Source organism: Schistocerca serialis, chromosome 10, assembly GCF_023864345.2.
Source record: "Schistocerca serialis cubense isolate TAMUIC-IGC-003099 chromosome 10, iqSchSeri2.2, whole genome shotgun sequence".
In the NCBI taxonomy this organism is placed as follows: domain Eukaryota; kingdom Metazoa; phylum Arthropoda; class Insecta; order Orthoptera; family Acrididae; genus Schistocerca; species Schistocerca serialis.
This window is the reverse complement of record NC_064647.1, coordinates 96,976,617-97,048,705: the sequence shown is the minus strand read 5'-3', so window position 1 is coordinate 97,048,705 and position 72,089 is coordinate 96,976,617. Positions and strand designations below refer to the sequence as shown.

Below are 72,089 nucleotides of genomic sequence, written 5' to 3'. Positions count from 1 at the left end.
GAGTTGTCCTACTGACGTTATGGGGTACAGATGGGAAATCCACTGACGACAGCGACTTTCAAAAAGAGTGCACTGTTGTGGCCTGGCACCTTGGATCGAGAATCATGGAAACGATGAAGCTCCTCGGATGTTCTCGTCGTGTCGCCATGTAAAATGGTTGACAGACGGTGAAATCACAGATAATTTGTTGGACGTCCACAACTCATCACAGAATACGAATGGTGAAGGCCTTCCCGCTCCGTGGAGCAGGACAGAAGGCGATCTGTGGCAGGTCTGAGTACAGTGGCTTCGGAACACAGCACTCAGCACACATTGTTCAACATGGTGTTTCTGGTACCGAGCGCTGCGGGTTTCGAATCTGCGCCGGACGGCATGGAACTCGATGGCCACTAGAGGTCTCTGCAGCAGTCGCACCATACACTGTGGCTGCGCACGCTCCTGGCCCCGAGTGTAATGCGAGGGCGCCACTGTGGAGCACGTGGTCCCAGCGTCCAATAGCGACATACCTTGTTGTGTATTTAGGCGGCAGCTTCTCGCTCAGCGAGCTGAAATACCTTGGCCTCACCCTCGACCGACACCTCACCTGGACCCCTCATCTCCAGACCAACCAGCAGAAAGCCCATTCCCGCCTCTGCCTTCTGAAACTCTTGTCTGGCCGGACATGGGAATTGCATCCTTCTACCATCCTCCACACCTACAAATCCCTCATCCATCCCATCCTCTGTTATGCCAGCGTTGCCTGGATCTCCGCCCCCACCCGCTTTTACAAGGCCCTCCAAATCCTTGAATGCCATGCGCTCCACCTTGCCTTCCGTATCCGCCTTCCTTCCCCCACACGGCTCCTGTATGAACTGATCCCCTTCCCCCACCTCCTCCTGTCCCCCAACATCTGCGCATCCTTTACATTGTCCGCAGGCTTGATCCCCTCTACCCTCTGGTTTCCTCCTTCCTCTCCACCCCCCACCCGTTGCCGCGCCTCTATCGCTGTATCCCTCCCTCTCTCCACCTCCACACCCTCCATCTCCTTCATCAGGGCAATTTCCAGCGCCTCCCCCTCCCGGATGATGAACTTCGCCGTGACATCTACCCTTCCTTCCAACTATAACCTGGCCTTGTTCCCCCCCCCCCTCTCCAGGGCCTTTTTTTACCTCTCCCCTCTTTCTCCCAGAGCGGATTTTCCTCCATCCCCCCCCCCCTGAGACTCTGCACCCCATACTTACCTCTTTCCTTCCCACATCCCTCCCTCCCTGGCCCTCTTCAGCGCACTCCCCGCCCATCTCCCCCCTCTCTTCCCCTCCCTGCCTTCTTCCGGTCTCCCTCATCTCCTTGCGCCTGGCAGATCCTCTATTTTGATCATCGTCAGTGTTGTGTTTAGTGCTGTTTCTTCTGTGCGTCAAGAGGTGTGATTTTAATTGTGTGCTGCCTTGAGTTTCGCTGTCAGTGTTAGTTATGTGCTATGCCATCTGTCGATACTTTATGCTCTGATCATACTGTGCCTTGTGTTCTTTTAATTGTCACAGTGTGTGGTTTTTTTGTGTGTGCTACTTTTTTACGGTTTTTATCTCCATTTTACAGTCGCCCTTTTTTTTGTCTATTGGCCTCCATGATGTTCCCTTTTTTTCTATGTTCACCATATTCTCTCCTTTGTATATTTTTAACTGTCTTCTGTTATGTCTTTCAGCTGAAGAGCAACGCATATGCTGCTGCCAGCCCGCCCCGATGTGGAATTGAAATACAATAAAGAAAAAAAAAACTGAGCGAGGCAGTCTGGTATTCGCGCTGAGTCGGTTGATATCTCGTTTACAGACATCGTGTTTACGTTGCGTGTGCTTACTTCCTGTTTACGATTGGACGTTGTTTTGATTTCGTGAGGTTATCTCTTGTGACCCCGTTGCTTAGTACTTTGTTGTTGATCTTGGTGTCTGGCTCGGTTGTCCGTCGTCGTGCTTGTCCTTCCATTTCCGCTCGTCCGTCTTGTTTGTTCGCGGGCCGCATCCGTTCAGTCCCACCGCGTTTTCGTTAGCGGCAACCCCGCGACCGCCCCTGTCGTGGTTACAACAGGGTTCCACATCACTCGACCCCTGCATATTTCCATGTTCGCCCAACGACATCGTCATTTACGAGGGCGTTCAGTAAGCAAGAAAACATTTTTTTGTTGAAAAAATGTGGCATTTGTCTGTGACGTAGTTATGTTCCAAGAAGAGAGCTGTCGTTGAGTTTCTTTTGTAGGAAAGCCAGAGCATCGCAAATATTCATAGGCGCTTGCAGAATGTCTACAGAGACCTAACAGTCAACAAAATCATGGTGTGTCCTTGGTAGAGGCGTCTATTATCACAACAAGGTCACACAAACTTGGCTGATCTCCTGCATACCGGCCACACAGGTGGGAGTCCTGCAGCGTTGGAACGTGTTGACACTCTCATTCGAGGTGATCGATAGATCACAGTCAAACACCTCGCTGCTCAACTGGACATCTCTAATGGTAGTGCTGGCACACTCGTCCAGCAATTGGGATACTCAAAGTTGTGTGCCCACTGGATTCCTTGCAGCCTCACGAAAGAGCGTAAAGAGCAATGGGGAATTTCTTGCACATTACACGGCTGATCGTCACAGTTTTTTGTCGAACTTCGTCACAGGCAGGCAGTGAAACGTGGGTCATCACTTAGAACTGGAAACAAAACGGCAATCCACAGAGTGGTCCCAGACCACCTCCACTGAGAAGAAAAAGTTCAAAGCTGCACCCCCAGTTGGTAAAGTCATGCCAACGGTCTTCTGGGACTATGAAGGAGTTATTCTGTTTGATGTCCTTCCACATGATGTAATAATCAACACTAAAGTGTACTGTGCTACCCTGAGGAAACTGTAGAAACGATTCAGCGTGTTTGTCGCCACAAATGCAAAAGAATGTCTCCTTTTCCATGACATCGCAAGGCCTCACAGAAGTCTGCCAATCCGAGAGGAGCACACAAAACTTCATTGGTCTCTTTTTCCTCACTCACCCTATGGTTCGGATCTTGCACCACCTGTCTGTTCGGTTCAGTGAAGGATGCACTCTATGGGAAGCAGTATGCGGATGGTGGAGAGGTTACTGGTGCAGTAAGATGTTGGTTCCGACTACTGGAACGCTGAAAAAAAAAAAAATTGTGTGTTGCATTACTTACTGAACACCTGCCGTACTATAGCGCTGGGAACAGGAACGTTGTACTGTGCATTGATGGAAAAGTGTCGCCTGGGTAGATGAATCATATTTATTGTTATGTCAGGTCGATGATAGTATCTGGACATGGTAAGATCCTGGCAAACAGCTGCTTGAAACATAAATCACACCACAAATGCAAACGCATGGTAGCATTATTATGCTAAGGGGGATATTCGCCTAAGCTTCCATGGGACCTGTGGTAGTAATCAAAGGCACCACGACAGCTGTGGAGTACTGAACGATGTTGTGGACAACTTGTACCCCTTCATGCTTGACGTCTTCTCTGTTGTTGATGGCATTTTCCAACAGGATAGTAGTCTGTGTCACAACATGTGAAGCATGTTTGAGCAGCAGAGTAGTGAACTCACGGTGATGTCCATGCCAACAAATTCACCTGGTCTGAACCCAATGGAACTGCTAGCATGCTACTGGGCGCCAGCTCTGCACCTACAAACCTTTGGCTCATAATTTATGGGAGCTGTGTGTATATGACCCATGCTTCTGGAAACCTATAATACCACACAGAGTCGCTGTTGTATTTCTTTCCAAAGATGGCCCTAGATGCTATCAAGCAGGTGGTGTATCTACATCTGCATCTACGTGTTTACTATGGAATACAGACTTAATGTTTGACGGAGGGTTCACTGAACAACTTCCAGACTATTTCTGGACGATTTCACTTGGCAAGAATGAAGACCAAAACTTTTCTCTATTAACTCTCATTTCTCTTAGTTTATCCTATTGTAGGGGTCACCCACTCCTGAGCTGGAACCCCTACTGTTTTGTCAGGATCCAGACTGAAGACCTGTGTGGTGTTGGTAGATGCAATAAGACAGTATTCAAGATTATTCCATTTATTATTGAGAATATAAGTCGTTGCGTGTCGTCTGAGACGGCTAGTGGCTACATAATCCAGAGAGGAATCCACTAAATCCAACGGTGGACTCGAGGCTGCCGAGTACACTGCATTGGCTGGGAGTGGAAGTCGATGACATCCTGAAGCAGTGGCTTGCCACTTGGTGTTGGGCAAGCCCCGTCAGTAGTCCTGCTACGAGGTGGGGGTGATCGTGACAATTGTGTTTTGGGGAGTACTCAGTCCCTCCCAGATCACTGTCTGTGTTGCCCTAACAGATGGACCGCAATGTCGTATGCATGATGTCATGCTGAACCTGCCCAGCCAGTAGGATAGGCAGACTAGTTCAATGCTGGACTTTAGGGTCACCTTTTGCCCTGGACCAGAGCCCTGTTAGTAGACATCCGGACTACTCATCAATGCTGGCTGCTGTGCTGACTTTAGTACTGGATGCTGGACTTCATTATACATGGCTATGGGTCACTAATCTTCTCATAAGGCAGTAAGTGTAAAACCAATACAAGAACGATCTTACACACAAGATGTTACCATACCACAACCAGAGAACCACGTGCACCGTCGATCCTACTGACTGCATGCTCTAGGCTAGTGAGGGGTGGAGGCTTTACGTCATCAAGGAGAGACTCTGCTCTACGACGTCATTCGTAGTGATCAAATCGGTTCTGCTCTTCTCAAGTTGTCAGTAGTTTTCAGTTCCACAACATTTGTCAGACGAATTTGCCACAGTGTCTTTACTGCTGAGTCAAACTCCTAATAGGCAATGTTGCTTCCTACCTAGTGTCTCCTACATAAAATTACGGAGTCAGTTTGGTCTGCATTCCTCTAGCGATTTTGTGTTGAGCTGGCTCGCAATCTTGCTTAAGTGTCGAGGTTTCAGTCTTACTGACCGAGTAACGCTGTTGAAATTTTTACACTTCACAGTTGGTGGCTGTTGATAGCCACTTCCAAGTGACTGAGTAATTCCAGCTGTTCGAGCTTCAAAAATTTTACTCACCCGTTTCCTTATTGATTTGTCACATAACACTATGGCTGTTTCTTTCTAATTACGGTACGTCAGAATCAACAAGATGTTATGCTGTTCAGAGGAGAGAGTTTCTGACTGTAATTTTGTGAAGAGATAGTGGCTTTGCTCTGATGATTGCCACCAAAATTCGCTTATACACTACTGGCCATTAAAATTGTTACACCACGAAGATGACATGCTACAGACGCGAAATTTAACCGACAGGAAGAAGATGCTATGATATGCAAATGATTAGCTTTTCAGAGCATTCACACAAGGTTGGCGCCGGTGGCGACACCTACAACGTGCTGACATGAGGAAAGTTTCCAACCGATTTCTCATACACAAACAGCAGTTGACTGGTGTTGCCTGATGAAACGTCGTTGTGATACCTCGTGTAAGGAGGAGAAATGCGTACCATCACGTTTCCGACTTTGATAAAGGTCGAATTGTAGCCTATTGCGATTGTCGTTTATCGTATCGCGACATTGCTGCTCGCGTTGGTCGAGATCCAATGACTGTTAGCAGCGTCATGATGGTTGCATCTGTGTTTGGTGACATCCTGATGAACGCACATTGGAAGCGCGTATTCGTCATACTGGTGTATCACCTGGCATGATGGTATGGGGTGCCATTGGTTACACATCTCGGTCACCTCTTATTCGCATTGACGGCACTTTGAACAGTGGACGTTACATTTCAGTTGTGTTACGACCCGTGGCTCTACCCTTCATTCGATCCCTGCGAAACCGTACATTTCAGCAGGATAATGCACGGCCGCATGTTGCAGGTCCTGTATGGGCCTTTCTGGATACAGAAAATGTTTGACTGCTGCCCTGCCCAGTACATTCTGCAGATTCCTCACCAATTGAAAACGTCTGGTCAATGGTGGCCGAGCATCTGGCTCATCACAATACGCCAGTCACTACTCTTGATGAACTTGTGTTGAAGCTGCATGGGCAGCTGTACCTGTACATGCTATCCAAGCTCTGTTTGACTCAATGCCCAGGCATATCAAGGCCGTTATTACGGCCATATGTGGTTGTTCTGGGTACTGATTTCTCGGGATCTATGCACCCAAATTGCGTGAAAATATAATCACGTCAGTTCTAGTATAATATATTTGTCCAATGAATACCCGTTTATCATCTGCATTTCTTCTTGGTTTAGCAATTTTAATGGCCAGTAGTGTAGTATCTCTGTGAGTCCCTGCCCCATTTCGAGATGATAAAAAACAAGCTGCCCTTCTTCGAACTTTTTCGATGTTCTCTATCAATACTATGTTGTAAGGATCCCATACTTAGAAGAGAACAGTGAAGCGTAATTAGGTAGAATCTGCTAGTTCTCTTGGTCAAACAGTGCTTAATAACAAACAAAAATACATTCCAGACAAATTATGAATGAGATGTTGGTATTCTAAGAAGTATCCTTGATGTGCTCTGCATTAGGTCCCCATTGCCAAATGAGATCTTGCTGTTCGTATTTCTAAAGTACCGATTGTGACAAAACTTCAAGAGAAAATGTAGTTGCAGACCTATTGCATAAATCTGAAACGGTTAGCCGCAGTCTTCAAGTTGAGAACTTCTGTCTGTGCAGACAACAGTGGGAAACGGTGAGTACTGACAGCGATGGAAGAAGAGAATAAGCGCTGTGCCCGTAACTACTTGTGTGTACAATTCAGGAAGATGTTACTGAAAACAAAATTTAAACTCATTGCTTACTCTGACATGACTGAAATATTTGTTTTTGTTTCTTTGATTGGTCATGCACACACTTTTAAGGTAGCATCATAAATTTATTTATTATAAGCGCCTAAATTTCCCTTTAAACAACATGCAACAATAATGTTAAGTAAACAGCTTTGTAGATAGAGGGGAGCAGGGGTGGTAATCACGACAATAAACAATCATTCACACTCTTGTCACTTACTATGAATACTTTTATTCTCGCAGCTATACACAATGCGCTTAGCATAGAGCGCGTGCAACAGAGAAGTGATCTGGCAAAGACACAGTTGTTCTTGCTGCAATAGGGCAGCAATATTATTGGGGGTAGAGCCAGTGGTTCTACATCTGCACAGAGCCCCCCCCCCCCCCCCCCCCCCTCCCCAACAAGTCCAAAGCATGGTGACTGGAGTACATCCTGATGCGTTGTGCTGCTGGCGATTGCCAGGGCTGACATATCTTAGTCTGCCAGGTTTTTGGGCGGTCGGCCCATAGCGTCAGCAGCGGTGCCAATGTGACGGTGGCGGTATCCGTTGAGGTGTTGGTGGTTGGTTGTGTGTCATCTGATGAGGCTGTCGGTCAGCCAGTGGCAGTGTCTGGGGTGTCAGTCATTATGAAGTGCTTTGGGGCCACCACAAACAGGAAGCTGTCTGAAGAAACAGGGGATTTCAGATCTGCTGTGTCGATTGTAGGCGGAAGGGGCTTGGAGTGCTGTAGCCGGAATTTGGCCCTAACCACGAATAGTGAGTCCTGCAGTGTTACGGAAAAGTCTTCTGGGAGGTAGTCTTGCAGGTCTAGGCCTACTGTGAATTGGCTTGAGGGGCCTGGAGATGGGGCCAGTGGAGGGTAGACACTGGGTGTGTCTGCTAAAGTCCATGACAGTTGTAGACAGTTCAGTAACACTGTTGTTGTTTTTCCATCTTTTAAGATATCAAAAGTGTTCGGTCCTCATTTCAACACCTTTTACAGGCAACTGTACACAGTGTGGAGAGCAGGTTTGACAGTCCTGAGCATGATGTGGGTACACGATTGGAGGTCCTTATGCACAAAGATGATTGGTTTGGGGTGGTGCGATGGCGGTGGAATGCGGACATGGTGGATGTGGTCTCAGACAGGTTGGTGGTTTATGATATGAACTCTGCTGACAGGGTGATCGCTTTCCTGTATAGGACCTCTGCCAGTGAAGCGTCCAGATCTTCGTTGCAGGCAGCTCATATGCCCAGCAGCACCCAAGGTAGGGCCTTCATCCACTCCTGGTTGTGGCACATGAGTGCTGTCTTGAGTACCTGGTGCCACCATTCCACAAGACCATTGGGTTGGGGATGGTAGGCCATCATGTGGAACCAGTGGCACCCACAGAGGCGGTAGAGTTCAGAGAACAGGGCCGACTCAAACTGCTGGCATGGTCAGTTGTCAGGGACTCTGGGGAGCCGAAGTGTGCAATCCATAGTGTGATGAAAGCTTGGGCTATAGTCGGCCGAGATATCAGTCAGCGGTGTGGCCTCCACCCAACAAGTAGTCCTGTCTATGTCTGACAAGATGTATTTGTATCCGTTTGAATCTGGGAGTGGCCCCACCAGGTCTATGTGGACATGCTGGAAAGGACCTTTGGGATGGGGGATTTCCCAAAGGGCGTTTGGGTCTGATGTCCTGTCTTGGGCTGTTGGCATTGGATGCAGGCTCTTGTCCACAGAGCACAGTCCTGTTTAATGATAGTTCAAACGAAATGTTCCATTATGAGTTTCAGTGATGGGTTAGACAAGTTGTGGAGGAGGTTGAAAGCTGTCTTTCTAAAGTTCTGTGGCATGACTGGTTGTTGCCTACCATGGGATACGTCGCACCAAACTAGTTTGGTTATGCTGCAATGGTGCACTGCTTGAGCTGGAGGCCCATTGTGTGTCCAGATAGCAGGTTTTGAAGGTTGGTATCAGTTGCTTGTGCCTCCACTAGTTTCGAGTCATGAGAGGTAGTCAGCCACTGTATTTTCTGCTCCTCGTACATAGCACACATCTACAGTACATTGTGAAATCAAGTCCAGGTGGTGGAATTGTTGAGGGGAGACATTGGCTGGCGGGTTTTTATTAGCATCAGCCAGAGAGTGTGGTCTGTGTAGATAGTAAGCGACCAGCCCTCAATGTTGTCTCCGAAGTGCCAAACCACTTCATATATTGTCAAAAGCTCACAGTCGAAAGTTGACCACATTTCCTGGGTGTTGGCTAAGTTTCTGCCAGAAAAGCCATAGGGGTTGGGTTGCACTGGGAACTTCCTGTTCCTGTCCCAGTTGCCTGGTCACTGGCGTCGGCCCTTATAACCATATGGGTGTCCAACAATGGGAATGCCAGTGTGTGGTGGTCTGAGTGAGGTCAGTTTAGATATTCTCAAAAGCTGCTTGCATATCAGGAGGCCAAGTGAGCTTACATTTGCCTGACATGTTCTTGCTGCAGAGAGACTGTGTGCAGCTGAAGTGTTTCTGCGGCATGGGGGAGGTGTTGTTACTATGTCGTCAGCAAAAATAATTTCTCCTAACAAATGGTGCGACTCTTGACAGTCCATCAGGGGTGGTAGGTTATGGATTTCGTCTGTTTTTTCTTTGGTGAGGTGGGTGCCTGCAGCATCTACGAGGTGGCCTATGAATGTATCACATTTTTGCCAGAGTTGGCATTTGTCCTCATTGACCACAACACAATGCTCTGCTAGTTTGTCAAATGCCACTTGGAGGTGTTTCTCATGATCTTGAGCTGTTTGTGAGAAGATAATTACATTGTGCAAGTAACAACAGCAAAAGTACATAGTAAAAAAACAACGGTGGAGCATTTGAATGCGCACTGCTTGTACCAATACCGGTGCCTAACAGAAAGTCAGTCTTGTCAGTAAATGACAAACATATTGAGTGACATGGTAATTGACTGTTTGGGATTCAACCCTCCCTGCACTGATACTTTAATGCAGCCAATTATAGGTGGACCTAGACTTCTACCTTGGAAATGATACAACTGTGCAATTTTCAGACTGTACACTTCAGGATTTCTGTTCAACAAGTGCTGCGAACAATTGTGCAGTTCCAGGCCTTCATGTTTGGAGACGGTTATTACACTGAGCAACGTCTGTACCCTGGAACATAAACAGGGTAAGCAATTAACAAATTTTACCCCCAAATGTGAAAATTAAAATGTGTTTCTTTCAATAGCTTATTTGTTATTGTCTTCCACATGTCCTTACAAGATGCCCAACGAACATTGTTTTTCATGGATGCCCTGGCGCGTAGAACCAATGGCCTTGCCGCAGTGGTAGCACTGGTTCCTGTCAGATCATCAAAGTTAAATGCTGTCAGGGTTAGCCAACACTTGAATATGTCACCGTCCGGGTCTGCCGAGTGCTGTTGGCAAGCGGGCTGCATTCAGCTCTTGTGAGGTCAATTGAGGAGCTACTTTATTGAGAAACAGTGGCTCCTATCATGAAAACTGACAACAGCCTGGAGTGCTGTGTGCTGACCACACTCCCCTTCATATCCACATTTAGTAACCCCTGTCAGCTGAGGATGACATGGCGGTCAGTCAGTACCTTTGGGCCTTCTGAGGCGTGTTTGGATGGAGTGAAAGTTTTATCACCACTTTGTAGGTTGTATTATTTGTCTGACAAACCCTGTTTTCAGGGCTATATTTTATATGACTAATGTAACTATGTAGATGTTTGCCTAAACGATAAGGACATATCGCTTCATGTTATTATAATACTGTAAGTACCAGGAATCTTTCTCACATCTTGTAATACAATATTTTCCTAATATATGTTAAACTTTATTCTTGACTCATGTTTCATACCTTAATATATATTACGATGTTCATTGTCCCCAAGCCGTCTTCTGAAGAAGATAGATTTATATCTATTGAAACCTAGGTAAAGATTACTTTATCCTTTGCAACTGGTCGGCTGCTCTTAATCTGACTGCTCTTAATCTGATTGTATTACAAAACCTAAACAGAGACACTATGTCCGGCATAGAAAAAGGTCATGATAAATGTCATTTTGGCGTGCAATTCATAAAAATCACAAAAACTGACTGGCAATTATTCCCATAATTCCTATGTAACAATAAAACACAGCTATATTGGAGGCTCATCAGTTATATTCACTATATATTGATTCATATGAAGGAGAACCTCTGGTTGTAGTAATTGTTAAAAGATTATTACAAAGTACACTAGATTCCAAGACAGAGCATAAAATGTTACAGACAAGTCATTTGATTTTGTGCTCCTATTAACATCCAACCTCCAAAATTCATACTGTTGAAGACAGAATGTCCAAAGTTGGTTGCTTTCAGAGATATACCTTCTTGTACTTCAGATGCAACATGAGGCTAGCCGGGCACAAATCCTGTAGTATAGGGTAGTGTCAAGGCCATCGCAAAGAAATGATGCTGTTCCATCAATGTCAGCGGGCAGCCCAAGTTATGACTCTTCTGATGTTACGTTGACGGCTTCATACAAGCTGAAGGATTTAGAGTTCACTGAAGAACCAAGGATTTATTATTTAGTATCCCTTAACTGAAATGTTTTAATCTCTGGACGAATAAAAGCAGAAATATATATATAGCTTATAAGCAATATAACGAACTTCCCATATAGTAATGAGGAAAACTATATTTGTTATCCCCCATTTTTCTACATTTTGTTGCATCATGAATTTGATATCCTTTGTTGTTGTTGTTGTGGTCTTCAGTCCTGAGACTGGTTTGATGCAGCTCTCCATGCTACTCTATCCTGTGCAAGCTTCTTCATCTCCCAATACCTACTGCAACCTACATCCTTCTGAATCTGCTTAGTGTATTCATCTCTTGGTCTCCCTCTACGATTTTTACCCTCCACGCTGCCCTCCAGTACTAAATTGGTGATCCCTTGATGCCTCAGAACATGTCCTGCCAACCGATCCCTTCTTCTAGTAAAGTTGTGCCACAACCTCCTCTTCTACCCAATCCTATTCAATACCTCCTCATTAGTTATGTGATCTACAAATCTAATCTTCAACATTCTCCTGTAGCACCACATTTTGAAAGATTCTATTGTCTTCTTGTCCAAACTATTTATCATCCATGTTTCATTTCTATACATGTCTACACTCCATACAAATACTTTCAGAAATGACTTCCTGAAACTTAAATCTATACTCAATGTTAACAAATTTCTCTTCTTCAGAAACACTTTGCTCACCATTGCTAGTCTACATTTTATATCCTCTCTACTTCGACCATCGTCAGTTATTTTGCTCCCCAAATAGCAAAACTCCTTTACTACTTTAAGTGTCTCATTTCCTAATCTAATTCCCTCAGCATCACCCGACATAATTCGACTACATTCCATTACCCTCGTTTTGCTTTTGTTGATGTTCATCTTATATCCTCCTTTCAAGACACTATCCATTCCGTTCAACTGCTCTTCCAAGTCCTTTGGTGTCTCTGACAGAATTACAATGTCATTGGCTAACCTCAAAGTTTTTATTTCTTCTCCATGGATTTTAATACATACTCCGAATGTTTCCTTCACTGCTTGCTCAATATACAGATTGAATAACATTGGGGAGAGGCTACAACCTTGTCTCACTCCCTTCCCAACCACTGCTTCCCTTTCATGTCCCTCAACGCTTATAACTGCCATCTGGTTTCTGTACAAATTGTAAATAACCTTTCACTCCATGTATTTTACCCCTGCCACCTTCAGAATTTGAAAGAGAGTATTCCAGTCAACATTGTCAAAAGCTTTCTCTAAGTCTACAAATACTAGAAATGTAGGTTTGCCTTTCCTTAATCTAGCTTCTAAGATAAGTCGTAGGGTCAGTATTGCCTCACGTGTTCTGATACTTCTGCGGAATCCAAACTGATCTTCCCCGAGGTCGGCTTCTACCAGTTCGTCTGTAAAGAATTCGCATTAGTATTTTGCAGCCGTGACTTATTATACTGATAGTTCGGTAATTTTCGCATCTGTCAACACTTGCTTTCTTTGGGATTGGAATTATTATATCCTTCTTGAAGTCTGAGGGTATTTCGCCTGTTTCATACATCTTGCTCACCAGATGGTAGAGTTTTGTCAGGACTGGCTCTCCCAAGGCTGTCAGTAGTTCTAATGGAATGTTGTCTACTCCCGGGGCCTTGTTTCGACTCAGGTCTTTCAGTGCTCTGTCAAACTCTTCACGCAGTATCATATCTCCCTTTTCACCTTCATCTACATCCTCTTCCATTTCCATAATATTGTCCTCAAGTACATCACCCATGTATAGACCCTCTCTATACTCCTTCCACCTTTCTGCTTTCCCTTCTTTGCTTAGAACTGGGTTTCCATCTGAGCTCTTGATATTCATACAAGTGGTTCTCTTTTCTCCAAAGGTCTCTTTAATTTTCCTGTAGGCAGTATCTATCTCACCCCTAGTGAGATAAGCCTCTATATCCTTACATTTATCCTCTAGCCATCCTTGCTTAGCCATTTTGCACTTCCTGTCGATCTCATTTTTGAGACGTTTGTATTCCTTTTTGCCTGCTTCATTTACTGCATTTTTATATTTTCTCCTTTCATCAATTAAATTCAATATTTCTTCTGTTACCAAAGCCTACTGCAGTAGCACTTGATCCTCTGCTGCCTTCACTATTTCATCCCTCAAAGCTACCCATTCTTCTTCTACTGTATTTCTTTCCCTCATTCCTGTCAATGTGTCCAGATCACCAGAGAAAAGAAATAAACGTTAGTGTAACGGCAGAGGTGCCTGTTTCTCGTGCGGCTTTTCACAGCACTCCTGAGCAACATCAGTGCGAGGTAGGACGTTCCCTTGCTCGGCTGCAGGCTTGAACCTGTGATGAGATCATCATGCCACACCTGGTCCAAATTGTCCCACTGTCCAATGGTGCTTCCGCGTAAGCCGCGCAAAGTACATGGTCGCTGTCGACGTCTAGAAGTAGCTCGTTCGAGTCAATCCCACACGTGCTCTCTCTGAAACTCTGTACAGCCTCTGGTTCTTTCAGTTTATCCAGGTCCCATCTCCTTAAATTCCCACCTTTTTGCAGTTTCTTCAGTTTTAATCTACAGTTCATAACCAATAGATTGTGGTCAGAGTCCACATCTGCCCCTGGAAATGTCTTACAATTTAAAACCTGGTTCCTAAATCTCTGTCTTACCATTATATAACCTATTTGAAACCTGTCAGTATCTCCAGGCTTCTTCCATGTATACAACCTTCTTTCATGATTCTTAAACCAAGTGTTAGCTATGGTTAAGTTGTGCTCTGTGCAAAATTCTACCAGGCGGCTTCCTCTTTCATTTCTTATTGCTAATCCATATTCACCTACTACGTTTCCTTCTCTCCCTTTTCCTACTGCCGAATTCCAGTCACCCACGACTATTAAATTTTCGTCTCTCTTCACTATCTGAATAATTTCTTTTATTTCATCACACATTTCTTCAATTTCTTGCTCATCTGCAGAGCTAGTAGGCATATAAACTTGTACTACTGTAGTAGGCGTGGGCTTTTTGTGTCTATCTTGGCCACAATAATGCGTTCACTATGCTGTTTGTAGTAGCTTACATGCACTCCTATTTTTTATTCATTATTAAACCAATTCCTGCATTACCCCTATTTGATTTTGTATTTATAACCCTGGACCAAAAGTCTTGTTCTTCCTGCCACCAAACTATCCATTTCCCTTTTTAAATTTTCTAGCCTAGCGGCCCGATTAAGGGATCTGACATTCCACACTCCGATCTGTAGAATGCTAGTTTTCTTTCTCCTGATAATGACATCCTCTTGAGTAGTCCCCGCCCGGTGATCCAAATTGCGGACTATTTTACCTCCGGAATATTTTACCCAAGAGGATGCCATCATCATTTAACCATACAGTAAAGCTGCATGCCCTTGGGAAAAATGACGGCTGTAGTTTCCCCTTGCTTTCGCAGTACCAGCACAGCAAGGCCGTTTTGGTTAGTGTTACAAGGCCAGATCAATCAATCATCCAGACTGTTGCCCCTGCAACTACTGAAAAGGCTGCTGCCTCTCTTCAGGAACTATACATTTGTCTGGCGTCCAACAGATACCTCTCCGTTGTGGTTGCACCTACGGTACGGCTATCTGTATCGCTAAGGCGCGCAAGCCTCCCCACCAACGGCAAGGTCCATGGTTCATGGGGGTGGGGGGGGTGATATCCTTTATGCTTACAAAATTTTTCATATCACTATTTTACTGAAACATTTGCCTCACTGGAATGTTGACAGGTATTTACATGAACCACTTAGAGTAAGCATTTCTCAAGGCTAACAACCACATTAACAGCAAAATCATCTCCTACATTAGATGTGTGGACAAATCAATAACACCAAAAATGAAACTGATGCATCAGCAACAAATCAGAACACATGCACAAAAACATTTGTTTCTCATAGAATATAGGAACAATCACAACATTAACTTCTAAAAATTAAAAATCTGCAACAAAACCATAGATATCATTTTGAGGTTTATAGGAAACCAACAGGCACTAATATTTGCACAAGGAAAATATCTTGACACCCAAACCAGCGAAAGATGACATACTTTAGATCCACAATGAATCACCTACATAAGATTTCACTAAAACTTAAATAACAATACCCGAGTTCAATAATTTGCAGGGATATGGAATCAAATTATCACATAGACTCAGTCGTAGGTAAATCAGATTGTAGGTTTACATTTGTAAGTAGGGTACTGGGATAATGCAACAGGTCTACAAAGTAGATCATTTACAAAACATTTGTGCCAGCCTTCTTAGAATATTTCTAAAGTGTGTTGGACTGAAGCCACATGGGACTAACGATGGAAACTGAACATATAGAATTAAGAGCACCTTGAATCGTCATAGGTTCATTTTACCAAAGGGAGAATGTCACTGAGATGTATAAAAAACCTGAACTGGCAGAAACTTGTAAGTAAACAACAATAATTTCACAAAAGCATGACAATATATTACACCCGTCCCCTATGTATCACTCCCGTAGGAACCTCAAAAAGAAACTTAGATTCCTTTAAGTGTGTACACAAGCTTTTCAGCAATTATTCTGCCTGTGCCCTATGGCGAATGGAATGGAAAGAAATCTTAATACTTGATATAATGGGAAGTACCAAGAGTACATATGTAGATATAGACATAACAAAAAAAATTAACATCACTGCACCTGTAACTTCTAACAATGGACACAAGGCCTTCCACGACAGATAAATCATCACAAAAAAAAAATCAAACCAACACCAGTCAAGAAAGCTTCTCAACAGAAACTTGTGCAGACAGCACAGAACACCGTAGAAAACACCATATATAGAGCCATTATCATTTAAAAATATAATCTTTCATATAAACAACTTCCTGCAATTAGTCATTCATATCTTAAAGAATAATAATCTCCCCCCGCCCCCCCCCCCCCCCCCCCCCCCGCCTTTTTACAAAAAGATTAGGCTTATACAAGCTCAGTTGCAAAGATATACCCTCCAACATAGCCAAACATACACAGCAAATTGCCAGCAATCTGACATAACGTCTGCTACCATAATATTTACACATACATGGGTGTCTCTCGTAATTATTTTTGTTTCGCTTTTGTATTTCAAAATATTTAACAGAATATTTCCATAGTAATTTTACTAAATTTGTTTCCTTTATTTTTTCATAATGGTTGTAATTAATGCTTTGTTGACTTCTGTCAGTTTTTTTAGGGCCACAGGACTTTCAATGTGACAAACTAACTCAGTTCTCATCTTAGAAACCTGTTTATGTTCTTTTACACCTTTTTAGGTAGAAAAGCAACTGTGGGGCACCACCATCCCAAGAACCGTTCGCCACAATGGGAAACAGCCAACATTGCACATACAGCATAATTCAAATATAATTTTACACATGAACCGTCATTTCATGATGAACTTTTAATAACTGGTACAGGTGCTATTTGTTCTTAATAAATAGCATTATTAAAATGGGCTGGTTCCTGTTCTCACTCTTTTTAATAAGAATTAAATCTGATTTTTCTTACCTGGTGACCATTCTCATAGAAGAACTTTGGAGAGAAAAAAATCTTATAATAATGAACAGAAAGATAAGTTTCATGCTTATAATTTTAAGGAAAGATTCAGATCTTTGCAGAAAACTGGGTATATAGGTTCTTTAACAATGGATGAGATCTGATTTAAGCCTTATTTTGATTATGAGGGTAACATTTAAAAGTCAGAATTTGGTAGCAACAAGGCTCCTACTGAAACTTCCTGGCAGATTAAAACTGTGTGCCCGACTGAGACTCGAACTCAGGAGGAGACGAGATACTGGCAGAAGTAAAGCTGTGAGGACAAGGCGTGAGTCGTGCTTCGGTAGCTCAGATGGTAGAGCACTTACCCGCAAAAGGAATAGGTCCCAAGTTCGAGTCTCGGTCGGGCACACAGTTTTAATCTGCCAGGAAGTTTCATATCAGCGCACACTCTGCTGCAGAGTGAAAATCTCATTCGAGGCTCCTACTGCTGCACACGTCTTCCTTAGCCAGTCTGTCATTGTTGTCTTTTTTTAAAGTAGCCAATCACTGCTGCTTTTTTTTAAGTAGTTCATATTCTTGCAGTGATAAACCTTACAGCTAAACAATTTTTCTTTATATGTAAAGAAAATGTTATGTGGTCTGTGAAATGTTGGTTTCAGAATTTATTGTACTGTCTACGACAATAATGCAATAAACAGGTAGTGCATGGTGTTTATTAGTTCATCTATAAAACTTCGCCTAGATTGCCTGCACTCATCTAAAACAACTCAGCCACTGTTCTTTATAACTGATTCAGTCCACATTATACATGGTCCAGTCACAATAATTTGATCACCTAACAAAAGCCTGAATAATCCCCTTCTGCTATGCGGATCGTTGCGAGACGTGGAGGAACAGCCAACAAGGTTCTCGATGATACCGACAGGGATGAGGAGCTGTGATGAGTCCAGTGCCATGGCGGCCAGCTGTGCCAAGTTTCTCAGTTGAGGATTCGTGGCACAAACAGCCCATTTTAGGTGATCCCACATGTTCTCAACTGGGTTTATATCTGGGGAGTATGCTAAACTCATCCTGGTACTCTTTCAACCATACTTTTACACTGCAAGCAGTGTGACATGTTGCAGTACCCTGCTGGTACATGCCACTGAGCCGAGGAAAAACAAACTGCATGTACACGTGGACATGGTCACCAAGAATAGACGCGTGCTTGTGTTGATCCATTGTGCCTTCCTCAATGACAAGATCACCCAGGTAATGCCATGAAAACATTCCCCCAGACAATTACACTCCCTTTCTCCACCCTGGAAACAATTATTGTAGGATGTTTGCTTTCAGATGTTTCACAATGTACACACCCACAGCCATCTGTCCGATGGAGCATAAAATGTGTCTCACCTGAGAAGACTACCTGTTGTCACTCAGTGGATGTCCAGTCATAGTAACGCAAATTCCAGCCTTCATCATCGACAAATAGCAATTAGCATTGACGAATGAATCAGGTGCCCGCTGTGGAGACCCATACATAGCAACATTTGGTGAACAGTCATTGAGGAAACACTGTTGGTGGCCCCTCAGTTCATCTCAGCAGTCGGTTGCTTAACAGTTGCAAGTCTATTCACCAGTCACATTCCTGCAGCTGTCTTTTGACCCTGTCAGCTATGACTCAAGATGCACCACAGTTGCCCTGACACTTGTATTGGATAGCGCCATTTTGCAATGCGTGGCATACTCTAACCAAGGCAACATGTGAACAGTTGACAAACTTAGCTGTTTTGGAAATACTGAAACCCAATCCTCATGCCCTTTTGGACTTCAGGTAAATTGCTCTGTTTTGGAATTAAGACAATGACTGCAGTTTTTCACATCCCTCCACACTCTCCCTGGTAGCACTACAACTTGTTGTCCGGGTGGTTACTGCATGTCGACGCTGAACAAAGGAAATGGTCACATTAACGTGGCGGGACTGTGTACATGTATATGAGGTGTGTTCAATAAGTAAGAAACACATTTTTGCACAGAGTGTTTATTCCAGATTCCAAAAGTTTTGGAGTTCTTCTCAGGTGTGCAGACTCATCTGAGACCTTCCGTTGTCACGGAGGAGGAGATCACATTCCAACATTGCAGGAGTCACAGCTGTGTGCAGCCAGGTGGCCAGCCGGCACACAGGTGTTTGGACAGGTTTGCGCAACCATATTGCAATGACGACAGATGCCTTGCCCCATGACTCATTGTTCCTTGGTTCACTGCCAGATATCCACAGACATTCTGCAACTGTCTCTGAATGTTTGTGATATGCTGGTTTTCTGTCAAAATAAACTCAATGACAGCTCTCTCCTTGGAAACACACCTCCATTACAGACACCATTTTCAAGGTTACACTTAGTGCAGCCAGCTATCAGAACTTCATGAAATCATTGAGGCTGAAGTGGAAATATTCCCTAATATCCCACAAAAAAATTCTGCATTTTTTCAACCAAAAATGGCTGAGGTAAAAAGTGTTTTATTACTTACTGAAGGACCACCTCCCTCTGTAATTGAGTTAACAGACACTCAAATTTTTCCTAAATACCACAAATTTAACAGAAATAGTAACGATTCTTAGCTATTACTGGGATTCCTTCACAAGATGGAATGTAATGGGCCGATTGTGGACTCCATCTGAAATCTCTGTCAATATTATCATGAGAAACACGGTGTGATCCTAATTTTGAAAGCATTCAGCTAATACGAAGCTGAATGTCCTCAACTGCAGGTCAGAACCACAAAACACATCATCAGGCATCTACGGAATTTATTATAATTATACAGATATAGTAGAAGATAGTAAATGTCAAAACAGTTCACAAACATCTTTGATTGAATGATCATTTTCAGTGTACTTTGAAAAAGTGGTTCTTACACGAACACATTCATGAGTTGACGAATGGAAGCATGAATCAAAACACTACCATACTTCCATAGGATACCGAATTTACTCTGACATACAAACTCTATAGCTTTACTGAGATGGGAAGGTAATGTACTAATAAGCTTCATTTCAAGTAATCTTTACCTGAAAAAATTCAAATTTATATTCTGGAAACAATATCTATTAGTTACTGCTCAATGGCAAGTTCTCATCAATTTGAGGCATATGTTTAAGGTGGAAGCCAAGATTAGGATGTGAACTTTTGGCTACTCAATGTCGAGTTCAAACATTTTTGATAAACCACCGTACCTATCGGTGAAGGATATAACTACGTGTAATGCTGACGTACCACTGATTATTTTCAAAAATTATATTTTAAAAAACTATTATTTTTGTTGATGCAGTGTGTATCTTTGATGTTAAATGCTTAGTCTAGTGAAAAATTTTGGTAGCAGTAGTCTCTTCCTACCTCAGACTGCTGATTTGAGCATTGTTGTTTACAATTATATTGCTGAACAAACATTAGCATCCTCATCTAATGACAATAAGCATAGTCAGAGTATTTTCATAATAGAAGGCAGCAGACACAACAATAGTGAGCCTGTTAGCTCTACAAACATAAACAGTGAAAAATGTGTAATATACAGAAATCGCAGTATTAATGTGATATTAAGTGTACTGAGTGTCACAAAAATAGCGGAAGAACAGAATGTGGAAACAGTGAAACACTGAGGAACAAATCAAGTTGCCAAGTGCAAACACTTAACATGAAAATCCAGTGTATATAGTTAAATTAGTGAAAATAGTAACAACAAATCATCATGTTAGAAAGTTATTCTTTCCTCTATGTAATGATATAAAAAGTAGATATGGAAACTAGTGTAAAATGCTAAATTACAATGAAGAAACAGCACATGCAGCGACCACATCGTATTGTGATCAGCCAAAAAAAAAAAAAATCGGACAGAAATTTTAAACTTTAAGTACTGCTATTGCAGCAAACAAGTCGCAAAAGGTGTGATGTGTATAAAATGCAGAGTGGTACACCATTACAGTTGTCCTGAAGATATCTCAAGCCAAAATATCTGGGATGTTGATACTGTTATGAAAAAGAATTAAGCCTAAAATCTGACACAAACTAACTTTTTTCAGTTACTCAAGGTAAAGAGAGTAACATATGCAGACAGCAAAGGAAGAACATTTGCCGAAACTTTATTGTATGAACAAAATGTTATCTCTACCAAAATGAACTGAATAAAGCCACTCATCATTTACATGAGACACCGAATGACCTACGTAAATATCAAGCGATTGTTATGGATATTGTTATGGATTTTCCTAAAAGGAACAACCTTTTGTGTTTTTCATGTGTAAATGAAGAAATAAAGAAAGCAAATAATTCATACAGAAAAAACTGCCAGGGCTCCCCAACAATATTACTTTACAATAGATGACATGGATGGAGAACATTATACAACCCAAGACATGCACTTAAATGGAAAGGGGAAATTTTTCCGAAGTCAAAAAATTGCGCATTTAATAAGCAATTATCATAGTGTGTCCCAGTGTACAAATACCAAGACATTACCTCAAACTACCACAATGGCTCCAAAATGCAAGAAATTGAACTACGGCTCTTCATCAAATGTCCCTGCTACTCCATACAGAAGAGCAAACAGACTATCTACAGCTGCCAAGAGTAAACCCAGAGGGTCATCAGCTACAGCAGCAACCAAACGAGGCAGCCACTGCTACAAACAACACTAGTAATCAGCAACCAGACAGTAGGGGTGCCCATGGCCTGGGAGATCTGCAGCAATAGCAGTAGAGGCATTCAGTCATGGTAGGTACACAAAACCTAGGACACCTGCTACAATACATGAGATTTTTTTTATGGCATTGCATTAATGTAAGAACATGTTGGAAAATTAGTAAGTAACAATACTAATCCATATGCAGACATTGCCAAGAATTAAAACTCAATACAAAGCGATGGGTCAGTTGTGTCACAACCTGGGAAAAAAAGAAATCAGTGCAGTGTAACTAAATTCAAGGGGAGCAAGTGAAACGCTTACTGGCTTACAGGGAGGGGCCTCATTAACATTAAAGACAACAGAATACCTCATCAAAATGTACAGTGCACCAACAATAAAACAGATTAATTAGAGGTAATATTGCAGGAATATACGCCAAACATTCTAGTAGTCATTGAACATGGGCTAAAAGAAAATCTGACGGAGGTCTACAACCAGAAATGTAAGCAGTTTTTGCATAACATTGCATAAGGATGGTGGTGTTGCCATTTTCTCAAGCTGCAAATCAACTACAGCTATCAAAACCATCACAAAATATGCTACAGAAATGAGCTTTGAAGCTACAGCAGTGGAAATAAAAATTGCAGGGAAGTCATGCTGTGAATTAGGTCTGTACTGATCACCAAATGGTGAAATAAAAACATTATTTAATGAGCTAGAAGGCACAATCCAAGAACTTTTTAAAAATATGCTTATTTAACAATTATTGGGGATTTGAACATACCAGGAAAAATACAGAAAACTATGGACTTGTTGCATGCTTTCAACCTAAAAATAAAAATAGATCAAACCCACAAGAGTAACTAACCATAGAGAAACCACTATTGATCACATATAAAATTTCCTTCATGCTACTGTGACATCCAAGTAATAAACTCCACATAAGCAGATCATTTTGACATCATGATAGACATTAAGATAAAGACTGCTGGAAATGAGAAGAAATGAGAGCAATTGAGGTAGATCAGCACACAAAAAAAAAAGCTGAGTGACTGGAGAGGCACTCCATGCAAGAACTAAACAAACTGCATTATCACCACCTCTCCAAGCAAGAACAACAATGAGGCATATAATGCTTTTTTACAAAATAAAAAAAGAGAGTACTGCATTTTCATCAGAGAAACAAAGGCCACTGTTCATTAAGACAGCTGTAGATAAAAGAGTTATGCAAAAGTCTTATGGCCTTTTCTAAAAGAAGAGAGAAGAAAAGCAACAAAACTGACAAGAGGACATCTGCACACTCAAAGACGGCAAAAGTGATGTAGATCCTCTAGAAATAGCAAACACCTTTAACAGATACTATACAACTGCAACAAATGACATGAAAACAAAATTAAACAGCCAAACAAAGTACAATGTCAAAAATCCCACCCAAGCCATTACTTTCATCCCAGCAACAGATACAGAAATTGAAAATGTTCTCAGTTTACTTGACAGGCAACAGAAGACTTGTGGGATCTTCACAGATATTTCTAAAGAATTTGACTGCGTAAATCATTCCAGACTAATGGAGAAACTTATCAGTATGGGATTCGAGGGAAATGCTATGACACAGCCAAATCGTATGTTATGAATATGAAACAGTGCACAGAAACCAAACATACTAGTGCTGGAAATATAATTAATTAACAGATCTGAATTACAAACTGTCAGGCATGATGTGCCATAAGGTCCTGTGCTCACGCCAATAGAGTTTATTCTATGTGTAAATGATTTCCCAAAATATACAAAAAGAAACTTACAATGTATACTGATGACACTACATATATATGTGGAACTGATACTAAGGAGCTTGAAAAGGAAGCACTCATAAATATTGAAGTTGTAAATAAATATGTAATACCAAACAACATTTTTATGAATCAATCTAGCATTCCAAATCAAACAGAGTGAAAATTAAATAGTGAGGCAATTAACGAAGTAAGTAGCACAAAATTCCTAGGAACTATCAAAGATAGATGTTCAGTGTAAAAAGCTAAACACACACGTCTTTATCATGCACAAAACAACAAAAGTTGTGGATGATAAAGTACTCAGTACAATATATTATGGAATTGTGTTCTCACACTTGTCCTACTTAATTCAGTAACAATAAGTGGGTAAACACCTCCTAAATATAGATGTACATGATCACATAACACAAGGAAAGAAAACTTATTACACAAGACAGTGAAATCTGGAACTGACAGTGAGTGCTCTAATGAAGCAACAAAAGGTTTCTTAACAATCTTCCAAAATCAATTATGGAAGTATTGGAATTAAATTTATTTAAAAATTGTCTAAAAGTGTATCTTGCAGGGAAATATATATACAGTATGAGTGAGTATTAAAATGTCAGATTAAATATTAGCTGTCGTATTGTAACAGGAAGTATTTACTAACCTCATATGCACTCATAAAATGTAATCCTGTTTTCTTTATTAAACATTTAATGTTTGTAAAAAATTGTTTGACACACTTTACACTCTCAGCTGAAAATTATCAGCTCAAGTCGATGGCCAACGAATAAATAAATAATCTAACATTTAATTTTATTCAAATAAAGGTTTTTGTTAAAAGAATTATTATGGAGTTTTCCCACTGAAAATGGAGAACATAGCCTCAGCCAAGCTAGGGTCTGCTCTCTCGTGTGTAAAACACATGGTCGTTACTAAAATGGGTGATAAAAATGTACAAACACAACAAATGTTGCACACCAATGATCATCTTGCCTGGAGGATGAATGGGCAGCAACTGACTTCACTGTCTCAGGGACTGGAAGCAGCTGTGGGGTTGCCTTGTGATATACACTATGTGTGGATTTTCCGTCACCACTAGCAAGAAGAGAAAAGGTTTCCTAGCTCAGCGCCCAACATTCTTGCAGCAATAAATCATTTCATCTCCATAGTGAGTGGTTGTCTGTGAGCTTAGTCATTATTTTCAGCCAGTGCAGGACTTACTAACAATGTACTGAAGATAGGAAATACATGAAGGGGGAAAGTTAATAGTGAATGAAAAGAACAGTTTTAACACAAAGGTTCAGGTAGCATTTTCTTGAGGTACAGTATTTAATAGTTTCATTTTAGTATTCCTAATAACAATATAAAATTAAAATGTTCAAACTAAGTATTTCACTTTTATTAATGTACATTTTGGCAAAGCTTACAAAGTTTACAAAATTCTAAATTGTAAATATGTTATCTGAAGATTACCTATCATCATTCATAACACGAGATGAATTTTTTTTTTTTTAATGTATGCATGCATTTGAATATCTGTGACAAAATTTTTACAGCATCCCAACTTGAAGGTGACAGAAGTTCTAATACAGAATTGTGCAACACAGATGTAAAGTTCAGTTGTGTGGTCAAAAGTAACATCTTTTAACTCGCATTAAGTAACCTAATGTCAATGCGATAATCTAGAAAAAGTATTTTTTAAGAAAACAAGAAATAATTAATTCTACTTGCAGCACATAAAACTGAAAAAGAAACCTGGACAAAATTGAATCAGATCAGCCTGCTATGAGGTTTCAAGTCGCTTGACGATACAAAATTTAAGTAAAAATATGTTGTACTTCATATTCTCAAGTACCTTTTAAAACATTACAATATACCCATTATTTAGTCATAACAAACAGTTAGGAATTGTTAAATTGATTTAACAATTAGGAACAGTATTGAAAGCATTTCAAAGAGAACAGTTACTTCTCACTGACTCATCCCATAAGCTCACTGATACGTTGTATGGCTTCGGGATGTGTGGCTACAGTCTCGGCCCATCCAGGTGTGCGCATCACCTCGCACAGATTGTGTCTGATGAAAATGATAGCACGGTCCCACAGAAGGTCGCAGGAGAAAACTGAGGCATTGGCTGCAGTTGCTGCGGCATTGTCCACATTCAGACAGCTGGCGATGTGGGTCTCACACTGACGCTTCAGCTGGTGCAGCTGGTACTTATCAGCGGCTATCAAGAGCTCCAACGGCATGTCCTTGAGAGCCGGTGCTACACCTGTGTACATGTACAGCATAATCTGCTTCAGTATTTCCGGCTTCACGTCCCTGACCTCCACACGACCCTCCTTTGCTTCCTTTGTGTGGGGCTGCAGCATGGCAGCAAAGTAAGGACTCCGAACGGCCAGTAGTGCCCTATGTGCCTTTAGAACTGTATTTCCTGCATGTAGCTCAAAGTCAGCGAGGACTTCGTCGCGCATCATCTCATCCACAGCCTTCACTATACCGCCGTGTGGTTCTTCTGTGTCTGGCACAGGCAGTTCATCCTGGATAACGCACTGTAAGCAGATTTCGCACTGGAGTACTATCTCATTTTCATTGTAATTCTGTTCGACATTGTCTGCTTTCCTAATGACTTGCATTTCTGTTTTTTCGCCTTCCTTCAGGTGATACCATTTGCACTGAAGTACTTCACGTATCACACCAGTCGGAAGAATTTCGTCAGCCTTCAACTTTGCTCTCAATACCTTGTTGGTTTCACTCTTTTTTAGTAAAAAACACAAAAGCAGTTCGTTGGCTTTCTTCGTAAGGATCATGCACCATTTACTGCCATTCTGATGGGTTAACGGAGCAGACTCGATACATGTTGTTCCTTCACACAACGTCTTCAAACCCGTCACAGTCCAAGTATGGACAGATGAGAAGTCCTCAAATCTTGTACCACTTGAGTACTTTAGAACAGTTGGTGTTTGTGCTGCTACTTCTGCAAATGCACTTGTCACTGTACCTGATCCTGAAAAAAAAAAAGCATCATCATCAAACGAAGTTGGATAATATAACATTTCCACTGTCACACAAAAAAATAACAAAACTTGAATATGTTCCAATTATGGTGTACATATTGAGTTACTGGCCTAATGCTATAAAAATACGCTGATTGAAAAAAATATTTGTTACACACTTTAAAAAGCACAATGGCAGATTTTGAGCACTGTACTTGTGGTCATGTGACCCTCCGCTGCCAAGGTAAGTCACTGCAGTCCAGCTGTACGAACTCAACACAGTAACATGGAGACATATCAGACTGGAAGAAAGGATATACCATGTTTGGACATGTACGTGGCTATATCTTGAATGAACTTGCCCGATTTGTTTGTATGTCAATGTGGATTCTACAACATTTCTACAATGAATGGTGTACGACACGCAGACAAGTAACACTTGGGAGCAACAGTGGTATCGAAAAGATCCCGAACTGGAGACAAGTGTCATGCATTGTCAATGGCAATTTGTTTCACACCAATATGAATTGCTGCGTCCATCTCAACCAGGTTTGAAGAAACAGTGCGAAGACAACTCCAGGCAACTGATATTTGCAGTCGGGTATATCACAAAGGGGCACAGCTGACATGGGCAAATAGAGCTGTCTGTGTTCTATGAACCAAACAACACAGAAACTGCACACCAGCTGATGGAAGGTGTATAATATGATCCTACAAGTCACAATTTCTCTTCTTCTCAAATGAGACAAGGTTTGCTGTGCTGAGGCATGTAACTATTATTGTTAGGAGTATGTTGTTTAGGCCATATGTGGTTCTGTGATGTTTTGCGATGGTTTTTCCTACTATGATTTGGCTCACTCATTTGCAAACATGGACTAGGGTCTTTATTTCAACAGTATCTGTGATCACGTAACGCCCTTTCTTCTGTATCATCATGTTGAGAAAGCTTTTTTTCCGAGATGACTCCAGCCACCTGCTTTCTTGGTGGAACCATATCCCCAATGAGTTGTCAAGCAGTTTAAGTTTAGGCTTTTTCAATGTTTCATAATTCTTAAGAGCATTTTCATCATCTACTGTCGTAGTACACGATTCAGTGTCTTTCTGATTTCTCCTCAAATCTTTTATCATCATAGTGCCTATATTGAGTTCCTTGACAATTTTTTGCCCCGATTCCGCGGGTCCAGTCTTCGTAGCAGTCCTAATTTTTAATTTAGTGAAGGAGTAATGTGTTTACATTTCACTCCTGACATGACAAAAAAACACAGCCAATTGTACGGTACACAAATTGTAAAAAAATTACATACAGTACCGTAACAACCATTGGGAAAAAAAGGTCATACAACCACTGAGCAGCAAGCACTAAAAACTTCACAGTGCAGAACTGTACAAAAAAACACAGACAATGACAGAAATGATATGGGAGACGACAGAGCACCAAAACAGACTACCTGTAAACAACAATGGCACAATGGCTAGTCACCACCACTAGTCAGGGCCAGTTTGGCTCTAGCACAATCGGATCAACTGGAGTGGTGGACCAGCCAAGGACAGACGATTCGGTTCTCCTGTAGACGTAAACTATATCGGGAAAACCTACTAACAAAGCTTCAAGAACCATCTTTACATGGTGATTCTACGAATGTACTCAACCCCCTACGTACTGCTTGCACAGGGATCGTGAGGCCAAGATTACAATAATTATACGGCACACAATGAGGCATTAAAACAATCATTCTTCCTGTGCTCCATATGTGAATGGAATGGAAACAAACCCTAATAATGTATTTTCTGCCGCACACTTCACAGTGATTTGCAGAGTGTAGATGTAGATGTTGATTGGGGGGAGGGGGATATGAGAGGATTGCTCCAACAACACCTCAGGCAGTCAATGAGGCCAAAAAGCCCTACCTCACAGGGATGTATAGAATCCATCTTCACAGGCAAAGTGTAACACCAGGTCAGCCCCTTTGGCATAGTCTGCTAGCACCAGACGTATCATGTCAGCAAGATTATGATGCCACCTCGAAGTGCCAAATCTGCCTGTTCATGAGCACATGGACCACCGTCAGGCCAGCTCTGCATCAACAGAGAGGAGGAACCTCACATCTGCGAATGTGGCCATGTATCAGCCAAGGGTACCTAATGTGGAGCCAACAGAGTGTGCATGTGTGTATCCAAAGCCTGTTCATCCATCAAATGTGGAGCAATCGACAAATACCACTTCTGAGCCCAGATACACCTAAAGGACAGCCAGAGCAGGTTGCAAAAAATTGTGGTGTCAACAGAACCTTTTGAACCAAAGCAGATTTCGAGACAAATCTGAGTTCAGAGCACAAGCCATTGGAGCAAATATAATGTCTCCCTGACCAGAGGTGACAACTGAAGAAGCTGCAGTTCTGAACAGACACTGGAGGCATGATGGAATTGTAAATCTAGTTCTGGGTCGCTGTTGTGGGAGGTGCAGGACATGGTAGTTGGGATGTTCAGAGAAGCAACAAACACAAATCATAATTCAGAAGCTGTTGTTGGCACCTGATAGATAATGGAGGAACTCCAGCCTCAGCTAGTAGGCTGTTCACAGGGCTGGTTTAGAAGGCTCCTGCTGCATGTTGGACACGTTTTGTAGCACTGCTAAAGGGTTGAGTGATTAGCTAGTGTTACTGAGGCAGCAAAGTGTTTTGAGGTGTCGCCAGCATTTTTGATTAAGTTGGCGAATGTGGGGAAGCCATGTCAGCCACGAATCTGAGACCAGTCCCAAAAAGTGGTGCATCTGAACTACAGGAAGTAATAGATCGTTTACATGAAGCTCTGGGTATGGGTGGGCAGTACAATGACAAAATAAGTGCATCTTGGTGGCTGAAAACCAGAAGCCATGGGTGAGAACCCATGATTGCACCTTTCACATGGCACCCTAAGACGACGCTGAGCAACACCCATACTAGAGGAGCAATAATAAAAATAAAAATCATCGGCATATAAAGAGGGCGATATCTAAACCCCCCCATTACCGCTAGTCCATAATGGTCACCAGAAAGAGGGCAATGCTCAGCAGAGTCCTGCCGGAACCTGTACTCCTGGATATGGGGGGTACTGAGTGAAGCACCCACTTGAACCCAGAAGGTATGGTGCGGCATGAAATTCTTGACAAAAATTGGGAGTCAACCCCAGAGAACCCACTCACTCATGCAAGGATGTGGTGATGCCATGTGGTGTCATAAGCCTTCTGTAGATCAAGAAAGACAGTGATGAGGTGCTAACAACACGCAAAGGCCATACATATGGTGGACTCCAGATGAACCAAATTATCAGCAGTGGAGAACCCTTTGCAAAACTGCGCTGAGATGCAGCTGAAAGGCCACCAAGACTCAAGGAGCCAACACAGCCGCTTCCTCACCATGCATTCGAACAACTTGGAGAGTGTTGGTAAGGCTGATTGGGCAGTAAATGTCCTCTCTGGGGGTTCTGGTTTCAGTACTGGAACTATCACACCTTCTCGCTACCGAGATGAAAACTCACGCTCCTTCCAGATCCAGTTAAAGAGGGCAAGGATGTGACACTGACAATTGCTGAGAGATGCTGCAGCATTTGGTTGTGGATGTAGTCTGGCCCTGGGGCCATATAAGGGCAAGGAGTTAAGGCACTGTAGGGCTTCTGTCCACTTAATGGAGCACTATATGGCTCCAGGTGCCGGGTAGTAAAAGATAAGTGCATTCGCTCCACCTACTGTTTTATCAGCTGAAAGGTGAGGTGGCAGTTCTTAGATGCAGATGCACCATCAAAGTACTCAGCAAAATGTTCAGCGACAGCGTCTGGATCAGTATAAATGGCATCATCTACGGAAATACACGGTACATCTGCAGAGGACTGGAAGCTGTAGATGTGTCCGATCTTTGCTCATACCTGTGATGGAGAGTTACGTTATCCAGTGGTGGAAATTTACTGTTCCCAGGATTCTTGCTTTTTTTTCCATTTTATGTGGTAGCAGATTTGGGCATGAAGCCGTTTAAAAGTGACGAGGTGCTCCAATAAAAAGCACCACCTATGGTGTTTGAGAGCCTGCCTAAGATCTCTAAGGACTATAGCAACCTCTCAGGTCCATCAGGGTACCATCTTCCAAAGGGGTAAACACGAAGAATAGGGGGTGACATAGTTGGCTGCCAAAAGAATTGCTGCCATTGTATGCTGAACAGCCACATCGATAATGCCTTGTGATGGGGAGCTAAGGACAACAGCAGAGGTGAATCCATACTAACAGCATTATGGAGAACCCATCTGGGCAGGCATCAGGGGAGCAATGCTGAGGGAGGAACAGGAAGATCAGGAACTGGTCACTGCCACACAGGTCATTGCGGATCCTCCAGTGGATAGATGGTAGAAGACCAGGGCTGCAAAAGGAGAGATCAATGACTGAATAAGTTCCGTGAGCTACACTCAAGTGTGTGGATGCACCAGAGTTCAAAGGTCAAGCCGTGCCAGTGAAATTTTTTGTCTATACCTCAGCCAGTGATCGCTGCTCCACCCCGAGGCACAAGGTCACTCACTATATAGAGTGTGCAGCACGTAACACACAAACTTCATCTGATTCCCTCTCATAGCCAGTACGATTCTTAAAATAACCTCAGTAGCCAAAGGATTTCCACCTTGTGCACTGAAAGAGTACATGCTGAGTCCAGTGGCATGGGGACCACCATAGTTTCCTTCGCCTCAGAGCATTTCTTTTTGTCCATTTTCTCCTTACAAGACAAGACAAGGACTGGGAAGGCTTCCCTTAATTGGTTTAAAGAGCAGAGGAAGAACGAGAAGTTCGACCGCCAGCATTCTGTGGTTCCTTCAGCCACTTGCTAGTGGCTGGCTGTGGACCAGCAGGAACCATGGAAGGGAGGGTCCTGATGGACGTCTTCTTAGCTAAAGAATCTGGAGAAAGATGAGGTGCCTCCAGCTGGGGGATGGGGACCAGTGTCCTCAGCAGGTGGGGACCCAATGCTCCCGAAGTGGCTGCAATGAGAGCACCAGGTCTCCCAACCACCTGGCAAGTGGGGGAAGGAGGGGGGGGGGGGGGGGAGGCGCAACTCTGAGGGTCCACTGTAATAGGTGCAACAGAGGAAGGCACAGTCGACAGCGAAGGCGACGACATTGTGGCTGTAGTGTAGGATTGTGTCATTTGTATTGGATTAAGATGCTCATACTCTTTTCTGGTCTCTTGATATGTGAGCCTGCCCAGACTTTTGTACTCCTGGATTTTCTTTTCACACTTAAATATGGAGCAGTCTGGTGAGCAGGGGAGTGGAGCTCGCCGCAGTTTACACAGATGGGAGAGTGGCACAAAGAACATTCCTATGCAGTGGATGTCCACAATCCCTGCAGACTGGGGTAGCAGTGCAAAAGGAAGACATTGTCCAAACTTCATACACCTTAAGCATCTCATAGGAGGAGGAACATTAGGTTTCATGTCACACTGGTAGACCATCACCTTGACCTTCTCAGGCAATGTATCACCCTCTAAAGCCAAGTTGAAGGCTCCAGTAGCAACTCTGTTTTCCCTTGGTCCCCTATGGACACGACAGACGAAGTGCACATCCCAATGACATTTTCATCAGGAGGGACCCAATCTTTATCTTAGAGACGGCTGCAACCCTCCCTTATTTGTCTTCACTGTGCCCCACAATACATAAAGGCTTTGTGGCCAAAAAGGTGTCCCTTTCAGTCCTGGTACAAACCAGGTATTGAGGGGGAGAGAAGGGGGGGCGATTTTGCTCCTTGCTATCTAGTCCTTCATTCCTCCCAAGGCTTGGCCAGGGAAGGGAATGTACTGTGATTGTACTTTGTTGCATCATATGAGGCCTTTCCATCCAAAGAGACTGCTGGGACTGTGTGACCACCAGTAGGTGAGAGCCTATGTCATTTCATGTGTGAACTATCTGCCATAATGCCACTGACTGCCAGTAATCCGTTGCCAGAAGTCCCCGTGCCCCATTCACGATAGGCACATATTCCATGACATACATGAGGAGTGTGCAGTGCAGGCACCAACAGTGTGATCCCTGCATGATCAGAGGGCTACCACAGTGCAGGTTCTTGACAACCCTCCTGCAACGGGATGGCTACTGCATTGGGTTTTGCGCATACTATTACAATAGGAAGGAAAGGTGCCAGGGTGGAAGGGCACAGAGGTGGAGCATATACACACACAGGACAACATGCACTTCTGCAAAATTTGGAAAAGATGACAGGTCAAACGCAAAAACAGGGACTATATAATTGTTAATGGTAGGTGCAGATAGCACCAGAAGTGAAGCCTGAAATCCTAACCAAAATCATGAACTAAGTCTAGGCAGGCTCGGCGCCAAAAGGACCATCCAATGGAAATTCAGGGAAGGTAAGAGATAGCACAGAAAGAGGAAGTAGCGCTACTAAGGCTGGGGCCCTGCGATAGCCTCATATGTACTCGCCAACCATGGTAAGCCCCTTGGAGAGAGAGAGAGAGAGAGAGAGAGAGAGAGAGAGAGAGAGAGAGAGAGAGAGAAAAGGGAGGGGGGGAGGGAGAGAGAGAGAGAGAGAGAGAGAGAGAGAGAGAGAGAGAGAGAGAAAAGGGAGGGGGGGAGGGGGGGAGAGAGAGAGAGAGAGAGAGAGAGAGAGAGAGAGAGAGAGAGAGAGAGAGAGAGAGGGGGGGGGGGGAGGGGGGGGAGAGAGAGAGAGAAGGGAAGGGGGGGGGGGGAGAGAGAGAGAGAGAGAGAGAGAGAGAGAGAGAGAGAGAGAGAGAGAGAAGGGAAGGGGGGGGGAGAGAGAGAGAGAGAGAGAGAGAGAGAGAGAGAGAGAGAGAAAGGGGGGAGAGAAGGGGGGGAGAGAAAGGGGGGAGAGAAGGGGGGGAGAGAAGGGTGGGAGAATAAGGGGGGGGAGAATAAGGGGGGAGGAGAAGGGGAGAGAAGGGGGGGAGAGAAGGGGGGAGAGAATCCCGAAATTGTTTGTGTAAGCTATTTTTACCTCGAATTCTATGCTGCAAAATGCTCAAATGTACATATTTATTTACCATGATGAGTAATTCAAATATGTTATTGTTGCCGTTTGGACCACTAGTGATCTAACACTTTCCTGCACGTTTGCAACTGATCATGTCACCCTGACTCCTGATTGTCGTGCCGTACACTTTTAGCACCAAAAGTTACACAAAACTGGTCACATATTGTTGTACATTAAAATACACACACCACCATTTGTTAGTGTTAGCAGCTAAGAAAGCAGCTTTAGGTGTGTAGTAAAATAATGTATACGGTTATGAAATGATTATCTTCTACAATAATTGTAGCTGACCACTAGTTGTAATACCATTTCATTGCATGTTTAGCTAGAAATGGATCCCTCTATTTGTGGGCTGTCAATAATAAGGAAACACAGATGTAGTACACCATTAGATGACAAGGGCCTATGCTACTATCTGAACGGCTACCTAAAAAAAAAAAAGAAAAAAGGGTCACTCTGGTGATCATCACAACATCTCTCCTGCCAGTCCCCAAGATTCAAGATCCTCTTTCGATTTAAATGTAGAAGACAATGACTTCTGTTCTGATGATGATGATGAGACCATGATAATGGTAATGGCACTGATGAAAATGATATCTCAATTGAGAAACCAACTGGACAAAATATAACACGAGTAATTTTTAATCGGGATTCAGAAATTAATATTGCCACCAATTTTGGTATCCCTTCTGATGTTTATAAAATGTTGGTAACACAAACTGCTTTGTTGGAAATAAATAAATATGCAGCACAGAAAGTGTTCAAAATGCCAATCGAGCTGACAATTTCTATACAAGCATTTCTCTAACACATAAGTTGTTAGATAAAAATATGCTGCTCTAGCAAACAAATTGCCCAAATAGAGCAGGACCTCCCTAGGATACAGTGGAGAAGCAGCTTAAAAAGAAGGAAATATGTGGAGCAGAGGGCAATATGGAGTCAAAATTTTTAATTGGGTTGATGAAAGGAGAGTTCTAATGATTTCAAGTCTTCCTGGACATAGTGATGTTTTAGAGGACAAAAGGAAAAATAACAGAAAAGGAGAAGTTATAATTAAACCAAATGTTGTGCTGGAGTACAACAAGATTTCAGTAACCAGATGTCTTCCTATTATTCACTCTTGAGAAGGGGGGTGAAAAGTTGGGAGAAAAGTTGCAATGGAACTTCAATTAGAGACCTCTATAGTAAATGCTAGGATTCTGCATCATAAAAAGAGCACTTCGAGGAGGAGGAGGAGGAGGTCATTTCGAAATTTCTAACAGTCCATTCCCTTGCAAGTATATGGATGTGCCATTCCTCCATCAACAAAGAAAGCAGATACTTTGGGAAAAAATGAGGGACCTGCAAGCAAATTTTGGCGACACTGCACATTCTGCTACAAATGGATTTTCGCTCAAGAAGGCAAGAAAGCAGCATACAACAAACCCAAGAAAGTCACAACCTTCTGCAACGACTGTCTAGGCCAACCTAAAATGTGCATCAGTTATTTCAATGAAAACCACATTCAGGAATGACTTTTTAAGATTTTGGTGTTTAAATGGTGCAAAGGTTAGGTTGATAAGTATTTTTTGTATAACTTGTTTGTGTGTTTTGCAAATGAATTAGTAAGATAAAATGTCCTTCAAAAATAAAAGAAGCAAGAGACAATAAAACCAAGAATGACTTTTTAAAATTTCAACTATTAAAGAGTGCAAAGTTTATGTGAAAATTATTTTATTTTTATTGTTTCCTGTAAGGTATGTGTTTGCCAAATAAAGTAGTACAGAAAAAAAAGCATAGTTTTGGGGTCATTTCACAATCTAGCTGGCCACTACTGAAGCAGTTTATGCAGCGATATGTTCCCTTTGCTACTGACAGCCTACCAGGTACATACATGATGAAGTGACGTAACACACTCACGGCATTCAAGACACCGGTAACCTGAGCCGCATTGCAGCAAAGTTTTCATCAAGCCACCAGGATGTGATACGCAGTACAGAAATTTCCACAGTGAACATTTTAGGAGGGGATACTTCAGCCAGAAATTCTTAGTAGAATCTGATATGAATTCCACTGGGGCTTGGCCCTTTGTTCAGTTTTAATGACTGGAGTTTGGTCTGAATGCCACTGACATTAATATCTGTATCACTCATCCTTAGAGCTATGCAAGAATTGACCTGGGTCTGTACTCCTGGATTTTCTATCGTAAAGGAAAAATTGAAAACAAAATTCAGCATTTCTGCTTTTGCTTTGCTAAACTCAATTTCACAGGGTGTATACATGGACAAGGAAAAAAAAAAATAAAATTCCCGGATTTCCCGGTTAAAGATACACTTTCTCCCGAGTGAAAACATACTTTTTCCCTGTTAACTGACAGTATATTTTCTCTCGGAACTATATAACTTATGTCTTTTGAATGATTATGGTTTTATACACGGGCGTAGAATTTCCCGGAGCTTTAGAAAACTAAACACAGAAAAAAAAAACATGTTTTGAGAAGATCTTTGATGTGCAGCAACATGTACACTGCATATTTTCGTATTACGAAAGTATAAATTCGAATTCCACCAAACACCGCATGTTACTTTCCGAAGCATTAAAATAGAGATTGCGATGCGCTTTTGTAAGCCAGTCATAGCTCATGTCACGTGATCTAGCTAGCCGATCACAACGGGTATTCAGAGCATAGGACACGTGATGTAGTTAACCAATAGCAACATCACTGTTAAGTAGTGCGAACACACAAACAGAAAAAGTTAATGGCTTAAATTAATACACATATTGTAGCTACATGAAACGCAAAGCTCTCACATATAATATTGGTCTATAAGATAAATACGCTGCAATAGAAGCTAAGCTGTCGCATACAATGTTGGTCTTTTATGCGCATATTACAATTTAAGATAAACACACAAAGGTGCCAGTAAAATTTTTAATAACGACATAAATGTCTGATCTTCTGGGCTCGAAATTCATCTAAATGGCTCGTCATCAAAGAGTTGATTTTTAAATGAGAGTCAAACACACTGTGATTTAAGAAATTCATCTTACATTATCGCACATAGTTCCGGTGTAACTGCCAGAATGGTACTTTGATGGTAACGCTTTTCAAACCACCACTCGGAAAATTTTCCCGCGACCTGTTACAAATAGGTTCATTTCTGCATTTACTAGAGAGCGCCAGATGACAGGAGTCACCGCGCTTGCGCAGCTACGATGTCGTAGGGAGCCCATATGTTCGTACGTGTAAAACATTAAAAGATCTTACATTATGCCATAAAAGAAACAAGGCATCAGAGGATAATCCAAGAGGATCGGAATTTCGTGACGCCCGATTCCCAGTGAAGTAGGCCACGACCTGATGTTAAGATTTTCAATGTGGTTTTCGGGATGTAAATTTTCTTGGAGTATTGTGTTCTCATGTTTGGTTCTTTATTATGGCATAATGCCAAACATGCTAGAAGTTGAAAATGTGCACTTGAAACGCAGCTAACAGTGTGTGGAACTAAACACTTTGTTTCCAATATATTGTCTGCCTCAGCGGAAATGATTAATAAGAGAAAATTTCTTTGGCAAATCGACAAAAATAACTTCATTGTTGCGCAAGGCAATTAATGCTTGACTGTCAGAAAGGGGGAAATAAAATAAAATCTGCAACTAATAACACATTTTAGCCTTCCATAATTATGTATTTTAATTCACTTGATAGCTCCCAGCCACAGAAATCTGTTTTGTTTTCATTTGACGTGAGAGCAGTAAACGAAGAGGAAACAGCAAAATCACTAAATGTAAACATGGGTCACATGGAGACTATCCACTTCCTCACTGTAACTCAGACTGCTCTGCGCATCATCAGCCCCAGATCTACAATGTTTCCTAACCGGGACAATACCACGCCATTCCCTCACGCGTTTGAGATAGGACCTCAAAATTTTTTTAAAAAAATCGAATTTTCAAAAATGTGTTCATTTTGTAGCACACATCTTTCTGAAGAGTCTGATGCATAAAACATTTGTGTTCGAGGAATTGTAAGACATGTTATTTGGTCGTAAGTGTGCCAAAGTGCAGTGCCTCGTCTCCTCACACAGCATTCTTCTATCGCACGTCACTGTACTTCGCTCTGTGGAATTGAAACATGTATATTTTGTAATGGATGCCATCAAACCATATTCAGGACAGTGGAAATTAAAATGTCCTGTGGTGCATCTCGTGCTTACAGTCTGTCACATTGACATCCTGTCCCTCAGTTCTTTTTTAAGAACTCTTCAGAAAATCTGTGCTCTTTGTTCCCTATCAGCTAACAACTTGCTGCTTTGTGTGACAAAATTAAATATAGGATACATAAACCCAATAAAGACAGGAGACAAGCAAGACAATACACATTTCTTCAATCCTTAGCTCATAGAATTTTTTTCTGTGCGATCTTGGTACAGCTTTACATGGTGTGCTTTCCTTTCTGTGAAAGAATCTTACCTCATCAAAGTTCGTCAAACGTTTTGTTACACGAAAAGTTGAAATGTCGCTGTCTAATACTGAAAAAGCTGTTAATAGAAATAAGACCCAAGACTGCTGTGGTTTCCCGATCTGATTACATCTATTTTGTCACTGTCTGCTAGATAAAACAAAACAGGCCTTTCTAATACCGCAACAATTGTAATACACACCAAATAAACGAGACTGTTTTGGCACAAACGGTATTTTTTTGTAACGACAGAATATAATTAACGAAGTCCAATATCAAATGCCCATTAGACCTACTACAAGCAAAAAGCTTTATGTTAGGAAATAGTTTCACACTTCATTCATGTGCTCCAGTTTCTCAAGCATTAGATCAAAAAGTAGTAGTACAAAATTTTAATACAAACTTGGAATAGTCATATTGTTCCATAATTTGTGTGATGTCCCCGTTTCTTCTCCTTCCTTGTTCTAACAAATAGTCTTGTTATCACTAATTCTGTAATTACTCCTGCCAATGTCAAAGCTTATTCGCAGGTTAATTTCACTAACTTTGCCAGAATCACCGGTTTAGTTATCCCGCGATTATTCTCCGGTTAGGTGTTGTTACATGCTCGTACAATGAGTTTTCTGCACTTCTTCCAGAATAGAACTTAAAGCGGCTGCTAGCCGGGGACTACAACTGGCCCTTATTAGTACAGCGATCTGTCCAAGAATTTTCTGTCAAAATTTCATTTTCTTGGATACACCAAAAAGGTAATACATAATCTTTCTTACCTGTTATTCATTTATTTCCACTCCTGTAGTCTGAATCTATGGATTTTGCTAGTAATTATAACAACGCTCATCATTTGCAAACCCAATCAACCACACAATCAGACAGCGGTTGGCATTCATCCGTTCGGTCTTACTCCGTTCAGCTTCTATAGCCCTTTTTGTCTGTAGGAAAGTTTGTTTCTACATGCAACAAGGATTCCCCTGACTGAGACATCATGTACACTATGCACGCATTCACAAATCAACTTACGATTCATTCAGAAATCAACTTAAAATGTGTTCAAAAACTGACAGGGATGCATTTCAAAGTCATATGAATAATCGATAGACTAACGTGTGCTGGATGCTAGTCACTTCATGAAACAAGGTGCTTTCCCTCAAGAATATGAATTTGCCACTCCCCCCTGCTGCGCATGCATGAATCTGGCAGCTTGGGCACTCCAGTAAAATTTTTCCCAGTAGCATCTAGCTGCTTGCTACGATTGCTTACACAGCTAGCAGCCACATTTCTGTAGCCAGAAGCAGGAGAAGGTACTACTCAACTGTGTATGCGCATGATACCGCTCGTAACTGCTAAAACGAATCTAATGTAAACAGTTGTGACGTCACGCTCATTGGAGGCAATTTGTTGTTACAGAGCATTGCACAGTCTTCCTAAAGCCTTCGACACATTTTGCTGTTGGCAGATGCTTGTATGAGCATCGTGTTTTGTTGCTGTATATTGTGCATTTCCCTTGCAATTTAAGTTTTATTTTCGTTTTTTCTCTCGTTCATGTTTTATTGCTGCATTATTATTCTGTAGTATAGGGACACAGTAATATCCTTTGTTAGAGTAGCAGTTCTTACCAATCAAAATTACAAAAATTTAAGCGATAACAAAAACAATGAAAAATTCCCAGATCTCTCAGTTGTCCCAGGTAGTATACAACCTGTTTCAGTTCCAGTGTCACCTATGGTTGTGTGCAACTGACAGCTTTTACACGACTAGAATTTCTTTCACTTTTGTGGAAAGTCTTTTTATACATTTCTGTTATAATAGTCATTGAAGACATCACACATTGTCTTTTCTACAGCCTGAATATCATTTAGCATCTTTGTATCTATATTCCTACGCATTATTTTACACTTGTTGTACTATATGCACTGTTCCTTACATACAGGGCGAAGAAAAATACCACACTTTGTGGTCAGCATGCAATTCCTCATCCAGGTTCAAGACAAAAGTTTATGTAGCAGAATCAGATTGGGTGCATTTTGAAAAAAGATCTATGAAAACAAGAAGGTGAAAACACTGTCACATCATGCAGTGCATCGGAATGTACAGAGGAATGTATGTCACCCCACACTACCATGCCATCTGTCGTAGCTCACTGAATAGACTGCTGGGACACCAAATGCACATATGTCATGGCACTATGGTTTGAATCCTCAACAGGTTCCTTTTTTTTATTTTTAGTCGGGTTCCTTTTTTTATAGTTCTTGTTTATAAGCAGCTCATCATTTTGTCACATGACAATAGCCTATCACATGACAGTGGGCTCCATTAAACTGCACACATGTCTATTAACTGTGCAGTACACAACCATAACAGGTCATGTCAAGTACATGTACGGCAGCTTCCCGATGGCGTACCCAACAATGAATACATCAATATGCTTTTGGTGCTGTGTGTGTCCAATAACCAAGCTGCTGCTGCTCATGCATATGCTGCACAGTACCCTCACAGGTGCCATCCTGATAAAGTTCTTTGTCACCTTCGGGGAAACCTGTGATCTTCATCCAGAAGTTATGGATAGAAGTCATCCAAAAACTAGACATACTCCACAAATAGGTGACACAATTCTTGAAACTGTTCATCAATCACCTTGGTAAATTACTTGTGTTATTGCAAAGCAGTTCTATATACCCCAAAGGCTAAGGATTGAAGTGTTGTATAATGAAGAACTGCATCCATATCAGTAAACATCAATGCAGCACCAGTGGCCAGAAGGCTGCATTCAATGAGTGCAGCTTTGTGAACGGCTTTTGCAGCAAGTGGAAGATATCTAACACTTTATACCGGGTGATCGAAAAGTCAGTATAAATTTGAAAACTTAATAAACTACGAAATAATGTAGATAGAGAGGTAAAAATTGACACACGTGCTTGGAATGACATGGGGTTTTATTAGAACAAAAAACACTCCATATTGCTAGACGCGTGAAAGATCTCTTGTGCGCGTCGTTTGGTGATGATAGTGCGCTCAGCCGCCACTTTCGTCATGCTTGGCCTCCCAGGTCCCCAGACCTCAGTCTGTGCGATTATTGGCTTTGGGGTTACCTGAAGTCACGAGATATCGTGATCGACTGACATCTCTTGTGATGCTGAAAGACAACATCCTACGCCAATGCCTCACCATAACTCCGGACACGCTTTACAGTGCTGTTCACAACATTATTCCTCAACTACAGCTATTGTTGAGGAATGATGGTGGACATATTGAGCATTTTCTGTAAAGAACATCATCTTTGCTTTGCCTTACTTTGTTATGCTAATTATTGCTATTCTGATCAGATGAACTGTTGGACATTTTTTGAACATTTGTATTTTTTTTGGTTCTAATAAAACCCATGTCATTCCAAGCACGTGTGTCAATTTGTGCCTCTCTATCTACATTATTCCGTAATTTATTCAGTTTTCAAATTTATACTGACTTTTTGATCACCCGGTACATGTAACACTATATGGAATGATGAATCAAGCTTCCCTCATGTCATCATTTTCAACCTCCCCGACAGCCACTGCTGGTCAGAACGCAACCCAGATCACCCGTGAACGTGGCTTTAAGGAAGACTTTGGCATAAATCTGTGGGCTGAATAATGGGAGTGCTTTCAAGCTCTTACCTATTGCCAGTCAAGTTGAATCGTACATTTCTTCCCAATACTTTGCCTGATGCATTAGAAAACATTCTACTTGGTGTTTGGCAGCAGCTACGATTTCAGCGTGATGGTGCACCGCCACACTTTAGAATGAATGTGCGTAACTATTTAAATGAAGTGTGTCCGGGGAAATGGACTGGTCATACAGGCCCAACGTTCTGCCCTCCATGTTCCCCAGACCTAATTCATTAGATTTTGATTTGTGGGGACACAACAGGAACAAGTTTATAACACTCCAATAATGGATCTATAATACCTAATAGCTCACGTGCAAGCCGCTTTGGCAACGGTAGATGCAGTTGTGTTGCATAGGATACAGTGAAGTACGATCCAGCAAGTTGCTAAGTGTTTACAAATGCAAGGTGGTCACTTTGAACATCTCCTCTAAATCAAACATTGCTCGTACCTGTATGTACTGGCTCTACAACGATAACCCTAGATATCAATCCTACATAATGTGCTATTTAGTGTAGCCTACCTATTGTAGTTGTTGTACCTCAATGGATATAGATGAAGTCACTATATCCACTATTATTTTCTTCTGGCCTTATTTGTGTCATGGACAAAACAAAATGGTCATTTATGTCTGTAAGAAGTTCATGTTACGTCTTCATGTTTAAATGTAGGTAACAGTAACAGAAAGAAATATACAAGCTATCACATTGTAGAAGTGTAAATTGGATACAATTTAATGCTTTAATTAGGTAGATGGGGGTGAGGGGAGAAGTAATTAAGTTTGGTGCGAACACAACTAACATCAGTAAAAGTGTACATATTCGTTCCCACGGCATTTGCGTCATCTCGCTGAGCTAAGAGAACAGGTCTGGCTCAGTGCAGAGTTCATGCTACCTGTTCGTGGCATGCTGTTACAGCACTGCCAGAGATTTGTTTTTTAAATTGCAAATCAATTAAACCTATTGTTGGGACTTGGTTTTGCTAGATACACTATTGTCTTGAACTGGGATAAGCAATGGTATCTCAACCTCCAAGTGCAGCATTCTTTCCTTCACCTTATATGCTGCGTACTAGGAAGAGTCCATCACATTACAAACTGTCCTATGTATATCATTGTCTACTTTTTGGTCCACCATTCTAACAGATTATTGGAGTTAGAGGACAAATTGAAATGGAAAGGGGTGTTGAAGGGAACATATTGTAAATACAATGATCAGACAAACGAAATGATACAGTCAGACAAAAATGTAAATAGACTTTGTTGTTTCCAAAGTGATCACCAGAACTATTAATACATTCATCCCACTGTGAGACCCAATCAATGCCTTCATGGAAAAAATGTTTGTGGTTGCCTAAGAAACTACAATTGTATCCAGACATGTACCTGTTTGCCTGCAACAAATTGATGGTCATTAATGTCTTTCTTTAGGGCTCCATAAATATAGAAACTGGATTGGGGTGAGCTCAGGACAATGTGAAGGATGTGTGAGGACTTTGCAGAGAAACTTCTGCAGTGTAGTCAAAACAACCTTGACAATGTGTTGGCATGTAGTATCCTGCAACAGGAAGATGCTGTCTGCCAACATTCCTGTACGTTTGGGCTTGATCGTGCAGTTCAATTTTTGCACAGCACCCATGTGGAGAGAAACTGAAGCACATCATGAATGTTCACGGATGGCATCATTTTGATGTAGGATAATGACTGCCCATATGTTGCCAAGATTATTTCAACTATGCTGCAGACATTTTGCTGGGAAGCCCTTAAAAATCTTCCCCTCTTGACCTCTGCACATGCAATTTCCATATTTTTTGAGCCCTGAAGAAAGAAATTAGTGACCACTGACTTGCTTCAGATGAAGAGATGCAATCTATGGGGGCTACTTGTAAAATAATAAACAGTTCAGTTCACTTACTTTTTTTCCACCTCTCTTGTTTTCATTTTAGTGCCCCTTATTCATATTGATTAGCACTGAATAGAAAGTCCAAGTATTAAAAACAACATGTTTGTTTTCACAAAGATGATGCATATTACACTATGCTAATGTGAGCATCCAAGCAAAACTTATTCCTTACCATAGTTACAGAGCCTCAATGCCTAGGTAACTGCTCGTTCTTTGATCATTGCGAGTTTCAATTAGTCATAAATTTGCTTATGCTTCAATATTCCGCCAGTGTATGAAGTTACACAAACAATTCCAATTAATTTGTGGACAGCTGCTATGTGAGTATCTTCCCTTTTACAATCTGGACAGTCCATCTAGTAAAATATGGTTACAACTTTGAACAGTCTTTTACTTGAACATTCGCACTTGGGATTTTTTTCTGTGGAGTCAAGTACTAAATTGAAAGTGTGTAAATGTCAAGACGAAGTGATTATGCATCTGCATCTGTACATTGTGTTGGAGAGGGTGTTTAGCATACACTATCCTTTAATTCCCTTTCTATTACATTTATGCCTGGTACGGGAGAAGAAAAACTGTTGGCACTCACGAATTTCTTTAATTTTAGTACAATCATTATACGAGAGATATGCTGGAGAAGTTAATGTGTTTCTTGCCTCTTTTGGAAAAATGAGGTATCTGAATTTTGTAAGGTCTCCCAATTCAGTTTATTGAGCATAGCTGTAACACATTCCATGAGCACAGTTTTTCTACAGACAGCAGTTTGTTGTATGGGTTGATGAACAGCCGAAGAATGCCAGCAAAACTTAAAAATAATTCAGTAAAATACTTGCTCTAAACAAAAGGTCTGTAGAAGCAAAGTAGTAAACATACATATTTTTTAAGAATGCAGTACCCAGATAATCAAATAAAAATATTTAAATTCAAAATATATACAGGATAATGGTAATATGAGAAATAATGTAAATATTAAGTGTCATACAACAAACAATGTAAGTTAAAATGAAATACAATGACACACACACACACACACACACACACACACACACACACACACACACACAGAGAGAGAGAGAGAGAGAGAGAGAGAGAGAGAGAGAGAGAGAGAGAGAGAGAGAGAGAATGTAAAAAAAGAAGAGACTTTTACACTTTTGGAGACAGTACAATAAGGAACAAAGAAACTGACACAGCACATTTTCACGTAAAACATTCACTGTACATAAATTTCATTAAGCCATAATTTTAATATAAAGAGAAAAAATGTTCAGTCGAACAAAGAAATTGCAAACTTGCAGCCAGTAGTCAATAAATACACTCCGTAACATTCTGACCCGGTATCTGCAAGTCATCCTGATTTGAGGCATCAAAGACTGGCGAAGATGTCCATCATCCATAATTTATTAGTGTGCTGTCAGTATTACTCGCATGCACCAAAATCATGGTAACAGACTGAGCACATTGCCCAGCAGGTAGCATCCTTGCCGCAGGAACTGCAGAACTCAGCTGCCGTCAGGATTACCACTCACCACAGCCGTCAACATGCTCCATTGTCTTCGATTAGTCACAAAGCATGCAGACCGAAGGAAGAACATAGATACAGGAACCATCGGTATAACAGCTCTAAATTGTCGTAGCTGTGTTGGGAAAGTACCGCAGTTCCAAGCGCTAATAGAAAGCACCGACGTTCAAATCGTTATAGGCACTGAAAGCTGGTTAAAGCCAGAGACAAGTTCAGATGAAATTTTTGCGGAGAACCTAACGGTGTTCTGAAAGGATAGGCTAAACACAGTTGGTGGTGGTGTTCTTGTTGTTGTTAGAAGTAGTTTAGCTTGTCGCGAAATTGAAGTAAATAGTTCCTGAGTTAATAGGGGCAGAGGTCATTCTTGGCAACCAGAATAAAATAATAATTGGATCCTTTTACTAACCTCCCAATTCAGATGATGCAATTGCTGAAAGGTTCAAGGAAAACTTGAGTTTGATTTCAAACACATACCCGACTCATACAATTATACCTGTACTTAATGGCGACTTTAACATACCCTCGATATGTTGGTGAAAATACATGTTCCATTCCGGAGGTACGCATAAAACATATGAAATTGTGCTCAATGCATTCTGTGAAAATTATTTCGAGCAGTTAGTTCATGATCCCACACAAATAGTAAACGGTTGTGAAAACACATTTGACCTCTTAGCAACAAATAAATCCAAGCTAATAACTGAGCATCAAAATGGATACTAGGATTAGTGAACACATGGATGTCGTAGCGAGACTGAATACTGAAACCCCCAAAAATTCCAAAAATAAAAGAAAAATATACCTATTCAAAAAAGGAGATAAAAATTCATTCCACGTCTTCCTGAGAGACACTCTCCACTCTTTCCAGATTAACAATGTAGGCGTATACCAGATGTGGCCTGAATTCAAAGAAATAGTATCAGCAGCAACTGAGAGATTTATACCAAATAAATTAATAAACAACAGAGCTGATCCTTCTTGGTAAACAAAATGGGTCAGAACACTGTTGTAGAAACAACGGAAAAAACATGCCAAATCCAAACGGACACAAAATCTCCAAGACTGGCAATCTTTAACAGAAGCTTGAAATTTAATGTGAACTTCAATGCAAGATGCCTATAATAGTTTCCACAATAAAACTTTTTCTCGAAACCTGACAGAAAATCCAAGAAGATTCTGGTCGTATGTAAAGTAGGCTAGTGGCAGACATAATCAATGCCTTCTCTGCATGATAGCAGTGGAAATACCATCGACGACAGTGCTGCCGAAGCAGAGTTACTAAGCATAGCTTTCTGAAATTTGTTCGCCAAAGAAGACAATGTAAATATTCTGGTATTTGAATCAAGAACAGCTGCCAACATGAGTAACATAGAAGTAGATATCCTCGGAGTAGTGAAGCAACTTAAAACACTTAACAAAAGCTAGTCTTCTGGTCCAGTTAGGTTCCTTTCAGAGTATGCTGATACAATAGCTCCATACTTAACAATCATATATGACTGTTCACTTGATGAAAGATCCATATCCAAAGACTGGAAAGTTGCATAGGTCACACCAATATTCAAGAAAGATAGTACGAGTATCCTGTAAATTACAGGTCCATACCATTAATGTCAATATGCAGCAGGATTTTGAAACATATATTGTGTTCGAACATTACGAATTACCTTGAAGAAAATGGTCTATTGACACCAAGTCAACACAGATTTAGAATACATCATTCTTGTGAAATACAAGTAGCTCTTTACTCAAACAAAGTGGTAAGTGCTATTGACAAGGGATTTCAAATTGATTCCGAATTTCTAGATTTCCAGAAGGCTTTTGACACTGTACCACACAAGCGGCTTGTAGTGAAATTGTGTGCTTACGGAATATCATCTCAGTTATGTGACTAGATTCATGATTTGCTGTCAAAGGTCACAGTTCGTAGTAACTGATGGAAAGTCATTGAGTACAACAGAAATGATTTCTGCCATTTCCCAAGGTAGTGTTATAGGCTCTTTGCTGTTCCTCATCTATGTAAGTGATTTAGGAGACAATCTGAGCTGTCATCTTAGGTTGTTAGCAGATGACATTGTCAGTTATAGACTACTAAAGTCATCAGAAGAGCAAATGAACTGCAAAATGATTTAGAAAAGATATCTGTAAAGTGTGAAAATTGGCATTTGATCCTGACTAATGAACAGTGTGATGTCATCCATGTGAGTGCTAAAAGAAGTCCATTAAACTTCGGTTACACGATGAATCAGTCAAATCTAAGGGCCGTAAATTCAACTAGATACCTAGGAATTACAATTAGAACAACTTAAATTGGAAGGAACATGTAGAAAATGTTATGGGGAAGGCTAACCAAAGGCTGCATTTTATTGGCAGGACACTTAGAAAATGTAACAGATCATCTAAAGAGACTGCCTACACTATGCTTATCCGCCATCTTTTAGAGTACTGCTGCGTGGTGTGAGATTCTTACCACACAGGATTGACAGAGTACATTGAGAAACTTCAAAGAAGGGCAGCATGTTTTTGTATTATCATGAAAGAGAGGAGATAGTGTCACAGAAATGACACTGGATTTGGGTTGGACATCATTAAAACAAAGGGGATTTTCATTGTGATGGAATATTCTCATGAAATTTCAATCACCAACTTTCTCCTCCAAGAGCGAAAATATATTGTTGATGCCAGCCTACACAGGGAGAAATGAACACCATAATAAAATAAGGGAAATCAGAGTTCACACTAAAAGATACAAGTGTTCCTTTAAAGTCAGCAGCGCCATTAGACTGCTTTTTATTTGCACTATTACATTTACACGATCATGATTTCAGCTTTAAAGTGTCATTATCAAGTGTTTTAATGTTATACCGTGCCTAAGATGCCATACTGTCGCATTTAAAATACACTATTAGACTCACTGTTCAGTCAAGATGGTATACTCCGTGATAAAACAAAGCAGTAGGCTTTTATCAGAAATATTGACTCTTAGACAATGAGTCTAATGGTGTATTTTAAATATGACAGTATGTCATCTTACTCACTGTATAACATTAAAACACTTGATAATGGCACTTTAAAGCCAAAGTCATGATCGTGTAAATGTAACACTGAAAATAAAAAAAACAGTCTAATGGCAGTACTGACTTTAAAGAAATATATTATGACTGTGGCCCCACATTATGAAAAAACTGGATATAGGTGTTCATTATTTACATGCGCTGTATGAGATTGGAATAATAGAGAATTACCGTGAAGGTGGTTCGATGAACCTTCTGCCAGGACTTAAATGTGATTTTCAGACTATCCATCATGTAAATTTAGATTAGAGCAAAGCATGGAGATGCTAACATCCCATACAACCTTTGGCAGATACTATCATAATTCATCATATATTCAGCCACACATATTTTCATGTACTCTTTAACAGTGGTGTCCCAGGAAGATGTTGCTGTGGCCAAAATCATTGTTTTATCATACTCCATTGAATCTCTGGTGAAGATACCGTGTTTGGAAATAGTAGACTTGCTTGGTTACACAATGCAAGTGCAGAATTCTTCCAGGTTGCGTGTGAACTGATCGATACAAGTCATACTACATTGGCAAAGTGTGTTGTGAATTCCAGACTTGCACAATAACAAATTATCCTTCACTGATCCCAGATGGTATATGATCTACGGTGGATGGAAAACCACTTTGACTTGAAATTTATGGAAGACTTTTGCTATCATAAATGAAATATACCGATATTCTCACCTCTTTGTGCACTTCATGCTCCTAGATTTTAGCTTGTAGTGCCCTTTTAATCTGCTGGATGGAATATTAATATTCCCTTTACACTGCCTTTAGGACCTTAGGTAAAGTATCTGGTTCTAAAACTATGTGAGCTCTGTGCCCAAGGAGACTCAAATGGGAATTCCTGGAGAAAAGGTAATGTTCTTTTCGAGGAACACTACTGAGAAAATTTAGAGAACCAGCATTTGGAGCTGACTGCAGAACAATTCTACTGCTGCCAACATACATTTTGCGTAAGGACCACAAAGTTAAGATAACAGAAATTAGGGCTCTTACGGAGACATACAGACAGTCATTTTTCCCCTCATTCCATTTGTGAGCAGAAAATGAAATAGAAGACTAGTAATGGTACAGGGCACCCTCCACCAAGCACCACACAGCAGTGTGTGGAGTATATGTTGACGCAGACATAGATGAAGAACTCCTAAATCCAAAAGTTTTCTTTTGCAGATATCCTCTTACAGGTAGAATCAATTAGCACAAACTACAAGGTATCAGTACTGTTGCTTTATCGTTCAGCCTTCAGTACTACTGCATCAAGATCCACTCAGCAATTTCATAGTGCAGCTCTTTCTGCAGAGGTTAAGTTACTGCACTCAGCAGAAAGTCTCAAAAAAAAAAAAAAGCATGGCACACTTCCCTTCTCATTTCTCCTGCATCATCCAAAGGGAGACCTTCAGCTTCTTCAACACCACTCACAAAACTTTGAAGCTGATGCTACAAGTGCACATACAAAATTGAGGCCTTTGCACAATACATGCAGCATTGCATCCTCCATATTTTTCTTCACGAAACTGACAGCACGATGTCATGAAGTTCTCCACTGGGAAAATGACTGCCGTGGCAGCATAAATCAAATTTTGACATCTGCTGAGAACGTGCTTCCTTATTTATCCAAGCAAACGTGGCCAAAGTCACTCTGTCAACTCAATACCATGATACAGGAAAAAAGATGTGTTACAACCATTAGATGCAAGTGGTACAATTCTTCAGAAATGGCTTGGAAAATGTGACACTGATGCTATTATGTAGATGACTCAATTTTGCAACTAAACCTAGGGCACCTACTATAATCAGTTTTGTGAGTAGTGTTGAGGAAGCCATATAACTCCTTCCTCTGGATGCTGCAGAAGAAATAAGAAAGCAAACTTCCGGTGACCTTTTGGAAGCGCCTCCCAAACAGTAACAACCTCCACAGAAAGAGTTGCACCATGAAATCTCCAAGAATATCCTGACGTATTGGTACTGAAGCCTAACAACAGTAATGCAAGTACTGAAACCTAACAACGGTAATGCAACATTACTGTTGCTCCATAGATGATAATGAGGCATTTAAAGTGACTAAGCCACTGGGTCATCTGTCCCTCCATTTCATTAGGGAAACATGTAAAAACTAAAGAGTGAAAAAAGTGGGAACTTGGCTGCTCCAACTACATAAGCATGTGAAAGAGTTTGAAAAAGAGATGACAGTAGTTGTACAGGTAAATGAAAATAAAGATAATCCAGGCAGCATCTTGCACAAGAGGGTCTAAAGGCACAACAAGGTGAGGGGGGAGAAGAGAGTAACCTGCAGTCGTGTGGGTGGCACCCCCCCCCCCCCCCCTCACACACACACACACACACACACACACACACACACACACACACGGGAAGTCGAGGAGTATTATAGTTTACTGTAAAATTCACTCTCCCTCATGAAATGCGAAACTTTGGTAGTGGCTGTCTAGTCATCTGCAAGCATCTGAGGTAGTGAGGTCACAGCTGCAGTGAGGAGGATCCTCCCGCTGCAGAAGGAACTCTTGGGTGAGTCTCACGTGGCCGATGCATATTCAGCACAATATAATGGCATCTTTCTGAGAGGCCTGGAAAGATGTGTGCCACACTTGTTTTGGGTTGTAGCAGCCTGTCATTCCAATTGCCAGAGCCTCAAAATATTGTCTCAAAGTTGAGATCATAAGTCGGTGCCCAGAATGCCGACATCGAGTTGACCTCCTGTAGTTGCATCTGGCTGCACAGTCAGCAAGTTCATTTCCTGGAATGCACACGTGGCTCGGTGTCCAGATGAAGGTCACTGTCTTTCCAGAGCTGTAGAGATAAACCAGTAAGTGCTGGATGTTTGGGACCAAAAGATATTTGGGATAGCACAGATGTTGCCTCCATAGTTTGTATGTTGATAAGAAGTATGGTCTAGCAGTGACTCTATCTACAAGAAGACTGATTACAGCCCTACAGGATATGTACAATGAAAAATTTCTGTATTCACGAATTCTTCCTAGTTATTTCAAAATACCCTGGTAAGGTTAAAGATTGCATTGTTGTGAACCACCACCAGGACTGTATGACCTTCCTAGAATTCATAAAGGTCTATCTTTTACGTAATAATAAGCTACATTAGTGCTCCTGCATATGATTTAGACCAGAGACCACCAAGCATTTTGCACGAGAGGTCGGATAACTGGAAAAAGAAAAAAAAGGGCATGCGCGGGCCGCATCATCATTCTCTACAATACTTAAACACCAGAACAAAATCTCAGGGAAAAAGGATTTCAGTTCAGCATCCCATGTAAATCATGCGCGAGTGACAGGTAATGCATAAAACACAAGGATAACGAAGATATTTATTTACTAAAAATTTTATCAAAGAACGCAATTTAGGAAAAAGATAGGTCAATCCGACCTAGGGTGCACATATCTGAATCTCACAAATTAAGCAACAAGATATTTGTGAAACTGACTTTTGGCTTTCTAGATACCGTTAGTTTGGTATTGCTGTATCCTATCAAGGCAATTGGTTTCAAATGTACAGTAGTCAACCTTGTTCGATATAGTGACTTCAGAAAGTTCATTTCTAAAAATGATTGTTCACAGACATAAGTTGTTCAAAACACTGATGTAATACCAGCGGAAAATTTCTTCAGTCTCGGAAATTCACCATCAGATAAACAGCAGTAAAATTCAACAACTTTTCTTTCTTTGTGCTTCCCTTTCAAAAAGTCATTGGTTTGCAAATCAATGAGGTGCTATCGTAGGTCAATGGCCATATCATCAAGGTTGCAATCAAACGGGTTATGGAAAAGAAGAAGTTCACTCTCAATGTTGTCAAGATCTGAAAATCTCTCAAAAAATGCTTCTACAAGTCAAGATTTCCTAGGACTCCATATGTCATATGTCAATGACAGGCCAAATTTATTGGTTGATCTCTTGACTTGCTGGTAGGAACGAATATTCTTGTGATGGGAGGCCACACTGTTGCTTGAAAAATTCCAAGGGGAGTCCAGGTGGTTCACCATACATGGATTCTGCTGCAGAAGCTCCAATGTCAAACTTAATGGCTACACGTAGTCCTAGTAACACCAGCAGTAAAGCAGATTAAATACATTTTATCACGCAAATTCAAGTACTGTTGGCAGGCCAGATGAAATTATGTCATGGCCGGATTAGACGAACGTAGTACATTACATTCGTTCAGGTTGAGGATCAACAGCTACACTCTGCACCAAAAGTTGATCGTCTGGAAGCCTTCCTGCATTTCACCACAATTTTCTAGAGTAACTACTTCAGTGTATACAACAGCATCACTATCCATGAAAAGCCTTGAGGAACTTAAAATGTTATCTACTAGGTCATTTATAAATGTACTGTGAAAAGTAACGGTCCTAACTACTCACCTAGAGCACGCCCGAAGTTACTTTTATGTCTGAAGACTTCTCTCTGTTCAGAGTGACATGCTGTGTTCCGTTCACTAGAAACTCTTCAATCCAGTCACACAGTTGGTCTGATATTCCAAATGTTAATGTGCTGTCCCCTAGTAGCCAACTATTCTACGAACGACTTTGAGGAGATAGCACTTGAATCAGCAGCCTTTAAATAAACCTACATTGGAGATGTGTGTGCAATACTATAATAGGATGGCCTCATAGAGAAGATAAAATAATAGAGTTGTTACTTCACCTCAACAACATTCATAACATACGGTCCCCTATGTAAATAGAGGAAGGTGATTATCTGCCTTTCCTCAATGTTTTGGTTAGATGGATGAATAATGGTTCTCTGGGACATTCAGTTGATCAGAGACCCAACATTACTAGTTTGTATTTTCTAATAGGGCACTATTAGTTAAAACCTAGAACCATTAAGTGCATAAAGAGGAAAGCATGCCAGCAATATCTCTACCTTTTCTTCCCTTTGGTTGCAATGTTTCACTTAAGATAGCAAGAATCCTATGTAAATTTCAGGTAAAAGTGGTTTACCGCCCACCATCTAAGACTATAAAATATCTGGGATCAGCGATTTGTTATTTCAGAAGGAGGGAACATACAAAATACCTTGCCACTGTGGTGTATCCTACATAGGACAGATTATATGCACAGTGAAAGAACACTGCACAGAACATCAATGTTCCACTCGCCTTTGCAACCTAGCGGATCTGCTAATGCCAAAGAGTCTAAACCTACCAGACAGTCAATGAAGTGTGATAAAACAATCTTAGCCGCAACTACGTGTTTTTGGGATTCCATTATTAGAGAGTCCACAGCAATATGCTTTGGAGAATATCGGATGAACCATCACAGTGGCTACTGATTGGATCTCCACAATTTCCCCCAATCCAAGACTTCAGATGATGCTGATGGCTGTCACAATACGATAACCTGAGTTCTGTAATTTCATCAGTGAGGGTGCTGTCAGTTGGGTAATTTGCTCATACATCACCACAATCTTGATGCAATGCATGGAATACTAACAGCACTAATAACATGTGAACTTGGTGATGTTTCTGACAGTATTCAATGGGATTTTCACTCTGCAGCGGAGTGTGTGCCGATATGAAACTTCCTGGCAGATTGAAACTGTGTGCCCGACCGAGACTCGAACTCGGGACCTTTGCCTTTCGTGGGCAAGTGCTCTACCAACTGAGCTACCGAAGCACGACTCACGCCCGATACTCACAGCTTTACTTCTGCCAGTATCTCATCTCCTACCTTCCAAACTTTACAGAAGCTCTCCTGCGAACCTTTCGAGATACTGGCAGAAGTAAAGCTGTGAGTACCAGGCGTGAGACGTGCTTCGGTAGCTCAGTTGCTAGAGCACTTGCCCGCAAAAGGCAGAGGTCCCGAGTTCGAGTCTCGGTCAGGCACACCGTTTTAATCTGCCAGGAAGTTTCATATCAGCGCACACTCCGCTGCAGAGTGAAAATCTCATTCTGGAAACATCCCCCAGGCTGTGGCTAAGCCATGTCTCCGCAATATCCTTTCTTTCAGGAGTGCTAGATCTGCAAGGTTCGCAGGAGAGCTTCTGTAAAGTTTGGAAGGTAGGAGACGAGATACTGGCAGAAGTAAAGCTGTGAGTACCGGGCGTGAGTCGTGCTTCGGTAGCTCAGCTGGTAGACCACTTGCCCGCAAAAGGCAAAGGTCCCGAGTTCGAGTCTCGGTCGGGCACACAGTTTTAAGCTACCAGGAAGTTTCAGTATTCAATGGCTTCACCTGAGGATTACTGACAGGTATCAGAGACTGTAGTTAACAACTACCGGATGCAAGCACAAATTTCTTTGAACAGCCAATTCGCTGACCAAATTTTAAAAGTTCACGAAAGTCCATTTTAAAAGGTTTACTGGCGTATACTGCACACTAAATAGTGTAAGTTTAGTACCTATAGATAAAGTACGATAAGTGTTTGAACTGAAGTTCATGCTTTCACCACAGAGCTCAGGAGGGGTATAAAGCAAAATAACCCTTTCTCCTGTAACAAAAAGATAAGTTAATAAACAAATCAAAGATAAAACAAACAATGGCACTGTGAAAGACAGATTAATTTCAGATGCAGTGTTAAAGAATTCCAAAACATGTATCATATTTGAATTTTCCACATTAAACAATCCACAGATTTTGACATTTATGGAGACATTAGTAAAAAATACGAATCAAAAAGAAGCATAAAACTTAATACTGACGATTAAGTAAAAAAAAAGATATCTGATAAAATAGAAGTTTCTATAAACCATTATAACAGGTAAAGCTACAGAGTTGACTTCTACTAGTGGCAATAAATAATATGAACAACCAACCAAAACTAAAGGATCTCTTCTGAGCTTGAAGGAAGTACAATATAATCTCTTCTGAGCTTGAAGGAAGTACAATATAGAGATATCCATGCTGAAATTAATTTTTTTGTACATAATTATTTAGACATTGGGAATCAAGGCTAAATTACAACCACTGATTCATTTTTGTCACCAGCAAAATAAAACTAATAGAATGTTGGCCACAATTATCTTTATTGAAAAAAAAAAAAATCAAAGCACCAACTAATGGTCACAATTTACTGAGGACTCACAACAATCTTTGAGAACTATATTCCCATCTTTAGGTGTGAAACATGTCAATTCAATAAGTGCATAATCTCCAAGTGAGAACACAGTACTGGAAAAACTATGGTTAATATCAATACTTCAGTACTGATGTACAATTTGTCAGTTGCAGCCAGAGACTTAAACCTTTCATTCATTCTAGATGTAAAAGATATAGTGGACAATCAAACAAAACCAAAAATTTATTAATAATTCATACTTAATCCATAACAACTATAAACTATCAGTTGGACCCATAACACATTTTGTATTCTGATATTTCACACACCTCTACGATGCACTGTTGTTGCCCTTTTCCATGGACTTGAGAGGTCTCAAAGATAAACCCTAGTGTTTGCACACACCATGTTTGGTTGAATGTTACCTTTTGTCCATGGCAGGGGTAAGGAAAACTGGACATACTATGCAATATGTTTTATGTGAGACCAATGTGGATGCTCAAGAACACCTCAGTGAATACTCAGACATGAAGACTTCAACAACAGCGATGTGACCTTGATTTTGAGATATTTAGTGATCAAACAAAATCGAAACTGGAAATAAAGTGCTTATGACATGACAGCTGATGATGGAGAAGCTCACATCTTCAGTAAGAATAGATGTTTTCAATGGAGAAAACAGCAACCACCAGGTAATGTAATTAAAGGCTATATAACATGTTTCTGCTGTTGCCTGGACTGCAACAGATGGCGAGAAGTCTTCAAGGGAACTCCGCTGTTTTGGATCTATGGAATCCCTTCTTTACCCCAGATATTCTAGACGAAATCACTGAGCAAATCTGAAACTATCTAGATTTAAAGCACAGTATGTTAACGATCACTTATCCTATCTACAAGATTGTGATATCACTGAACTGAAGGCACTAACTGGACTATTAGTGTATTCAGCCATTTTTACATCAGGGAACAAATTTGTTTACAGCTTGTTTGTAACAAATGGGAGTGGGAAGAGATGATTTCAGGTGAAATGTTAGTAAAGTAAGTTTATTTTTATTATCTGCTTTACAATTAAAAATTGCAGGTGATTGGTAGGAAGGGAAGAAAGTAGGCAAGTCTCCAGCAATTTCACAAATATTTCTGCATTTCATTGAGAACTGTCAACCACTATCTTCTGCAACTCCAATAGTGTGTGTCACTGAAATGTTTGTACCCTGCCACGGAAGGTTTGGGTACGGAAGGTATATGCCAACCAAAATGGCACAATATGGCTTAAATATTCGGTGCTTGACTGAACAACATATGACTTCCTTGTATTACTCTTACATTTATTATGGAAAAGGCAGAGACGGTCGAACCCTTTCAAATGGTGTAGAAGATCAGCACTCCCACACAGGCTGTCCTTCAGCTGGTGAAAGCCACTGAAAATATGCAGAGAAATGTTACAGGTGACAGTTGGTACTACTCAGTAAAACTATGGCTGAAGGGCAACAGGCAGATTCCATATTCCTCGAGTTCCGAAAAGCATTTGACATTGTGTCCTGCTGCAGACTGTTAACAAAGTGGCTCGAAGACTTCTTCAGTAACAGAACTCAGTACATTGTCCTCGACAGCGAGTGTTAATCAGAGACACAGATATAGTAAGGAGTAGGCCAGGGAAGTGTGGTACGGCCGCTGTTATATACACAGATGATCTGGTGGACACAGTGAGCAGCAGTCTGCCACTGTTTGCTGATGATTCTGCAGTGTACGAGAAGGTGTCGTTGAGCGACTGTAGGAGGATACAAGATGACTTAGACAAACTTTCTAGTTGGTGTTATGAATGGCAGGTAGCTCTATATGTAGAAAAATGTAAGTTAATGCAAATGAGTAGCAAAAACAAATTCAAATACAGCATTAGTAACATGCTGCTTGACTACCACATTGAATAAATACCTATACATAATTACGCAAAGAGATATGAAATGGAGCGAGCACATAGAAATGCTAGTAGGGAAGGCGAGTCGTTGACTTCAGTTTACAGGCAGAATTTTAGGAAAATGTGATTCATCTGTAAAGAAGACCAAGGACAATAGTAGTGTGATGCATTCTTGAGTATTGCGCGAGTGTTTGGGATCCACACCAGGTCATATTAAAGGAAGACACCGTACAACTTCATAAGCAGGCTGCTAGATTTTTTACTAGTAGATGCTTCAGGAACTGAAATGGGAGTCCCTGGAGGGAAGACGATACTCTGTTCGAGAAACACTTCTGAGAAAATTTAGAGAACCAGCATTTGAAGCTGACTACTGAATGATTCTACTGCTGCCAATATACATTTCACATAAAGAGCATGAAAATAAGACAATTTTGTATAGAGGCATACAGTCAGTCATGTTCCCCTTGCTTTATCTGTGAGTGAACAGGGAAAAAATGAAAGACAGCCTTGGGCCATTTTCTCCACATTTGTTGATGTTGCTTGTGGTGTGAATTCTTGTGTTACATCAAGCTTAGCCAAAGACAAAAGTCACGATGAGACTTATCTTCACGAAGAGTCTCGCAAGAGACCTTTTCATGTGTAGGCTTTCTATTTGGAGGAAAACAAGATATGCATCAACTGTGTGGTGTTGCACTTTCTTTGGAATGTTCTAGGAAGGTCTGGGTGAAATATGATTCAGAGCCTCATGAGAATATATAACTACTTTCCTCTTGATCTTTTTATTTAAATTGTTGCCAAATTTTTCCTTTCATAAAAGTACAGAGTGCAACACAGTAGTCACTCTACATTGGAATGAAGTGCAGGAAACTCAAAGCTGATTTCACCAACAATTTCTCATAAATGAAATGCCTTCCCCAATATACTTTCATAGGGAACCTGTAATATTCTCTCACTTATGATAATCTGAACAAGTGGAGAGGTAACAATCTACTACCAATTTAATAATGCGTGAAATAAAAATATACCATAAATTTTGCTGTATTTTAGTTGTCCAAGTGTTTTAAATCCTACAATGTTAAAAAAAAATCAAGTTTCCATGAAGTCTAATTACAAAATGTGTCTGAGACAACATGAAGTCATCAAAATATACATTCACCACAGTAATGGTTTTGTATGCAAAAATAAATAAATTAATTAATTAAATAAAATAAAAAGACACACTGAGGGATCACTCCATAATAGTTGTGCTCCTGTGAATGTCCATAGAAGCTAACAATTGTGTAAACAAAGGAAACCAAAATGTTCTTACTCTGAATGTAATAGTCAGTGATCACAATAAAATTTGCTACATACATTAGCAAATTCAATGAAGGAAACAATCTTATTTACCCTGAAGAACCTCGTGTTTTAATTATCTGTAAGTTTATTCATTAACAGTCAATATTTGATAGACATTACTCTGTATTCAGGCCATAGCATTCAGGCAGCTACTTCCATCTTTAGGCAATTCTCTTTGTGTTTGGACACAATGCGTTAAGTCCATTCTCTACAAAAAGAGTGGCAGGAGCTTTTCACAAAACCATACTGTCCAATATCCTTGAATCCACCCATTGTTGATCTTAGAAAATATCCTGAGCTCAAACATAATGAGCTCGAAATAACTGACCTCCAACATGCCACCAAAAAAAAAAAAAAATTCCATACACATGCGACACATGTAAAGCAATGTGCACTTTTCTCACAAAGACATTGGTGAAAGCAAACAGCAAGCAGAACTATTTCTTGGCCTGTGAAAAGCCTTGTACTCTGTACCACACAAAATAATTATTAAAAGAAGTCAGAGAATACAGAGTACCAAACATAATTTGTCACTGGGTTGAGGATTTACTGGAACAAAGGATGCAGCATGCTATCTTAGAGGGAAAAATCACTGACAGTTGTAGAAGTTACCACAGGTATGCCCCATAGAAGTGTGTTGGAATCTTTACTGTATTATGTTGCATAATAATTCATTGGCAAACAACATTAACAATAACCTCAGTTGATGCAGTTATCGATACAGAAGCACTGTCAAAGAGCTGCATACTTATTCAGTCAGTTCTTGACGAGATTTAAAAGCGGTGCAAAGGCTGCCAACTTGGTTTACATGTCCAGAAACACATAATGTGCTCTTTACAAAATTACAATTTCTATCAGATTCAGCTTATCCATTATAAACGAGTATTTCTTAGAACCCATGTCTGCATATTTAGTATAAATACAGAAAATTGCAACAAGTCAATTTTTTAAAATTTTGTTTAATCCATCAACTGGTTTTAGAACCTTTTCAGGCTTCAATCTTCACATGTGGAACATGGAAGCTACAAATTTATTTCCATAGCCTAGTGAAAGTTACTGGCTATTTGAGAAGAAGGTACATAAAAAGATTTTAATGCTCAGCCGTGAATAATAGTTATAAATTGAGTTGCATAAAAAAATGAAATCTGTTAATTATAAATTAAAGAGAATCTGCCTTTTTGGCATGAACACAGTTGCTCATTTGTTTTAATACACAAATATGTTTCAACACAACTGTGGCACTTCCACTGGTTATTTCCCTTTGACTGTTTCTGAAATACATACAGGCACATTTTAAGTCACGTAGGAATATATTACTTCAGATTTAGCGATTTAAACTACATGTGTACTTTATCCTTTTTATTTTGTATGGTTGCCAACAGAACCAGCCATATGTTTAAATTAATAAATCATGACAGAATGTTCTTAGGGCATCGTCCGAACTTAATTTTTGTTTCAGATACAACCTACTGTTAAAATCATTGCATATGGCCCATTCACACTTACTATTGCTGTATTGGACCTGACCTGGGATATGGCAGGTTTATATTTGCTTGCTAATTGTGTCTTTGTTGTTTAGTATTAAGAATAACGTATAGAAATTGGTAAAAGATTTGTGAGGCTTTGGTATGAAGAACTATTTGATTTGGTTTGGTATTTATGGATTAGGCTGTGTACTGGGATGTTAACAGCATTTACTTATGACTTTTCCTGCTCATTGCAGAATTCTGGATCTTGATAAGCTGCTGCGGCTTGTTCTTACGTTTCGCTGCATTATTTACGTTTCTGACGTACGCCTGACAAACATTTGTTTCACTGTTTTGATTCGGATTAGTGGTCTCGAAATTTGTTTTCATTCCAATGTGTTTTCATTGTCTCTCACACTCATGTGTAAAGGTGGAGGGGGGGGGGGGGGGGGGCTTGACCAGGCTCTGCATGTACATACAAAACAGAAACACATTGTGCTGCATGATGCTCAAAGAAAGAACTCCGACTGGCATGTAGCTAGCCCCTTCCACTCCACTCTGAGAAGTTGACCACAAAGTTATTTTAACATGAGTATAGGCTATTTTTGAGTATTTTTAATCTTTTCTGCAGTGTATTGTCAGTTCTATATGCCACATACATTCCTTGTTTCCCCTTACTGTTTTCTATTCTGTATGTTATTTTGTTATTCACATTCAGACAGATGACCACGGACAATGTTACAAAATAAACACAGAAATGTTACAAAATAAACACAGAAATGTTACAAAATAAACACAGAAATGTTACAAAATAAACACAGAAATGTTACAAAATAAACACAGAAATGTTACAAAATAAACACAGTAGAAAAATTGAACCAAACCAACACTGAATGGAGAGTTAACAATCACACAACAGAAAATACATGAACACACATGATGAAGAAAACAACAAACAGGAAAACATGGCAGACAGTGACATCTGTCTACAAAATAACACACATGAAAGGAAACATAAGAAAACAAGGAATACTTGTGGCATATATAACTAACAACAAAGTGCAGAAAATATTAAAAATACCCAAAACCACTAAGGTAAATTCAAGAAAGCAGGAATATATCAGCTAACCTGCAATGCCTGTGATTCAGTATGTTCAGGACAACACAGGTAGACTTGCAACAAAAGCACTGATGGGTGACAGCTAACATTCATCATCTAGAGCCCACCCCATTAAAATAATCTCCATTCTAGCAGCATAGCAACAACCCTCCAGCTAGAAAGATAGTGACCGACTTTACCACTTTTAAACAAGTGGTCAAAATTACCATATCCAAAAGGATGTCATAAGGGCGAAAAAGCTATCTATGATCGAACGGTAGTCCCCTCCCCCCTTACTTACTTACTGAACAACAACAAGGCACAGAATATAACAAAGCACGGGAGGAAACAAGCAAAAGCTATCCAAATACGTAAGATGACATAAAAATAACGAAACTACACCAAATTGTGCTCCAAATTTCACAAATCTTTCACCGGTGTTCACAGGTCATTCTAAAAAACAGTGGTAAGCAAATAAAAACCAAAAATCAGCTCTGGACAAGTCACTACAGAAATGGTAAACCTAAATGGAGCATATGCCACGATTTTAACAGAACATAAATTTTTAATAGTTGTAACCCGACATGCCGTACTAATTTAGCCCTCTGGATGATTTCACATGTATATATTTCAGGAACAATTTAAGGAAGAAAAACCAACGACGGTGCCGCAACTCTAATGAAATGTCTTTTGATATCGAAGCAAAACAATAACTGTGTACCTGAAAAAAGCCGGACTCTTTATTTAATTAGTTTTTATTTTGATGCAACTACAGGAATAACACTTAAGAGTTTTAATGCATTCCATTACTTACTGTGAAAATTTGGGCGGCTTTGCAGTTCGTATCCACTTACCAGCTTACGTTGCGACGACAATTGTGCGAACTCCCCAATTACGTGTCAGCCAACGTCACTCGCTACGCTATCAGCCAATGACTGGCTCCTCCAGAGTGGCCAACTCTGCGGCACAATTTCCCCCTATATTGCATTTGAGTTCGGTTTTAATCGAGCCAAAATATGTTTTTACAGTGCCATAAAGCATCAAAGTGAATAAACTATTATTCCAGGTGTCAAACGTATTTCACGAAAATATTCTACACAAACAAAACTTAGCTGATTATAGCGATCTAAGAACAAACAGAAGCGCGACAGTTTACTCACCGGTGCAATATTGGTATCTATTCCCACTAGATGTTTACCTGGGAATGGTGCTACAGCTAAAACAAACTAGTAGAAAAGAAATTCATTATACAGATCTGTATTTGCATTCACAAATGTTTCTGTGAGAAACAGAGTTTCAAAATTCTCATACCCAATACCAAGTGATTATCAAGTGTTCCGTAATGTCTGATGTGAGCACGCAATAGCAAAACAATTTTTTAAACAGTTACTTACAACTTCATTAACCATTAAATCAATGCAATTTTCTGGACATATATATTGCTTCACTTGTAAAACCAGGTCCCCACCTTGATATAACTTATTGTCGCATAAGTTGTCGTGAGAACCATATGTTTGGGGTACATTGGATACACTGTTTAGTACTAAAATATTCTTCATCTATGTAGTTCTTCTTCTGTAAGACCTTATCGCGTGATTCAAATGACCATATCTCGGCTTCAGGCGACAATTTGGCTGCAGAAAAAGCTTGATTTTCTTAGGGGAACATCTTTTGACAACACTAGAAAACAAACAGACGCTTAAAATTAGTATTAATGGTCAAAACGTTTGATGCACATCAATAGCTCTTATTTTCTGGAGCTGTAGTTCACAACATAAAGAAAGCTATTCCAACATATCAACTAGCACAGAGCAGAATAATCTCTCTCGCAAAAATGAATTAATATGATGAAAATTTTAAAAGAATAATTTGTGGCCTACCTCAAATAAGTACATAGCATATATCTTATTTGTGGTACCTTCAAGCACGTTTAAGTAAAATAACATTTCTGTGTATTATTCTTGTGCAAATGCCAGTAATTATGGACATTCTTACAATCATAAAACTAAACAATGTCCTATTCATATTTTATGTCTATTAAATTACTGTTAGATTTCAAAATGAGTATACAATCTCAGAACATGAATATTGCGAAAGTAAATCATTCAACAATCTTCCATTATCTGTGGTATGTACGTTTTGTACAGAAGGATGAACTTGAATCCTTGAGTCAACACACTTTCCGCATATGTTTTAGGTGAGCAGGATTATTTTATTGCACAGTTCTTTGCCTACGGCCCTCCACACACAGAGCAACTCAAATGCTACCCGTTGCCGACGTTAGCTGGTCCTTCGCATTCATTTATTATGCGTATTCATTTATTATGAAAATGAATGACAGGTTGCTAATATAACGTTTGTACGGGAAGTGGAAAAACACCTTATTTTATGTAATTTCAAGCCGCCAAGCTACTGCAGGAGGGATTTAGCACAGAAAACGTGGTTTTAAGTGGGAAAGAAGTTCATATGACAGGTTTGTAGTGTATTGTTCATCTGTTGTTTAAAGTAAAACTAGCGGCATGTCAACAGGAGCAAATGCACAAACATGTTAATCATTCTGGGAGCATTCATTTGTGACTAGCAGCGCCTGTGCTGTTCTGTTAAATTACGTTATTGTGTGCAAGTGTACCATGAAAACGGCGGGAAACGACAATACAATCACAAATCTATGGTATATGTATACACAATAGTGTTCACATTCAAATGATTTTTAAGGGAGGATGTAACGGAAAATGTAAACATTTATTTAAAAAATCATTACAGCCATATTTATTAGTGTACAAATATAAAATTTTGCATGTGTAAAGCAAAAGAGCCTTGTTTTAAAGGAAAAAATTTAATAAAATATGCAGTATTAATATTTTACCAGAAATTTTAATTTTTAATTTTTTGTTATTGTCTTTATAAAAAAGCATAACTCAAATTCTAACCACGCAATTAATCTGAAAATTTTATTGTAGCATCCTGAGAAGGTTATAAGACCACTGAACTACAGATATTAATTTATGGTACAAATTGTATCATTAACAAAGTTTTTAATTTTACACACCGAAAATTAACTTTTTTCTACATACAATCATCTAAAAATCGGAATGTAATTACATGATCTCGAATTTTTAAGTTCCATGGAGACAGCAGCATGTTGTGGCGTGTGGTTAGAATTGCGGTATTTTACAAATCGTGGGCAGGACTACAACAAAACCAATTACTTATGATTAGTGTAACATGGGGTTTCATTTAATCGCTGCGTCTCCCAGATAAAGAGAAATCTCTACCTGAGAACATGTACCAATGTTGTCCGTCAAGCAGTGTAAATGGGACTAAATTTTTTCAGAGTGATCTCACATAATTTAGCGAACTATTATTCAAGGTGGCAATGTTTCTCTTAAACAAAATGAACTACTTTTACACACAATACCACACACGCACGACACTAATGTATTCTTCCCTGTCAAAAAATATTTCCTAATAGTTCTTATAAAATAATCAGTTAGACCGTCAGCGAGAGCGCACCGCTAGTTCCTGCTACTAATAAGGCGAGTACACCGTTCGTTTGTTACATATTTTTACGAGCTTCAAACAGGAGCGACTTATTTTCAGTTATCTGTGTAGTTACTAGTTTATGTTTGTAATTTCTTGCATGTTCGAGTGCTTACTAGCGACAACCTTTCATTTCAATAACAGTGTAGTGTACAGTACCACCGTTGCTATCGACCATTGCATCGATTCTCGTATCGTGCAGGCTCTTGTTTGTTTGGTTAGAACAGCTCAGTATCAGTTAAACTGTCAACGAGAGCGCACCACTAGTTCCTGCTAATAATAAGGCGAGTACACCGTTCGCTTGTTACGTATTTTTACGTGCTTCAAACAGGAGCGACTGCAGTAATGAACAGCTTCAGGCTGCGTTGGCTTCCGTCACACAGCTTGAGGCTGCTGCCGAGGGGCGTCTCTGTGGGGGATCGGTCGGGGGATGTGAGGGACGTCGAGCATGTCCCACGTGTCCTCCGATCGGTCCAATGCTGTGACCTCCCTGAGTACTGCCTGCACTGAGGTTGACCCCTCACCCGTTGTCGAGTGGGAGATCATTCCAAAGTCTGGCAGGCAGCGAAAAACTTTCCGAGGGGCATATCATAGGGCCTCCCTGGTTCGTTTGACGAACAGGTTTCGGGCGTCATCAGTAGCTGACGACGTCTCTGAGCTGGATGCAGTCGTCCACCCTGTTCCAGAGGAAGCTTCTCGGCCCGCAAGGTCTGGGCATTCACGGGGGGTGGGTTTGTTGATAGTTGAGAGCTCCAACATTAGGCGCGTAATGGGGCCCCTTAGGAACATGGCTGCCAAGGAGGGAAAGGAAGCCAGTGTGCACTCCCTGTGCATACCAGGGGGAGTCATTCCGAATGTGGAAAGGGTGCTTCCGGATGCCATGAAGAGTACAGGGAGCAGTCAATTGCAGGTGGTGGCTTATGTCAGTACCAATGACGCGTGTCGCTTTAGATTGGAGCAGATTCTGTCAGGTTTTGGGGGCGGCTTGCGGAAATGGTGAAGACTGCCAGTCTTGCTGCTGAGATTAAGGCGGAGCTCACCGTCTGCCAGCATCGTCGATAGTACCGACTGTGGGCCGTTGGTGCAGGGCAGATTGGAGGGTCTGAACCAGAGGCTCAGGCAGCTCTGTGACCGTGTAGGCTGCAGATTCCTTGACTTGCGCCATCGGGTGGTGGGTTTCCAGGTTCCACTTAATAGGTCAGGAGTCCAGTACACACAGGAGGCGGCTACACGGGTAGCGGGGACTGTGTGGAAGGACTGGGCGTTTTTTTAGGTCAGAGGGTCTCAGGGAACCACAGAAGGGAAGTCTGTCTAAAAGTGGGCAGGTAAAACGCAGTAAGATAGTTATAGAAACGATTGGTATTGTAATTGTAAATTGCCATAGCTGTGTTGGGAAAGAACCAGAGCTCAAAGCGCTATAGAAAGCACTGAAGCTCAAATAGTTGAAGGTACAAAGAGCTGTCTAAAGCCGGAAATAAGGACAGCTGAAACTTTTACAACAGTGTTCAAAAAGGATAGATTAAATACAGTTGGTGGTGGAGTATTCATTGCTGTCAGAGGTAGTTTGCCTTGTAGCGAAATTGAAGTAGATAGTTCATGTGAAAGACAATGGGTAGAGGTTATACCTGACAATCGGACTAAACTATTAATTGGATCGTTTTATCGACCCCCCAACTCAGAAGACATGGTTGCTAAACAGTTCAAAGAAAACTTGAGTCTCATTTCTAATAAGTACCCCGCTCATACAATTATAGTTGGTGGTGACTTCAATCTACTCTCGATATGCTGGAAAAATTATTCGCTAAAACCGGCGGCAGGCATAAAACATCATCCACAGTTGTACTGAATGTTTTCTCAGAAAGTTATTTTGAACAATTAGTTGCGAAAGCATACTTGACCTTTTACAACAAATAATCCTGGACAAATCGTGAGTGTTGTGACGAATACAGGGATTAGCGACCACAAGACAGTTGCTGCTAGGCTGCATACCATAACACCTACAACCATCAAAAAGAAACGCAAAGTACATCTATTCAAAAAAGCTGATAAAAAACTCTTAACGCCTTTTTAGAGACAGTCTTCACTCCTTCCAATCTGATCACGTAAGTGTAGAAAAGTTGTGGAATGTTTACAAAGAGATAGTATCAACAGCAATTGAGAGATATATACCACATAAATTAATAAGTTATGGTACTGATCCCCCATCGTACACAAAATGGGTCAGACTGTAGTTGCAAAAGCAACGAAAAAAGCATGTCAAATTTAAAAGAACGCAAAATCCCCTTGATTGTGCAAAGTTTTACAGAAGTTCGAAATATAGCGCGTACTTCAATGCGAGATGCTTTTAATAATTTCCACAACGAAATTCTGTCTCGAAATCAGCCAGAAAACCCAAAGAGGTTCTGGTCATACATAAAGCATACCAGTAACAAGACGCAATCAACACCTTCACTGCGTGATAACAACGGTGAGGTCACTGATGACAGTGCCACTAAAGCGGAGTTATTCAACACAGTTTTCCAAAACTCCTTCACCGAAGAAGACGAAGTAAATATTCCTGAATTCCAATCAAGAACAACTGCCCAGATCAGAAACATAGAAGTAGATATCCTTGGTGTAACAAAGCAGCTTAAATCACTTAATAAATTCAAGGCCTCCGGTCCAGGTTCCTCTCAGATTATGCTGATGAAATAGCTCCATATTTAGCAATTATATACAACCACTCGCTCACAGAAAGATCCGTACCTAAAGACTGGAAAATTGCTCAAGTCACACCAATACCCAGAGAGGGAAGTAGGAGTAATCCGCTGAATTACAGGCCTATATCACTAACTTCGATTTGCAGTAGCGTTTTAGAACATACACTGTATTCGAACATTATGAAGTACCTCGAAGAAAACGATTTATTGACATACAGTCAGTGATAAATTCAGGGGGTGGCCCAGGGGAGAAAGTCCCCCCCAGAAATTGGAAATTCCCCTCTGAGAAATTCATGTCTATAGTTGTGGTGAAACATAAAAATTATCACATGTTCTGTAAACTTGTACCATTGTGACAAAATTTAAACTACGCCAGCTGTTGTTGCTAACGAAGTTTGGAGTCAGCTATGGGTAAGTGGTGATGACATGCAGTTTTTACAAGCAAAATGAACGTGTAACACAATAGGTGGCGGCTAGGTCCCTATACTTTGGTTTCGTTACTTGTCGGTTCGTTTTGGAACACTCAGCGTCGGTTGTTCTGTTATTATTATTATTATTATTATGGCCAACACCAACAAATTAGCAGTTGCTGTATAATAAGTGTGCAGTAAAGCTAAGCGTTGTAACGTGTGTTGCCAACGCCGATTGTGGAATAAGTCAGCCTTTCCTCTCTCGTGTCATCCTTCACCGCGCCTACAATCGGCCTAACGTGTAAGCTCATCCCTTAGCTACGCAGCCCACCCTCGCTGCGAACTTTATTCTTATCCGCCACTCGTATCTATACTTTATTTGCCGTTAGAATAAACCTGATGTTGCAAAACACGTCCCCAGGTATTGCTATGGAATTGGAAGTAGCATCTGACATTATAAAAGGTTGTTTTAATTTTTTTATTGCATTACTGGTAATATTTCCAAGATTTAACAGCCATATAGATTTTTCCTAATCGAAGAGTTCAAAGCTCAAACTAAATATTTGCGTACATTTGACAATGATTTTCGCAGTGTCAATGGGGATACACAATTTTTGCCTAAAGAAGCGGTACATTCCACCATGAGTGGGACGTTTGGCAACGCTGGTCTACGAGTATAATCTAAGTTTTCATTGTTGTAGAAAAACTCAGTGCATTGTTGGAACTGTTGTAAGGTTGTAACAGTCAGTCGACAGGTTACTATGGAAATGTGATGTGGTTATGTAGTGTACTATGTGCAGTCTTCGTCAGTTTATAACATAAAAAGAAGTGTTAGTGCCGAAATACAATGTAGAAACAACAAACTTTAATTTCTTTCTTTTCTAATAAAAGACAGTGTATTGCAAAAGACAAAGACGAGTGTGAGTCTACTGAAAGAAGTGCTAGTGATTGTGACGATGAACTGCGAAGGTCTACCAAGTCTTAAGTTTCCCTTCCACAGTTTTCAAACTGTTGTTTTTGTGGTCTTCAGTCCTGAGACTGGTTTGATGCAGCTCTCCATACTACTCTATCCTGTGCAAGCTTCTTCATCTCCCAGTACCTACTGCGGCCTACATCCTTCTGAATCTGCTTAATGTATTCATCTCTTGGTCTCCCTCTACGATTTTTACCCTCCACGCTGCCCTCCAATACTAAATTGGTGATTCCTTGATGCCTCAGAACATGTCCTACCAATCGATCCCTTCTTCTAGTCAATTTGTGCCACAAACTTCTCTTCTCCCCAATCCTATTCAATACCTCCTCATTAGTTATGTGATCTACCCATCTAATCTTCAGCATTCTTCTGTAGCACCACATTTCGAAAGCTTCTATTCTCTTCTTGTCCAAACTATTTATCGTCCATGTTTCACTTCCATACATGGCTACACTTTCAAACTATAAATGTGCTATTTCTGGCCCATCCATAAATTGCAATCCTAAACAAAGTATTGAACGCGAGATTAAGTATCAGCAAACATGGGAGTGTAGGTACAGTTGGTTGTACTTTGATCACGAGCAAGGTGGGACTTTCTGCAAAGCGTATGAAATGCATTTCAAAAACCATATCGAAGCTCTACAGAAAACAGGAGGAGTGTTCATTTTTGTACCTTTCACTAAATTTAGAAAAGCTACTGGAAGCACAGGAAAACTAGAAAAGCACGCCAACTCAAAAAACATGCAAGAGCCGTTGCACTTGACAATTGTAGATTACAAGGATTAAATGCTCCAATTCATACACAGATAGTTAAACGAAATGAAAATGGAAAAGCTTTAAACTGCCAAGCATTGTCATCGTTAATTCGAAGTCTGTATTTCCTTAGTAAGGAAGAAATACCCCACACAACAAAATATGAATCTCTAATTCGTAAGGTAGTAGTGAAAAGTGCTTAAAATTTCAGAGCGAAAGGTCCACATATCTTAGTAAGTATACTGCGTCAGAATTGTTGACTTGTTTCGGAGAGTCTTTAGACTTTGAAGATGAAACACTTCTCCATGACATATATTTTTCATTAACAGCAGACGAATCTACAAATGTTTGCAACCAAAGTGAACTGTCTTTAGTAGTCTCCGTCTTTTTAAGTGAAGGAAAAGTTTGTATGTCTCGTTGAGTTGAAAAGCACTTCAGCTGAATCCATATTTACAGCAATTGATACTGAACTGAAGAACAGAAAACTTTCCTATGCCAGATTATTATCTTGTTCTTTCGATGATGCTGCTAATTTTAGTGGTTCTATCTGAAGAGTCCGCGTTCGGTTGTCAGAGAGGAATGGCCATAAGCTGCCATACATTCACTGTAGAGCACATGTTTTGTCAGTTGCTGTCACCATCTCTAGGAATAAACACTCCATTATGAAACGCACATTACACGTTGTTAAAGACATTTACAAACTTTTTCATGGCTCTTCCAAACGAGAAAATGTTTTGGATGAAAATCAGTGTGCTTTAGAGCAAACTATTTTAAAAATACCCGAAGCTGTTGACATCCGATAGCTAAGTACCTATCGCACAGTTCATGCTATTTTCCTAACCTACAAGTCATTTAGAATGGCATGTGAACATATACACAAGGATGGCCCGGATTTAACAAGTCTAGCTGGAGGAATCTTGTTAGTAATGATAATTCCAATTTCGTTGTAGGTTTAGTAATTTTAGATGATACGTTAAACGCAGTCTCAAACTTGTGTAAAGTTTTGCAGAGACAATCACTTAAAATTTCGCAAATCCCTCTACTTGTTTCTGGGACTCTAGAACATTTACGACACATCGACTGTCTTTCTGACTGCAATGGACATAGTGCAGAAAATGAAACTCTTAATAAAATTAAAGGACGTAGTGCAGAAAATGAAACTCTTAATAAAATTAAAAAACTGCAGGAGGACGCAACAGAATTTAAAGGTGTGCTATTCACGAACGTAGAGGAGCAAATTCAAGCTATGAAAAGCGCATGGAAATTTGTTATAAGTATGATTGATGAAACTGAGCAATGGTTTGATGAGAAGGCAACAAAAGTGATGGAACTAAGTGCATATTTTGAAAGTTTTAAAAAATTTCTAGAGTTTAGTGATAATGATTGTAAAGAACTGTGCTTGATTTTGGGACTTAGATATGTCGACGCTGTTATTGCTGACTTGCGTTATTTTAGCTACGTTGTTAGTATTAAATTAGATGATACGTCTTCTGATGTTGCTTCTTTCATTCTGAGAGCCGATATCAGATACGAAGCACTCCGTACATTCGCTGAATGTGTACTGTGCATTCCCGTTTCGACTTGCAGTGTGGAAAGGACATTTAGTACAATGAACAGGGTGATCACAAAATTATGGAATAGGATGGGTCAGGGAATACTCCAATGTTGTGCGAAGATTTCAACTGAAGGGGACAATGAACCAACAGAAAGTTTTATTGATGACATCATCAAGAGATATGCTGTAAAAAAGCCTCGACATATTAGTTTGATGTAACTGTGAGATTTTTGCATGCAATAAAATTATTTTATTATTTACTACAATTAACTTAGGCTTAGCCTAACAGCTTAGTACTGAACCTACATATTATTTAAGTATATATTAGCTATTCATGAAAATTTGTAAATATTACTAGCGCTGCTACGTCATTAGAAAGCTATCACTTAAATTTTAAGCCTATTTCTTTGTCCTTTAACCCCCCCCCCTCAAGCTATATTCCCCTCCTGGGCAAAGTGGCTGTATTCATCACTGCATACAGTCAGCATGGATTCAGGAAATAACGTTCTTCTGAAACACAACTAGCTCTTTATACTCATGAAGTAATAAGTGCTATCGACAGGGGATGTCAAATTGATTCCATATTTTTAGATTTGCAGAAGGCTTTCGTCACCGTTCCTCACAAGTGTCTTCTAACCAAACTGCGTGCCTACATAGTATTGCCTCAATTGTGCGACTGGATTCGTGATTTCCTGTCAGAAAGATCACAGTTCATAGTAATAGACGGAAAGTCATCGAGTAAAACAGAAGTAATGTCCGGCATTCCCCTAGGAAGTGTTATAGGCCCTCTATTGTTCCTGATCTATATTAACTACATAGGAGACAATAGATTGTTTGCAGAAAATGCTGTCATTTACCGTCTTGTAAAGTCATCAGATGATCAAAACGACTTGCAAAATGATTTAGATATCTGTATGGTGCGAAAAGTGGCAATTGACCATGAATAAAGAAAAGTGTGAAGTTATTCTCATGAGAACTAAAAGAAATCAGCTAAATTTCGATTACGCGATAAGTCATACAAATCTGAGGGCTGTAAATTCAACTAAATACTTAGTGATTACAATTACAAATAAATTAAATTGGAACGGTCACATACATAATATTACGGGTAGAGCAAACTGCGATTCATTGGCAGAACACTTAGAAAGTGCAACAGGTCTACCAAAGAGACTGCTTACACTACGTTTGTCCGCCCTATTCTGGAGTATTGCTGTGCGGTGTGGGACCTGCATCAGATTGGATTGACGGATGACATTGAAAAAGTACACAGAAGGGCAACTCGTTTTGTATTGTCGCGAAATAGGGGAGATAGTGACACAGACACCATACATGAACTGGAGTGGCAATCATTAAAACAAAGGCGTTTTTAGTTGCGACAAGATATTCTCATGAAATTTCTATCACCAGTTTTCTCCTCCGATTTCGAAAACATTCTGTTGGCACAAACCTACATAGGGAGAAAT

The 72,089-nt window shown here is 40.6% G+C and overlaps 1 protein-coding gene across 1 annotated transcript; it reads right to left on the bottom strand.

The window, feature by feature from the left end:
- Positions 1-24,640: 24,640 nt before the first annotated feature.
- On the bottom strand, positions 24,641-61,575 carry LOC126424777 (speckle-type POZ protein-like). The gene is made up of 3 exons (XM_050087537.1): positions 61,511-61,575; positions 54,222-54,311; positions 24,641-26,278 (listed from the first exon to the last, which is right to left on the bottom strand). The coding sequence occupies exons 2-3, from the start codon at positions 54,259-54,261 to the stop codon at positions 25,251-25,253; spliced, it is 1,068 nt and encodes a 355-aa protein (XP_049943494.1). The 5' UTR covers positions 54,262-54,311; positions 61,511-61,575; the 3' UTR covers positions 24,641-25,250.
- Positions 61,576-72,089: the final 10,514 nt, after the last annotated feature.

Excerpts from the sequence above, each read along its gene's own strand:
- LOC126424777 (XM_050087537.1), bottom strand. The coding sequence starts at position 54,261 with ATGAACTTCAGTTCAAACACTTATCGTACTTTATCTATAG. Across the intron at positions 26,279-54,221 it reads TTATCGTACTTTATCTATAG|GATCAGGTACAGTGACAAGT; the intron begins GTACTAAACTTA and ends TTTTTTTTTCAG.